Below are 70,865 nucleotides of genomic sequence, written 5' to 3' on the forward strand. Positions count from 1 at the left end.
TGACCCTCTGACAGTGCGGCACTCCCTCAGTACTGACCCCCCGACAGTGCTGCACTCCCTCAGTACTGACCTTCTGACAGTGCGGCACTCCCTCAGTACTGACCCCCCGACAGTGCTGCACTCCCTCAGTACTGACCCTCTGACAGTGCGGCACTCCCTCAGCACTGACCCTCTGACAGTGCGGCACTCCCTCAGTACTGACCCCCCGACAGTGCTGCACTCCCTCAGTACTGACCCTCTGACAGTGCGGCACTCCCTCAGCACTGACCCTCCGACAGTGCGGCACTCCCTCAGTACTGACCCTCCGACAGTGCGGCACTCCCTCAGCACTGACCCTCCGACAGTGCAATGCTTTCCCTGTGATGTACAGCCTGTATATCCTGATTGTCCTCTGCAGGAGTTTCTGACTCTGTCTGTGTCTCAGTTGTTGTTGGCAGCACGATCTCTGTTACGGGAGGATTGATTCGGATGGGAAGTGCCGCTGGTTTGAGTATGCGTACTGGACACACTACTCATGGAGATGTCGCCAAGGCCACTCTCTGACCTGTTGTAAGTGATTTGTTTGTTGTTGCCAGGGTTTTCCTGCAGGGTGGGGGGAGGTTACAGTTGTGTATCTCTCAAACACTCCCCGATGTAGAGAAACCTAAAAATCTGTTGTCACACTCTGAGTGTTTCTGGCTTTGCAGGACCGTTGTGCTTGTCTATAGTTGCACAGTAATTTGAAGCTCTCTGTCCTCAAAGCCCCTGTCCCTGCCCTTTCTGTTTGAGGGTGTGAATTCTGTCCACTGACTCAGTTTTCCAGGGTGTTTATAAAAGTCTTTTCCTCACTACCTGTTGGTAATGTGGCATGAACTGTTCTCTTTCTCTCTCTCTCGCTCTCTCTCTGAGTGTAAATGTTTGTTCAACTTCCCCTTTCATGGCTACAGTGCCCAACTCACAATTCCTTCATCAGGCCCACTGTTTCCAACCCATGGCCACCATCACCCTTCACCCCTCCCTGTCCCAGGGACACTTTATTAAATCACGGAATCTTACTGTGCAGTATGAGGCCATTCTGCCCACTGAGGTGATGTTGGTCCCACACTCACTCCTCTGTCCCCTCAGCCCAGAAATCTTACCCTTCTCTTTTCTCAATTCCCCTTTCAGCCTGCTTTCTGAGCTTGCTTCCCCCACCCTCACGGGCTGCACCCAGTTACTGACTGCACCACAAATATTCCCTGGTTCTTGCTGATTTGTGTCTTTCTGGTTTTCAATCTCACTTCAACTCAAATCACTTCCCTTTTTAGATGACCACTTGGTGAATTCGAATACCTCAAATAAATCCTCTGTTTGCATTCAAACATATAAACACGCAACAGGCCATTCAGCCCCTCCAGGTAAAAACAATGACTGCAGATGCTGGAAACCAGATTCTGGATTAGTGGTGCTGGAAGAGCACAGCATCCCTCGGATGCTGCCTGAACTGCTGTGCTCTTCCAGCACCACTAATCCATTCAGCCCCTCCAGCCTGCCCCCTCAATCAACAGGATCCTGCTTGATCTGAATGTAACCTCAAACCCACAATCCTGTCTGTCCATGAGAACCTTTCACCCCGTTGTTTTTGCTGAACAATAATCTTTTTTTTCTCTGCCTTAAAAATATGGAAAGACTCTCTTTCCACCACGTATTCAGGGAGAGAGTTTCCCAGATTCAGGTCTGTCTGAAAGAAGGAAAATTCTGCTCCTCTCTGCCTGAAGTGGGTAACCCTTTATTTAGGAAACACCTTCTCCACATCCAGCCAGTCAGGTGCCCCCAGGATCTTATATGTTTTCGTCAAGCCACCTTTCATTAATCAGTCTTTTCAACCTTTCCTCATGAAACAACTGACTCATTCCAGGGATCAAACTGGGAAACCCTCTAAATTGCCACCTATACATTAGCACGCTTCCTTCAATAAGGAGACAGATAATGTACACAGAATGTCAGATGTGAATCACCCAATGCCCAGGATAACTGAAACATCACAATAAGGTACAGGAGCAGTGTTAGGCCATTCGGCCCATTGGGTCAATCATGGCTGGTGCATTTCTCAACCTCATCCTCCTGCCTTCTACCTGCAACCTATGATCCCCATGACTAATCAAGAACCTCGCTATCTCTGTCTTAAATACACTCAGTGACTTGGCCTCCCCAGCCCTCTGCAGCATTGAGCCCCACAGATTCCCCACCTTCCAGCTGAAGAAATCCCTCCCCATCTCAGTTCGAAAGGGTTGTCCCTTCACCCTGAGGCTGTGCCCTCGGGTCCTAGTCTCTCCTACCAGTGAAAACACCTTCTCCGTGTCCAATCTATCCAAGTCTCTCAGTATTCTGTCAGTTCCAGTCAGAACCCCCTTATCATTCCAAATCCCATCGACTACAGACCCAGAGTCCTCAACCACTCCTAACACGACAAGCCCTTCAAAACCAGGATCATTTTTATGGATCTCCTCCAGACCCTCTCCATCACCCAGACTTCTGCCCGAAACGTCGATTTTCCTGCCCCTCGGATGCTGCCTGACCTGCTGTGCTTTTCCAGCACCACTCTAATCTTGACTCTAAACTCCAGCTTCTGCCTCTCCATCACCAGCACATCCTTCCTTAGATTCAGGGCTCACAGAATTCCAAAGGCAGACTGACCAGAGCCTTATCCAGCCTCAGCAGTACATCCCTGCTCTTGTATTCTAGCCCTCTCGAAATGAATGCTAACCTTACGTTTGCCTTCCTAACTGCCATCTGAACCTGCACATTAACCTTCAGAGAATCCTGTGCCAGGACTCCCAAGACCCTTTTGTGCTTCAGATTTCAGAAACCTTTCCCCATTTAGAAAATAGTCTCCCTACTTTACATTCAATTCCTCTCCCAATAAGACACAGCATTCTCTAAGCTCTCCTGATCATTGCTGTGTCTCATGCATTGGTGATGTTGGACAGAGGGGTTTGTAATTCCCTGTTTTCTCTCCACCGCTCTTATTAAACAGTGGGGTTACATTAACTACCTTCCAATTGAAGGGAACTGTTCCAGAGTTCTGTACAATCTTGGAAGATGACCACCAATGCATCCATTATTTCTCAGGCCACTTCCTTAAGTACTCTGGGATGTAGATTATCAGGCCCCAGGGATGTATTGGCCTTTAATTACATAAATTTTCCAAGCACCATTTCTCTATGAATAAAGATTTGTTTCAGTTCCTCCCTCTCAATAAACCCTGTGTGCGCCATTGTTTTTGGGACATGAATGAATGATTTGAATTTATTGTCCTGTGTACCGAGGCGCAGTGAAAAGCTTTGTTTTGTGAGCAATACAGACAGATCACAGAGTTAAGTCGCATAGATAGTAAATAATAGGTAAACAGCAGCAAAAACAAAAACACAGGTACAGGTGAATGTTAAGAGTTTGTGAGGCCATTCAGTATTCTAACAACAGTGGGGTAGAAACTGTTGTGAAACCGGCTGGTGCGTGTGTTCAGGCTTCTGTACCTTCTCCCCGATGGTAGAGGTTGTAGAAAAACATTGCCAGGGTGGGATGGATCTTTGAGAATGCTGGTGGCCTTTCCTTGACAGTGGGCCTGGTAGATGGATTCTATAGATGGGAGGTTGGTCTTTGTGACTGTCCGAGCCGAGTTCACCACTCTCTGTAACCGTCTCCAATCTTGAATGGTACAGTTGCCATACCAGGGAGTGACACATCCAGACAGAATGCTCTCGATGGGGCACCTATAAAAGTTGGTAAGGGTATTCGTCATCATGCCAAATTTCCTCAGCTCCCTGAGGAAGAAGAGATGTTGTTGGGCCTTTGTAACCAGTGCGTCCACATGGAGAGTCCAAGAAAGTTTGTTGTGGATGACCACTCCCAGGAGCTTGACCCTCTCCACTCGTTTCCCCTCTGTGCTGTTAATGTGTTCGGGGCGGGGGGGGGGCATGAGTAACATCCCACCGGAAGTCAATAATGAGTTCCTTGGTTTTGCCGGCATTGAGAGCTCGGTTGTTCTCAGTGCACCATTTTTCCAGGTCTTCCACGTCCCGTCTGTAATCTGTTTCATCACCATCTGAGATTCGACCGACTATGGTGGTGTCATCAGCGAACTTGTAAATGGCATTAGTCTGGTATTTGGCGACGCAGCCATGGGTATACAGTGAGTACAGTAGGGGGCTGAGTACGCACCCCTGGGGGGCTCCAGTGTTGGGTGTTAGTGAGGATGAAATATTGATCCCAATCTTCACTGATTGTGGCCTGTGGGTCAGGAAACTGAGGACCCAGTTGCAGAGAGTGGGGCTCAGTCCAGGATCACTAAGTTTAGTAAGCTGGTACAGACATGATGGGTCAAGTGGCCTCCTTCCGTATTGTAAAATTCTGTAATTCTAGAGAAGACTTTGTTAGAATTCTGCTGAAGGTTGGATTATTGAATGATGGGGCAGGCTGAAAGGGCTGAATGGCCTTCTGCTGCACTTATTTCAGATGTTTAGAATTTAAACTGTGGATACTGACTGTGGGTATTCAATGCCAACGATAAATAAAATTAGATTTGAGCAAATAAGTTGAAGGTTTTTTACTCCTTTACTGACAGTGAGAGAGAGCAACCCCAACATCTCCACTCTCTCCACAGTCACTGACCCCCCTCATCCCGGGTCCCAATCAAGTGAATCTCCCCCACACACTTCCCAAGACCCTGATATCCCTCCAACATACACGGTCCACAATCTAGCACAAACCTCCCAAGTTAGGGTTATATCCAGCCGAGTGTTGGATGCTCTGATGCTAACAGAAGAAGGTAGATACAGTGTCCTGGAAATTGTCACATTTGGAGTTTGAGGATCTGATTGCGAGGTTTTCATATTGCTGTCAACACTGTTAACCTGCTGTTCATTTCTCCCACCAGCTGATCCCAAGAACACCTGCGGCTATGCAATTTGTAAATGCGATAAGGAACTGGTGGATTGTTTTTCCAAAGCTGGTTATGATCCAGACCTGAAGGGCATCGATAAAACTGAGAAGTGTAAACCCTGAGAATGATTTGGAGATGCTGGTGTCGGACTGGGGTGTACAAAGTTAAAAATCACACAACGCCAGGTTATAGTCCAACAGGTTTATAACCTGGGCGGCACGGTGGCACAGTGGTTAGCACTGCTGCCTCACAGCGCCAGAGACCTGGGTTCAATTCCTGCCTCAGGCGACTGACTGTGTGGAGTTTGCACATTCTCCCCGTGTCTGCGTGGGTTTCCTCCGGGTGCTCCGGTTTCCTCCCACAGTCCAAAAATGTGCAGGTCAGGTGAATTGGCCATGCTAAATTGCCCATAGTGTTAGGTGAAGGGGTAAGTGTAGGGGTATGGGTGGGTTGCGCTTCGGCAGGTCGGTGTGGACTTGTTGGGCCGAAGGGCCTGTTTCCACACTGTAAGTAATCTAAAAAAAAAGGTTTAATTGGAAGCACACTAGCTTTCGGAGCGACGCTCCTTCATCAGGTGATTGTGGAGGGCTCGATCGTAACACTGAATTTATAGCAAAAATTTACAGTGTGATGTAACTGAAATTATACATTGAAGAATTGATTGTCTGTTAAGCCTTTCATCTGTTAGAATACAGTGACAGTTTCACTTCTTTCATGTGTAAATCACAAAACCCTTTTTTTAAAAGTTGCATTCTCGGGTTAGCTGTTAACAATGGTGATAGCTAGACAATATGTTGAAGGTGTTGGCCCCCTGTGTTCTATGTCTATGACCTGATGTTTAGATTGATTCAAATCTAAAAAGTGAGATAACGGAGTTTTACATAAATTCATGCAGTTTTTGAGCAAAGTACAATTAACTCTGCAAGTACAAATTCACCCCACAAAGTAAATGTGTGCATGTGGGTCTTTGTCTGTGTGTGTGTCTGTCTGGGGTGGGGGTTGTGAGTGTGAGAAAGTGTGTGTGTGTGTGTGTAGTGAGTGCAGAGTGTCTTAAGTCTGTGAGGGGGTGCATGTGGGAGTGTGTGTCTGTAAAGGTGTGTGTGGGTGTCTGTGTGCGCGTCTGTGTGTATGTGTGTCCGTGTGTATGCGTATAGGAGTGCCTGTCTGTGTGTGTGTGTGTGTGTGTGTGTGTAGGAGTATCTGTGTGTGTATATAGTGCAATGGTGGTCACCTGTAATGTGACATGAACCCAAGGTCCCGGGGTTGAGGCCCTCCCTATGGGTACCGAACTTAGCTATCAGCCTCTGCTCGGCCACTTTCCTCTGCTGCCTGTCCCGAAGTCCACCTTGGAGGATGGTCACCCGAAGGTCCGAGATCAAATGTCCTGGACCACTGAAGTGTTCCCCAACTGGGAGGGAACCCTCCTGTCTGCTGATTGTTGTGCGGTGCCCATTCATCCATTGTCGTAGCCTTTCACACACACACTCTCACATACACACGGACACAGATACACACAGACGCGCACACAGACACCCACACACACCCTTATAGACACACCTTTACAGACACACACTCCCACATGCACCCCCTCACAGACTTAAGACACTCTGCACTCACTACACACACACACACACACACTTTCTCACACTCACAACCCCCAACCCAGACAGACACACACATACATACAGACAAAGACCCACATGCACACATATATTTTGTGGGGTGAATTTGTACTTGTAGGGTTACATTGTACTTTGCTCAAAAACTGCGTGAATTTATGTAAATCTCCGTTATCTCACTTTTTAGATTAGAATCAATCTAAACATCATGGCACAGACAGAGAACACAGGGGGCCAACACCTTCAACATATTGTCTAGCTATCACCAATTGTTACAGCTAGCCTGAGAATGCAACTTTTAAAAAAAGGGTTTTGTGATTTACACATGAAAGAAGTGAAACTATCACTGTATTCTAACAGATGAAAGGCTTAACAGACAATCAATTTTTCAATGTATAATTTCAGTTACATCACACTGTAAATTTTTGCTATAAATTCTGTGTTACGATCGAGCCCTCCACAATCACCTGATGAAGGAGCGTCGCTCCGAAAGCCAGTGTGCTTCCAATTAAAGCTGTTGGACTATAACCTGGTGTTGTGTGATGTTTAACTTTGTACACCCTGAGAAGACAGTCCAGGGCAACTCCACTGGGACAGGCCTTTGGTGCAGGTTTTACTGAAGGAGACGCAGACAATTCACGGAGACACAGACAGATTCTTCCCATATTCCCTCAATCCTGACCCTCTCTTCATAACCTTCAATCCCCACCCTCTCCCCACATCCCTCAATCCCAACTCTCTTCCCATATCCCTCAATCTCTACCCTCTCCCTGATACCCCCCAATCCCCTCCCATCCACCTTCTCCCCACGCATTGCCATTGATAACATTGTCACCTTGGAGATATCTGCACTAAAGGGATGCGTGGCCCCATTTCAGAGCTGGGTTGAAGCTTAGTATGTATTGTATTTTTGGTCTTTGCCAGTTCATTGTGAATGTAAATATCTGTTTCATTAGTCTCTCAGTCTGTGTGCCTTCCTGATCCTGTGAAATGTATTAGATAATTAAAAGTGTTGTACACGGTGACCGTCTCCCTCCTTTTTTTATGCTGCACTGTTCACCACTCTCACTGACTTGGAGTAGATTTATCGAGGATTCAGTCCAGCTCATTGTAAATTCCTGATCACCTCGGCACACTGAGTAAACCGTGCCCTCTGCTCCAGAGTCCACACTGTGCCTGAGGGCAGCTGCTGACTCAAGGCCCCATTCAGCTCCCCTGCTGGAGGCAGGGGGTCAAGACTCCTCCACCGACCTCAGCACCAAAGAATGAGGCAAAACATCAGGCCAGCTCCTACATCTGAGCTCCTGGGAACACAGAAAGGCCATTCAGCCCCTTGAGCCAGTTACACAGGAACAGGAGGAGGCCTTTCAGACTCTCACTTGTGAGTCAAGGCAACTCTGGCTGGGCCCAGCATGTATTGCCCATCTCTAATTGCCCCTTGAGAAGGTGGGGGTGAGCTGCCTTCCTGAACCACTGCAGGTAAGCCCAGAATGCCCCTAGGGAGGGCTTTTTAAAGATTCTGGAGCAATTGACACAACTGCATCAGGGGAGACGCAGCAACTACTGCTCGGCCATTTCTGAGGGTAACTGAAGGTCAACCATATGACTGTGGGTCTAGAGTCACGCAGGCAAGACCATTTCCTTCCGTAAAGAGCACATTGATGCACCTGATAGGTTTCTCCTCCCAACAATGGAATGGTCTCCTTTAGATTCTGAACTCCAGCTTTTTATTGAATCCATAAGCCCCCAATGTGCCACGGTGAGATTCAGACCCAGGCGCCCAGAACATTAGTCGAGTTTTTAGATTAATAGTCTTGTGGTAATATCACTGGACACACACTCTCCTGGAAGAAAGTCTGTTCTGACATTCAATCAGATTATAACTCAAATGCTCAAGACAGCTTCCTGTTCCAGGGTAATCTTTAGACCACAGAAAAGAGGGAGTGCAGTGAATTTAGAGCATCAAACTACAATCAGGCAGAGTCTACATGGTTTTGTGAAAAGCAGATTGTGTTTCATGAATTTATTATAGCTCTTTGACAAGTAAATGAGTAGGGTGGGTAAAGGGGAACAGATAAATATCATCAGTTTGGATTTCTAAAATACACCACATAAAAGATCATTGTACAAGGTAAGATCTGGCTGCATTGTTGGTAACATATGAGCACATGTACAATTTACACAGATAGACTACATGAGTGGGTAAATATTCAGAAGATGGAATACAATGTGGCAAAATGAGAGCCTGTCCACTTTGGGAGGAAGAAGAGAGTCAGCATTTCATTTAAATACAGAGAGAATGCAGAAGTTCTGACGTACACAGGGATGCAGGTACTTGGGAAGACAAATGGAACATTGTCCTGGGGTCCAAGGGGGATGTAATATTAAAAGAGGGAAGTTTTGTTCTTATATAATGGGGATTGGAGGAGTCGGCGCAGGATTGGTCTCCTTATTCAGACAAGGTTACACATGCATCGAGCATCTTTCAGAGACGTTCATCACGGCTGATTCCAGAAGGGCAGAGGAAATGGTGATTGAAGTTTGGCAGAATGCTGGGGGATCTTAAATTAGGAGCACAGTTTAAAATGAAGAGACCCCGATTTAAGACAGAGATGAGGAGGAATTTGTTTTCTTAAAGGACCATGAATATTAGGAATTCCCTTCCCCAAAGAGCACTGGAGAAAGTGTCAAAAAATTGATTGAAGTCTGAGATGTTCAATTGTAAAATACATTCATGATTAGAGTGGTGCTGGAAAAGCACAGCAGGTCAGACAGCATCTGAGGAGCAGGAAAATCGATGTTTCAGGTAAAAGCCCTTCATCAGGGCTTGATTCCTGATGAAGGGCTTTTACCTGATACATCGATTTTCCTGCTCCTCAGATGCTGCCTGACCTGCTGTGCTTTTCCAGCACCACTCTAATCTCGACTCTGGTTTCCAGCATCTGCAGTCCTTGTTTTTACCTAATTGTAAAATACAGCCCACGATCATCGTCAGGCAGGAAAGCGATGGCCACAATCACAGGCTGCAGGAACAAAATGCACCACACTGTTCCTCTTACTTATCATCGTCTGCAGTCAACTCAGAATGGGCAATTCCAGCCGTACCCCAGTGAGTGTCAGTGTGTGTGGGATTGTCCCCCAGTGAGAGTCAGCGTGTGTGGAAGTGTACCCCAAAGAGAGTCAGTGTGTGTGGGAGTGTACCCCAGTGAGGGTCAGTGTGTGTGGGACTGTATCCCAGTGAGAGTCAGTGTGTGTGGGAGTGTACCCCATAGAGAGTCAGTGTGTGTGGGAGTGTACCCCAGTGAGAGTCAGTGTGTGTGGGACTGTACCCCAGTGAGGGTCAGTGTGTGTGGGACTGTATCCCAGTGAGGGTCACTGTGTGTATGGGAGTGTACCCCAGTGAGGGTCAGTGTGTGTGGGAGTGTACCCTACTGAGAGTCAGTGTGTGTGGGAGTGTACCCCAGTGAGGGTCAGTGTGTCGGACTGCACCCCAGTGAGAGTCAGTGTGTGGGACTGTACCCCAGTGAGGGTCACTGTGTGTGGGACTGTATCCCAGTGAGAGTCAGTGTATGTGGGAGTGTACCCCAGTGAGAGTCAGTGTGTATGGGATTGTACCCCAGTGAGAGTCAATGTGTGTGGGAGTGTACCCCAGTGAGGGACAGTGTGTGTGGGAGTGTACCCCAGTGAGAGTCAGTGTGTGTGGGACTGTATACCAGTGAGAGTCAGTGTGTGTGGGACTGTACCCCAGTGAGGGTCAGTGTGTGTGGGAGTGTACCCCAGTGAGAGTCAGTGTGTGTGGGACTGTATACCAGTGAGAGTCAGTGTGTGTGGGACTGTACCCCAGTGAGGGTCAGTGTGTGTGGGAGTGTACCCCAGTGAGAGTCAGTGTGTGTGGGAGTGTATCCCAGTGAGAGTCAGTGTGTGTGGGAGTGTACCCCAGTGAGAGTCAGTGTGTGTGGGAGTGTACCCCAGTGAGAGTCAGTGTGTGTGGGACTGTATCCCAGTGAGAGTCAGTGTGTGTGGACTGTAACCCAGTGAGAGTCAGTGTGTGTGGGACTGTATCCCAGTGAGAGTCAGTGTGTGTGGGAGTGTACCCCATAGAGAGTCAGTGTGTGTGGGAGTGTACCCCAGTGAGAGTCAGTGTGTGTGGGACTGTACCCCAGTGAGGGTCAGTGTGTGTGGGACTGTATCCCAGTGAGGGTCACTGTGTGTATGGGAGTGTACCCCAGTGAGGGTCAGTGTGTGTGGGAGTGTACCCTACTGAGAGTCAGTGTGTGTGGGAGTGTACCCCAGTGAGGGTCAGTGTGTCGGACTGCACCCCAGTGAGAGTCAGTGTGTGGGACTGTACCCCAGTGAGGGTCACTGTGTGTGGGACTGTATCCCAGTGAGAGTCAGTGTATGTGGGAGTGTACCCCAGTGAGAGTCAGTGTGTATGGGATTGTACCCCAGTGAGAGTCAATGTGTGTGGGAGTGTACCCCAGTGAGGGACAGTGTGTGTGGGAGTGTACCCCAGTGAGGGTCAGTGTGTGTGGGAGTGTACCCCAGTGAGAGTCAGTGTGTGTGGGACTGTATACCAGTGAGAGTCAGTGTGTGTGGGACTGTACCCCAGTGAGGGTCAGTGTGTGTGGGAGTGTACCCCAGTGAGAGTCAGTGTGTGTGGGAGTGTATCCCAGTGAGAGTCAGTGTGTGTGGGAGTGTACCCCAGTGAGAGTCAGTGTGTGTGGGAGTGTACCCCAGTGAGAGTCAGTGTGTGTGGGACTGTATCCCAGTGAGAGTCAGTGTGTGTGGACTGTAACCCAGTGAGAGTCAGTGTGTGTGGGACTGTATCCCAGTGAGAGTCAGTGTGTGTGGGAGTGTACCCCAGTGAGAGTCAGTGTGTGAGGGACTGTACCCCAGTGAGAGTCAATGTGTGTGGGAGTGTACCCCAGTGAGGGTCAGTGTGTGTGGGAGTGTACCCCAGTGAGGGTCAGTGTGTGTGGGAGTGTATCCCAGTGAGAGTCAGTGTTTGTGGGACTGTATCCCAGTGAGGGTCAGTGTGTGTGGGACTGTACCCCAGTGACAGTCAGTGTGTGTGGGAGTGTATCCCAGTGAGAGTCAGTGTGTGGGAGTGTACCCCAGTGAGAGTCAGTGTGTGTGGGACTGTACCCCAGTGAGAGTCAGTGTGTGTGGAAGTGTACACCAGTGAGGGTCAGTGTGTGTGTGGGACTGTACGCCATTGAGAGTCAGTGTGTGTGGGACTGTACCCCAGTGAGAGTCAGTGTGTGTGGGACTGTACCCCAGTGAGGGTCAGTGTGTGTGGGAGTGTACCCCAGTGAGAGTCAGTGTGTGTGTGGGAGTGTACCCCAGTGAGGGTCAGTGTGTGTGGGACTGTACCCCAGTGAGGGTCAGTGTGTGTGGGAGTGTATCCCAGTGAGAGTCAGTGTTTGTAGGACTGTATCCCAGTGAGAGTCAGTGTGTGTGGGACTGTACCCCAGTGAGAGTCAGTGTGTGTGGGACAGTACCCCAGTGAGGGTCACTGTGTGTATGGGAGTGTACCCCAGTGAGGGTCAGTGTGTGTGGGAGTGTACCCCAGTGAGAGTCAGTGTGTGTGGACTGTACCCCAGTGAGAGTCAGTGTGTGTGGGCGTGTACCTCAGTGAGAGTCAGTGTGTGGGAGTGTACCCCAGTGAGAGTCAGTGTGTGTGGGAGTGTACCCCAGTGAGAGTCAATGTGTGTGGGAGTGTACCCCAGTGAGGGTCAGTGTGTGTGGGAGTGTACCCCAGTGAGAGTCAGTGTGTGTGGGACTGTACCCCAGTGAGGGTCACTGTGTGTATGGGAGTGTACCCCAGTGAGGGTCAGTGTGTGTGGGAGTGTACCCCAGTGAGAGTCAGTGTGTGTGGACTGTACCCCAGTGAGAGTCAGTGTGTGTGGGCGTGTACCTCAGTGAGAGTCAGTGTGTGGGAGTGTACCCCAGTGAGGGTGAGTGTGTGTGGGAGTGTACCCCAGTGAGGGTCAGTGTGTGTGGGTCTGTACCCCAGTGAGGGTCAGTGTGTGTGGGAGTGTACCCTAGTGAGAGTCAGTGTGTGTGGGAGTGTACCCCAGTGAGGGTCAGTGTGTGGGACTGCACCCCAGTGAGAGTCAGTGTGTGGGACTGTACCCCAGTGAGGGTCACTGTGTGTGGGACTGTATCCCAGTGAGAGTCAGTGTGTGTGGGAGTGTACCCCAGTGAGAGTCAGTGTGTATGGGACTGTACCCCAGTGAGAGTCAATGTGTGTGGGAGTGTACCCCAGTGAGAGTCAGTGTGTGTGGGAGTGTACCCCAGTGAGAGTCAGCGTGTGTGGAAGTGTACCCCAAAGAGAGTCAGTGTGTGTGGGAGTGTACCCCAGTGAGGGTCAGTGTGTGTGGGACTGTATCCCAGTGAGAGTCAGTGTGTGTGGGAGTGTACCCCATAGAGAGTCAGTGTGTGTGGGAGTGTACCCCAGTGAGAGTCAGTGTGTGTGGGACTGTACCCCAGTGAGGGTCAGTGTGTGTGGGACTGTATCCCAGTGAGGGTCACTGTGTGTATGGGAGTGTACCCCAGTGAGGGTCAGTGTGTGTGGGAGTGTACCCTACTGAGAGTCAGTGTGTGTGGGAGTGTACCCCAGTGAGGGTCAGTGTGTCGGACTGCACCCCAGTGAGAGTCAGTGTGTGGGACTGTACCCCAGTGAGGGTCACTGTGTGTGGGACTGTATCCCAGTGAGAGTCAGTGTATGTGGGAGTGTACCCCAGTGAGAGTCAGTGTGTATGGGATTGTACCCCAGTGAGAGTCAATGTGTGTGGGAGTGTACCCCAGTGAGGGACAGTGTGTGTGGGAGTGTACCCCAGTGAGAGTCAGTGTGTGTGGGACTGTATACCAGTGAGAGTCAGTGTGTGTGGGACTGTACCCCAGTGAGGGTCAGTGTGTGTGGGAGTGTACCCCAGTGAGAGTCAGTGTGTGTGGGACTGTATACCAGTGAGAGTCAGTGTGTGTGGGACTGTACCCCAGTGAGGGTCAGTGTGTGTGGGAGTGTACCCCAGTGAGAGTCAGTGTGTGTGGGAGTGTATCCCAGTGAGAGTCAGTGTGTGTGGGAGTGTACCCCAGTGAGAGTCAGTGTGTGTGGGAGTGTACCCCAGTGAGAGTCAGTGTGTGTGGGACTGTATCCCAGTGAGAGTCAGTGTGTGTGGACTGTAACCCAGTGAGAGTCAGTGTGTGTGGGACTGTATCCCAGTGAGAGTCAGTGTGTGTGGGAGTGTACCCCATAGAGAGTCAGTGTGTGTGGGAGTGTACCCCAGTGAGAGTCAGTGTGTGTGGGACTGTACCCCAGTGAGGGTCAGTGTGTGTGGGACTGTATCCCAGTGAGGGTCACTGTGTGTATGGGAGTGTACCCCAGTGAGGGTCAGTGTGTGTGGGAGTGTACCCTACTGAGAGTCAGTGTGTGTGGGAGTGTACCCCAGTGAGGGTCAGTGTGTCGGACTGCACCCCAGTGAGAGTCAGTGTGTGGGACTGTACCCCAGTGAGGGTCACTGTGTGTGGGACTGTATCCCAGTGAGAGTCAGTGTATGTGGGAGTGTACCCCAGTGAGAGTCAGTGTGTATGGGATTGTACCCCAGTGAGAGTCAATGTGTGTGGGAGTGTACCCCAGTGAGGGACAGTGTGTGTGGGAGTGTACCCCAGTGAGGGTCAGTGTGTGTGGGAGTGTACCCCAGTGAGAGTCAGTGTGTGTGGGACTGTATACCAGTGAGAGTCAGTGTGTGTGGGACTGTACCCCAGTGAGGGTCAGTGTGTGTGGGAGTGTACCCCAGTGAGAGTCAGTGTGTGTGGGAGTGTATCCCAGTGAGAGTCAGTGTGTGTGGGAGTGTACCCCAGTGAGAGTCAGTGTGTGTGGGAGTGTACCCCAGTGAGAGTCAGTGTGTGTGGGACTGTATCCCAGTGAGAGTCAGTGTGTGTGGACTGTAACCCAGTGAGAGTCAGTGTGTGTGGGACTGTATCCCAGTGAGAGTCAGTGTGTGTGGGAGTGTACCCCAGTGAGAGTCAGTGTGTGAGGGACTGTACCCCAGTGAGAGTCAATGTGTGTGGGAGTGTACCCCAGTGAGGGTCAGTGTGTGTGGGAGTGTACCCCAGTGAGGGTCAGTGTGTGTGGGAGTGTATCCCAGTGAGAGTCAGTGTTTGTGGGACTGTATCCCAGTGAGGGTCAGTGTGTGTGGGACTGTACCCCAGTGACAGTCAGTGTGTGTGGGAGTGTATCCCAGTGAGAGTCAGTGTGTGGGAGTGTACCCCAGTGAGAGTCAGTGTGTGTGGGACTGTACCCCAGTGAGAGTCAGTGTGTGTGGAAGTGTACACCAGTGAGGGTCAGTGTGTGTGTGGGACTGTACGCCATTGAGAGTCAGTGTGTGTGGGACTGTACCCCAGTGAGAGTCAGTGTGTGTGGGACTGTACCCCAGTGAGGGTCAGTGTGTGTGGGAGTGTACCCCAGTGAGAGTCAGTGTGTGTGTGGGAGTGTACCCCAGTGAGGGTCAGTGTGTGTGGGACTGTACCCCAGTGAGGGTCAGTGTGTGTGGGAGTGTATCCCAGTGAGAGTCAGTGTTTGTAGGACTGTATCCCAGTGAGAGTCAGTGTGTGTGGGACTGTACCCCAGTGAGAGTCAGTGTGTGTGGGACAGTACCCCAGTGAGGGTCACTGTGTGTATGGGAGTGTACCCCAGTGAGGGTCAGTGTGTGTGGGAGTGTACCCCAGTGAGAGTCAGTGTGTGTGGACTGTACCCCAGTGAGAGTCAGTGTGTGTGGGCGTGTACCTCAGTGAGAGTCAGTGTGTGGGAGTGTACCCCAGTGAGAGTCAGTGTGTGTGGGAGTGTACCCCAGTGAGAGTCAATGTGTGTGGGAGTGTACCCCAGTGAGGGTCAGTGTGTGTGGGAGTGTACCCCAGTGAGAGTCAGTGTGTGTGGGACTGTACCCCAGTGAGGGTCACTGTGTGTATGGGAGTGTACCCCAGTGAGGGTCAGTGTGTGTGGGAGTGTACCCCAGTGAGAGTCAGTGTGTGTGGACTGTACCCCAGTGAGAGTCAGTGTGTGTGGGCGTGTACCTCAGTGAGAGTCAGTGTGTGGGAGTGTACCCCAGTGAGGGTGAGTGTGTGTGGGAGTGTACCCCAGTGAGGGTCAGTGTGTGTGGGTCTGTACCCCAGTGAGGGTCAGTGTGTGTGGGAGTGTACCCTAGTGAGAGTCAGTGTGTGTGGGAGTGTACCCCAGTGAGGGTCAGTGTGTGGGACTGCACCCCAGTGAGAGTCAGTGTGTGGGACTGTACCCCAGTGAGGGTCACTGTGTGTGGGACTGTATCCCAGTGAGAGTCAGTGTGTGTGGGAGTGTACCCCAGTGAGAGTCAGTGTGTATGGGACTGTACCCCAGTGAGAGTCAATGTGTGTGGGAGTGTACCCCAGTGAGAGTCAGTGTGTGTGGGAGTGTACCCCAGTGAGAGTCAATGTGTGTGGGTGTGTACCCCAGTGAGGGACAGTGTGTGTGGGAGTGTACCCCAGTGAGGATCAGTGTGTGTGGGAGTGTACCCCAGTGAGAGTCAGTGTGTGTGGGACTGTATCCCAGTGAGAGTCAGTGTGTGTGGGACTGTATCCCAGTGAGAGTCAGTGTGTGTGGGAGTGTACCCCAGTGAGAGTCAGTGTGTGTGGGAGTGTACCCCAGTGAGAGTCAGTGTATGTGGGACTGTATCCCAGTGAGAGTCAGTGTGTGTGGACTGTAACCCAGTGAGAGTCAGTGTGTGTGGGACTGTATCCCAGTGAGAGTCAGTGTGTGTGGGAGTGTACCCCAGTGAGAGTCAGTGTGTGAGGGACTGTACCCCAGTGAGAGTCAATGTGTGTGGGAGTGTACCCCAGTGAGGGTCAGTGTGTGTGGGAGTGTACCCCAGTGAGGGTCAGTGTGTGTGGGAGTGTATCCCAGTGAGAGTCAGTGTTTGTGGGACTGTATCCCAGTGAGGGTCAGTGTGTGTGGGACTGTACCCCAGTGACGGTCAGTGTGTGGGAGTGTACCCCAGTGAGAGTCAGTGTGTGTGGGACTGTACCCCAGTGAGAGACAGTGTGTGTGGAAGTGTACCCCAGTGAGGGTCAGTGTGTGTGTGGGACTGTACGCCATTGAGAGTCAGTGTGTGTGGGACTGTACCCCAGTGAGAGTCAGTGTGTGTGGGCGTGTACCCCAGTGAGGGTCAGTGTGTGTGGGAGTGTACCCCAGTGAGAGTCAGTGTGTGTGTGGGAGTGTACCCCAGTGAGGGTCAGTGTGTGTGGGACTGTTCCCCAGTGAGGGTCAGTGTGTGTGGGAGTGTACCCCAGTGAGAGTCAGTGTGTGTGGGAGTGTACCCCAGTGAGGGTCACTGTGTGTATGGGAGTGTACCCCAGTGAGAGTCAGTGTGTGTGGGACTGTACCCCAGTGAGAGTCAGTGTGTGTGGGACTGTACCCCAGTGAGGGTCACTGTGTGTATGGGAGTGTACCCCAGTGAGGGCCAGTGTGTGTGGGAGTGTACCCCAGTGAGAGTCAGTGTGTGTGGGACTGTACCCCAGTGAGGGTCACTGTGTGTATGGGAGTGTACCCCAGTGAGGGTCAGTGTGTGGGAGTGTACCCCAGTGAGGGTCAGTGTGTGTGGGAGTGTACCCCAGTGAGAGTCAGTGTGTGGGAGTGTACCCCAGTGAGAGTCAGTGTGTGTGGGAGTGTACCCCAGTGAGAGTCAGTGTGTGTGGGAGTGTACCCCAGTGAGAGTCAGTGTGTGTGGGACTGTATCCCAGTGAGAGTCAGTGTGTGTGGACTGTAACCCAGTGAGAGTCAGTGTGTGTGGGACTGTATCCCAGTGAGAGTCAGTGTGTGTGGGAGTGTACCCCAGTGAGAGTCAGTGTGTGAGGGACTGTACCCCAGTGAGAGTCAATGTGTGTGGGAGTGTACCCCAGTGAGGGTCAGTGTGTGTGGGAGTGTACCCCAGTGAGGGTCAGTGTGTGTGGGAGTGTATCCCAGTGAGAGTCAGTGTTTGTGGGACTGTATCCCAGTGAGGGTCAGTGTGTGTGGGACTGTACCCCAGTGACAGTCAGTGTGTGTGGGAGTGTATCCCAGTGAGAGTCAGTGTGTGGGAGTGTACCCCAGTGAGAGTCAGTGTGTGTGGGACTGTACCCCAGTGAGAGTCAGTGTGTGTGGGACTGTACCCCAGTGAGAGTCAGTGTGTGTGGAAGTGTACACCAGTGAGGGTCAGTGTGTGTGTGGGACTGTACGCCATTGAGAGTCAGTGTGTGTGGGACTGTACCACAGTGAGAGTCAGTGTGTGTGGGACTGTACCCCAGTGAGGGTCAGTGTGTGTGGGAGTGTACCCCAGTGAGAGTCAGTGTGTGTGTGGGAGTGTACCCCAGTGAGGGTCAGTGTGTGTGGGACTGTACCCCAGTGAGGGTCAGTGTGTGTGGGAGTGTATCCCAGTGAGAGTCAGTGTTTGTAGGACTGTATCCCAGTGAGAGTCAGTGTGTGTGGGACTGTACCCCAGTGAGAGTCAGTGTGTGTGGGACAGTACCCCAGTGAGGGTCACTGTGTGTATGGGAGTGTACCCCAGTGAGGGTCAGTGTGTGGGAGTGTACCCCAGTGAGAGTCAGTGTGTGTGGACTGTACCCGAGTGAGAGTCAGTGTGTGTGGGCGTGTACCTCAGTGAGAGTCAGTGTGTGGGAGTGTACCCCAGTGAGAGTCAGTGTGTGTGGGAGTGTACCCCAGTGAGAGTCAATGTGTGTGGGAGTGTACCCCAGTGAGGGTCAGTGTGTGTGGGAGTGTACCCCAGTGAGAGTCAGTGTGTGTGGGACTGTACCCCAGTGAGGGTCACTGTGTGTATGGGAGTGTACCCCAGTGAGAGTCAGTGTGTGTGGGAGTGTACCCCAGTGAGGGTCAGTGTGTGTGGGAGTGTACCCCAGTGAGGGTCAGTGTGTGTGGGAGTGTATCCCAGTGAGAGTCAGTGTTTGTGGGACTGTATCCCAGTGAGGGTCAGTGTGTGTGGGACTGTACCCCAGTGACGGTCAGTGTGTGGGAGTGTACCCCAGTGAGAGTCAGTGTGTGTGGGACTGTACCCCAGTGAGAGTCAGTGTGTGTGGAAGTGTACCCCAGTGAGGGTCAGTGTGTGTGTGGGACTGTACGCCATTGAGAGTCAGTGTGTGTGGGACTGTACCCCAGTGAGAGTCAGTGTGTGTGGGCGTGTACCCCAGTGAGGGTCAGTGTGTGTGGGAGTGTACCCCAGTGAGAGTCAGTGTGTGTGTGGGAGTGTACCCCAGTGAGGGTCAGTGTGTGTGGGACTGTTCCCCGGTGAGGGTCAGTGTGTGTGGGAGTGTACCCCAGTGAGAGTCAGTGTGTGTGGGAGTGTACCCCAGTGAGGGTCACTGTGTGTATGGGAGTGTACCCCAGTGAGAGTCAGTGTGTGTGGGACTGTACCCCAGTGAGAGTCAGTGTGTGTGGGACTGTACCCCAGTGAGGGTCACTGTGTGTATGGGAGTGTACCCCAGTGAGGGCCAGTGTGTGTGGGAGTGTACCCCAGTGAGAGTCAGTGTGTGTGGGACTGTACCCCAGTGAGGGTCAGTGTGTGGGAGTGTACCCCAGTGAGGGTCAGTGTGTGTGGGAGTGTACCCCAGTGAGAGTCAGTGTGTGGGAGTGTACCCCAGTGAGAGTCAGTGTGTGTGGGAGTGTACCCCAGTGAGAGTCAGTGTGTGTGGGAGTGTACCCCAGTGAGAGTCAGTGTGTGTGGGACTGTATCCCAGTGAGAGTCAGTGTGTGTGGACTGTAACCCAGTGAGAGTCAGTGTGTGTGGGACTGTATCCCAGTGAGAGTCAGTGTGTGTGGGAGTGTACCCCAGTGAGAGTCAGTGTGTGAGGGACTGTACCCCAGTGAGAGTCAATGTGTGTGGGAGTGTACCCCAGTGAGGGTCAGTGTGTGTGGGAGTGTACCCCAGTGAGGGTCAGTGTGTGTGGGAGTGTATCCCAGTGAGAGTCAGTGTTTGTGGGACTGTATCCCAGTGAGGGTCAGTGTGTGTGGGACTGTACCCCAGTGACAGTCAGTGTGTGTGGGAGTGTATCCCAGTGAGAGTCAGTGTGTGGGAGTGTACCCCAGTGAGAGTCAGTGTGTGTGGGACTGTACCCCAGTGAGAGTCAGTGTGTGTGGGACTGTACCCCAGTGAGAGTCAGTGTGTGTGGAAGTGTACACCAGTGAGGGTCAGTGTGTGTGTGGGACTGTACGCCATTGAGAGTCAGTGTGTGTGGGACTGTACCCCAGTGAGAGTCAGTGTGTGTGGGACTGTACCCCAGTGAGGGTCAGTGTGTGTGGAAGTGTACACCAGTGAGGGTCAGTGTGTGTGTGGGACTGTACGCCATTGAGAGTCAGTGTGTGTGGGACTGTACCACAGTGAGAGTCAGTGTGTGTGGGACTGTACCCCAGTGAGGGTCAGTGTGTGTGGGAGTGTACCCCAGTGAGAGTCAGTGTGTGTGTGGGAGTGTACCCCAGTGAGGGTCAGTGTGTGTGGGACTGTACCCCAGTGAGGGTCAGTGTGTGTGGGAGTGTATCCCAGTGAGAGTCAGTGTTTGTAGGACTGTATCCCAGTGAGAGTCAGTGTGTGTGGGACTGTACCCCAGTGAGAGTCAGTGTGTGTGGGACAGTACCCCAGTGAGGGTCACTGTGTGTATGGGAGTGTACCCCAGTGAGGGTCAGTGTGTGGGAGTGTACCCCAGTGAGAGTCAGTGTGTGTGGACTGTACCCCAGTGAGAGTCAGTGTGTGTGGGCGTGTACCTCAGTGAGAGTCAGTGTGTGGGAGTGTACCCCAGTGAGAGTCAGTGTGTGTGGGAGTGTACCCCAGTGAGAGTCAATGTGTGTGGGAGTGTACCCCAGTGAGGGTCAGTGTGTGTGGGAGTGTACCCCAGTGAGAGTCAGTGTGTGTGGGACTGTACCCCAGTGAGGGTCACTGTGTGTATGGGAGTGTACCCCAGTGAGAGTCAGTGTGTGTGGGAGTGTACCCCAGTGAGGGTCAGTGTGTGTGGGAGTGTACCCCAGTGAGGGTCAGTGTGTGTGGGAGTGTATCCCAGTGAGAGTCAGTGTTTGTGGGACTGTATCCCAGTGAGGGTCAGTGTGTGTGGGACTGTACCCCAGTGACGGTCAGTGTGTGGGAGTGTACCCCAGTGAGAGTCAGTGTGTGTGGGACTGTACCCCAGTGAGAGTCAGTGTGTGTGGAAGTGTACCCCAGTGAGGGTCAGTGTGTGTGTGGGACTGTACGCCATTGAGAGTCAGTGTGTGTGGGACTGTACCCCAGTGAGAGTCAGTGTGTGTGGGCGTGTACCCCAGTGAGGGTCAGTGTGTGTGGGAGTGTACCCCAGTGAGAGTCAGTGTGTGTGTGGGAGTGTACCCCAGTGAGGGTCAGTGTGTGTGGGACTGTTCCCCGGTGAGGGTCAGTGTGTGTGGGAGTGTACCCCAGTGAGAGTCAGTGTGTGTGGGAGTGTACCCCAGTGAGGGTCACTGTGTGTATGGGAGTGTACCCCAGTGAGAGTCAGTGTGTGTGGGACTGTACCCCAGTGAGAGTCAGTGTGTGTGGGACTGTACCCCAGTGAGGGTCACTGTGTGTATGGGAGTGTACCCCAGTGAGGGCCAGTGTGTGTGGGAGTGTACCCCAGTGAGAGTCAGTGTGTGTGGGACTGTACCCCAGTGAGGGTCAGTGTGTGGGAGTGTACCCCAGTGAGGGTCAGTGTGTGTGGGAGTGTACCCCAGTGAGAGTCAGTGTGTGGGAGTGTACCCCAGTGAGAGTCAGTGTGTGTGGGAGTGTACCCCAGTGAGAGTCAGTGTGTGTGGGAGTGTACCCCAGTGAGAGTCAGTGTGTGTGGGACTGTATCCCAGTGAGAGTCAGTGTGTGTGGACTGTAACCCAGTGAGAGTCAGTGTGTGTGGGACTGTATCCCAGTGAGAGTCAGTGTGTGTGGGAGTGTACCCCAGTGAGAGTCAGTGTGTGAGGGACTGTACCCCAGTGAGAGTCAATGTGTGTGGGAGTGTACCCCAGTGAGGGTCAGTGTGTGTGGGAGTGTACCCCAGTGAGGGTCAGTGTGTGTGGGAGTGTATCCCAGTGAGAGTCAGTGTTTGTGGGACTGTATCCCAGTGAGGGTCAGTGTGTGTGGGACTGTACCCCAGTGACAGTCAGTGTGTGTGGGAGTGTATCCCAGTGAGAGTCAGTGTGTGGGAGTGTACCCCAGTGAGAGTCAGTGTGTGTGGGACTGTACCCCAGTGAGGGTCACTGTGTGTATGGGAGTGTACCCCAGTGAGGGCCAGTGTGTGTGGGAGTGTACCCCAGTGAGAGTCAGTGTGTGTGGGACTGTACCCCAGTGAGGGTCAGTGTGTGGGAGTGTACCCCAGTGAGGGTCAGTGTGTGTGGGAGTGTACCCCAGTGAGAGTCAGTGTGTGGGAGTGTACCCCAGTGAGAGTCAGTGTGTGTGGGAGTGTACCCCAGTGAGAGTCAGTGTGTGTGGGAGTGTACCCCAGTGAGAGTCAGTGTGTGTGGGACTGTATCCCAGTGAGAGTCAGTGTGTGTGGACTGTAACCCAGTGAGAGTCAGTGTGTGTGGGACTGTATCCCAGTGAGAGTCAGTGTGTGTGGGAGTGTACCCCAGTGAGAGTCAGTGTGTGAGGGACTGTACCCCAGTGAGAGTCAATGTGTGTGGGAGTGTACCCCAGTGAGGGTCAGTGTGTGTGGGAGTGTACCCCAGTGAGGGTCAGTGTGTGTGGGAGTGTATCCCAGTGAGAGTCAGTGTTTGTGGGACTGTATCCCAGTGAGGGTCAGTGTGTGTGGGACTGTACCCCAGTGACAGTCAGTGTGTGTGGGAGTGTATCCCAGTGAGAGTCAGTGTGTGGGAGTGTACCCCAGTGAGAGTCAGTGTGTGTGGGACTGTACCCCAGTGAGAGTCAGTGTGTGTGGGACTGTACCCCAGTGAGAGTCAGTGTGTGTGGAAGTGTACACCAGTGAGGGTCAGTGTGTGTGTGGGACTGTACGCCATTGAGAGTCAGTGTGTGTGGGACTGTACCCCAGTGAGAGTCAGTGTGTGTGGGACTGTACCCCAGTGAGGGTCAGTGTGTGTGGAAGTGTACACCAGTGAGGGTCAGTGTGTGTGTGGGACTGTACGCCATTGAGAGTCAGTGTGTGTGGGACTGTACCACAGTGAGAGTCAGTGTGTGTGGGACTGTACCCCAGTGAGGGTCAGTGTGTGTGGGAGTGTACCCCAGTGAGAGTCAGTGTGTGTGTGGGAGTGTACCCCAGTGAGGGTCAGTGTGTGTGGGACTGTACCCCAGTGAGGGTCAGTGTGTGTGGGAGTGTATCCCAGTGAGAGTCAGTGTTTGTAGGACTGTATCCCAGTGAGAGTCAGTGTGTGTGGGACTGTACCCCAGTGAGAGTCAGTGTGTGTGGGACAGTACCCCAGTGAGGGTCACTGTGTGTATGGGAGTGTACCCCAGTGAGGGTCAGTGTGTGGGAGTGTACCCCAGTGAGAGTCAGTGTGTGTGGACTGTACCCCAGTGAGAGTCAGTGTGTGTGGGCGTGTACCTCAGTGAGAGTCAGTGTGTGGGAGTGTACCCCAGTGAGAGTCAGTGTGTGTGGGAGTGTACCCCAGTGAGAGTCAATGTGTGTGGGAGTGTACCCCAGTGAGGGTCAGTGTGTGTGGGAGTGTACCCCAGTGAGAGTCAGTGTGTGTGGGACTGTACCCCAGTGAGGGTCACTGTGTGTATGGGAGTGTACCCCAGTGAGAGTCAGTGTGTGTGGGAGTGTACCCCAGTGAGGGTCAGTGTGTGTGGGAGTGTACCCCAGTGAGGGTCAGTGTGTGTGGGAGTGTATCCCAGTGAGAGTCAGTGTTTGTGGGACTGTATCCCAGTGAGGGTCAGTGTGTGTGGGACTGTACCCCAGTGACGGTCAGTGTGTGGGAGTGTACCCCAGTGAGAGTCAGTGTGTGTGGGACTGTACCCCAGTGAGAGTCAGTGTGTGTGGAAGTGTACCCCAGTGAGGGTCAGTGTGTGTGTGGGACTGTACGCCATTGAGAGTCAGTGTGTGTGGGACTGTACCCCAGTGAGAGTCAGTGTGTGTGGGCGTGTACCCCAGTGAGGGTCAGTGTGTGTGGGAGTGTACCCCAGTGAGAGTCAGTGTGTGTGTGGGAGTGTACCCCAGTGAGGGTCAGTGTGTGTGGGACTGTTCCCCGGTGAGGGTCAGTGTGTGTGGGAGTGTACCCCAGTGAGAGTCAGTGTGTGTGGGAGTGTACCCCAGTGAGGGTCACTGTGTGTATGGGAGTGTACCCCAGTGAGAGTCAGTGTGTGTGGGACTGTACCCCAGTGAGAGTCAGTGTGTGTGGGACTGTACCCCAGTGAGGGTCACTGTGTGTATGGGAGTGTACCCCAGTGAGGGCCAGTGTGTGTGGGAGTGTACCCCAGTGAGAGTCAGTGTGTGTGGGACTGTACCCCAGTGAGGGTCAGTGTGTGGGAGTGTACCCCAGTGAGGGTCAGTGTGTGTGGGAGTGTACCCCAGTGAGAGTCAGTGTGTGGGAGTGTACCCCAGTGAGAGTCAGTGTGTGTGGGAGTGTACCCCAGTGAGAGTCAGTGTGTGTGGGAGTGTACCCCAGTGAGAGTCAGTGTGTGTGGGACTGTATCCCAGTGAGAGTCAGTGTGTGTGGACTGTAACCCAGTGAGAGTCAGTGTGTGTGGGACTGTATCCCAGTGAGAGTCAGTGTGTGTGGGAGTGTACCCCAGTGAGAGTCAGTGTGTGAGGGACTGTACCCCAGTGAGAGTCAATGTGTGTGGGAGTGTACCCCAGTGAGGGTCAGTGTGTGTGGGAGTGTACCCCAGTGAGGGTCAGTGTGTGTGGGAGTGTATCCCAGTGAGAGTCAGTGTTTGTGGGACTGTATCCCAGTGAGGGTCAGTGTGTGTGGGACTGTACCCCAGTGACAGTCAGTGTGTGTGGGAGTGTATCCCAGTGAGAGTCAGTGTGTGGGAGTGTACCCCAGTGAGAGTCAGTGTGTGTGGGACTGTACCCCAGTGAGAGTCAGTGTGTGTGGGACTGTACCCCAGTGAGAGTCAGTGTGTGTGGAAGTGTACACCAGTGAGGGTCAGTGTGTGTGTGGGACTGTACGCCATTGAGAGTCAGTGTGTGTGGGACTGTACCCCAGTGAGAGTCAGTGTGTGTGGGACTGTACCCCAGTGAGGGTCAGTGTGTGTGGGAGTGTACCCCAGTGAGAGTCAGTGTGTGTGTGGGAGTGTACCCCAGTGAGGGTCAGTGTGTGTGGGACTGTACCCCAGTGAGGGTCAGTGTGTGTGGGCGTGTACCTCAGTGAGAGTCAGTGTGTGGGAGTGTACCCCAGTGAGGGTGAGTGTGTGTGGGACTGTATCCCAGTGAGGTTCAGTGTGTGTGGGACTGTACCCCAGTGACGGTCAGTGTGTGGGAGTGTACCCCAGTGAGAGTCAGTGTGTGTGGGACTGTACCCCAGTGAGAGTCAGTGTGTGTGGAAGTGTACACCAGTGAGGGTCAGTGTGTGTGTGGGACTGAATGCCATTGAGAGTCAGTGTGTGTGGGACTGTACCCCAGTGAGAGTCAGTGTGTGTGGGACTGTACCCCAGTGAGGGTCAGTGTGTGTGGGAGTGTACCCCAGTGAGAGTCAGTGTGTGTGGACTGTACCCCAGTGAGAGTCAGTGTGTGTGGGCGTGTACCTCAGTGAGACACAGTGTGTGGGAGTGTACCCCAGTGAGGGTGAGTGTGTGTGGGAGTGTACCCCAGTGAGGGTCAGTGTGTGTGGGTCTGTACCCCAGTGAGGGTCAGTGTGTGTGGGAGTGTACCCTAGTGAGAGTCAGTGTGTGTGGGAGTGTACCCCAGTGAGGGTCAGTGTGTGGGACTGCACCCCAGTGAGAGTCAGTGTGTGGGACTGTACCCCAGTGAGGGTCACTGTGTGTGGGACTGTATCCCAGTGAGAGTCAGTGTGTGTGGGAGTGTACCCCAGTGAGAGTCAGTGTGTATGGGATTGTACCCCAGTGAGAGTCAATGTGTGTGGGAGTGTACCCCAGTGAGAGTCAGTGTGTGTGGGAGTGTACCCCAGTGAGAGTCAATGTGTGTGGGAGTGTACCCCAGTGAGGGACAGTGTGTGTGGGAGTGTACCCCAGTGAGGATCAGTGTGTGTGGGAGTGTACCCCAGTGAGAGTCAGTGTGTGTGGGACTGTATCCCAGTGAGAGTCAGTGTGTGTGGGAGTGTACCCCAGTGAGAGTCAGTGTATGTGGGACTGTATCCCAGTGAGAGTCAGTGTGTGTGGACTGTAACCCAGTGAGAGTCAGTGTGTGTGGGAGTGTACCCCAGTGAGAGTCAGTGTGTGTGGGAGTGTACCCCAGTGAGAGTCAGTGTATGTGGGACTGTATCCCAGTGAGAGTCAGTGTGTGTGGACTGTAACCCAGTGAGAGTCAGTGTGTGTGGGACTGTATCCCAGTGAGAGTCAGTGTGTGTGGGAGTGTACCCCAGTGAGAGTCAGTGTGTGTGGGAGTGTACCCCAGTGAGAGTCAGTGTGTGAGGGACTGTACCCCAGTGAGAGTCAATGTGTGTGGGAGTGTACCCCAGTGAGGGTCAGTGTGTGTGGGAGTGTACCCCAGTGAGGGTCAGTGTGTGTGGGAGTGTATCCCAGTGAGAGTCAGTGTTTGTGGGACTGTATCCCAGTGAGGGTCAGTGTGTGTGGGACTGTACCCCAGTGACGGTCAGTGTGTGGGAGTGTACCCCAGTGAGAGTCAGTGTGTGTGGGACTGTACCCCAGTGAGAGTCAGTGTGTGTGGAAGTGTACCACAGTGAGGGTCAGTGTGTGTGTGGGACTGTACGCCATTGAGAGTCAGTGTGTGTGGGACTGTACCCCAGTGAGAGTCAGTGTGTGTGGGCGTGTACCCCAGTGAGGGTCAGTGTGTGTGGGAGTGTACCCCAGTGAGAGTCAGTGTGTGTGTGGGAGTGTACCCCAGTGAGGGTCAGTGTGTGTGGGACTGTTCCCCAGTGAGGGTCAGTGTGTGTGGGAGTGTACCCCAGTGAGAGTCAGTGTGTGTGGGAGTGTACCCCAGTGAGGGTCACTGTGTGTATGGGAGTGTACCCCAGTGAGAGTCAGTGTGTGTGGCACTGTACCCCAGTGAGAGTCAGTGTGTGTGGGACTGTACCCCAGTGAGGGTCACTGTGTGTATGGGAGTGTACCCCAGTGAGGGCCAGTGTGTGTGGGAGTGTACCCCAGTGAGAGTCAGTGTGTGTGGGACTGTACCCCAGTGAGGGTCACTGTGTGTATGGGAGTGTACCCCAGTGAGTGTCAGTGTGTGGGAGTGTACCCCAGTGAGGGTCAGTGTGTGTGGGAGTGTACCCCAGTGAGAGTCAGTGTGTGGGAGTGTACCCCAGTGAGGGTCAGTGTGTGTGGGAGTGTACCCCAGTGAGGATCAGTGTGCGTGGGAGTGTACCCCAGTGAGAGTCAGTGTGAGTGGGAGTGTACCCCAGTGAGAGTCAGTGTGTGTGGAACTGTACCCCAGTGAGAGTCAGTGTGCGTGGGAGTGTACCCCAGTGAGAGTCAGTGTGAGTGGGAGTGTACCCCAGTGAGGGTCAGTCTGTGTGGGAGTGTACCCCAGTGAGGGTCAGTGTGTGTGGGAGTGTACCCCAGTGAGGATCAGTGTGCGTGGGAGTGTACCCCAGTGAGAGTCAGTGTGAGTGGGAGTGTACCCCAGTGAGAGTCAGTGTGTGTGGAACTGTACCCCAGTGAGAGTCAGTGTGTGTGGGAGTGTACCCCAGTGAGGGTCAGTCTGTGTGGGAGTGTACACCAGTGAGGGTCAGTGTGTGTGGGACTGTACCCCAGCGAGAGTCAATGTGTGTGGGAGTGTACCCCAGTGAGGGTCAGTGTGTGTGGGAGTGTACCCCAGTGAGAGTCAGTGTGTGTGGGGGGGAATGTACCCCAGTGAGAGTCAGTGTGTGTGGGGGGGAATGTACCCCAGTGAGAGTCAATGTGTGTGGGAGTGTACCCCAATGAGAGTCAGTGTGTGTGGGAGTGTACCCCAGTGAGGGTCAGTGTGTGTGGGAGTGTACCCCAGTGAGAGTCAGTGTGTGTGGGAGTGTACCCCAGTGAGGGTCAGTGTGTGTGGGAGTGTATCCCAGTGAGGGTCAGTGTGTGTGGGAGTGTACCCCAGTGAGGGTCAGTGTGTGTGGGAGTGTACATCAGTGAGGGTCAGTGTGTGTGGGAGTGTACCCCAGTGAGAGTCAGTGTGTGTGGGAGTGTACCCCAGTGAGGGTCAGTGTGTGTGGGAGTGTACCCCAGTGAGAGTCAGTGTGTGTGGGAGTGTACCCCAGTGAGGGTCAGTGTGTGTGGTTTCTCCGCGGAGCCTTCTCCGTTTCCAGTCTTTGGGATTTCTCTTGTTGATCTCGTAACTGCAGAGTAATAAAAACAAAAATAAAATGCTGTAAGATTTCAGGCCTCAAACACAGTGCTCCACAAAATCCCTGCCCTACCCAAATCCCACCTGCAACCACCTGCCCGCTTTCTACCTGAGTATCTTTCTAAAATATTTGTTGATTGGATGTCGGTGTCACTAACCGTTTACGGCCCATTCCTAATCGCCTTAAGAACATTTGAATGTAAACCACACTGTCGAAGGTCTGCAGTCACATGTAGGCCAGACTGGGTAAGGATGGCAGATCCCCTTCCCTGAAGGACAGGGGGCCGATTGGGTTTGACGTCAGTATTGTCGTGGTTACGCAGTCGCTGGGAGGTTCTGACATGGAGGTGCCGGTGTTGGGGTGGACGTGGTCAGAAGTCACTTGACACCAGGTTAGAGTCTGACAGGTGTATTTGAAATCACAAGCTTTTGGAGCGTTGCCCCCTCACACAGCTGCCTCCCTCCACTTCACCTGACAAAGTGACAGCGCTCCGAATGCTTGTGATTTCAGATAAACTTGTTGGACTATAACCCGGTGTCGGGTGGCTTCTGAGCATGAGGCTGACATTTTTTCCTCCAGACCCACGTTGGACTCAAATTTCACCATCTGTCAGTAGGATCAACAGAAATTACTGGAAAAGTTCGGCAAATCCTGTAGCATCTCGAACATAGAACATAGAATAGTCCAGCACAGTATGGGCACTTCGACCCTCGGTGTTCGGCTGACCGTTTCTCCTACTCTAATTTGAATTTGTTTTTTGCTTCATGGAAACTCAGCTCCTGCTATTTATTTCCCAAGTGTTACATTCTTACTTTGATCCAGACTCTCTGTGCTTTGTCAGTCCTTGCTAGCTTTTCAATTCTTTCAAAGGTATGGTATATCTCTATACCTTCATAACATTAACCTACATACCCTTCAATGTACTATCTTCCACGTGCCTATCCAAGGGACACTTAAATGTCCCTGATGTCTCTGATTCTACTCCCACCGCTGGCAGTGCATTCCACACCACCCCCCCCCCCCACTCTCTGAGTAAAGAACCTCCCTCTGACATCTCCCCGAAACCTTCCTACAATCACCTTAAAATTATGCCCCCGCTTGATAGCCCTGGGTAAAAGTCTCTGGCTACCCACTCTATCTCTGCCTCTCATCATCTTGTACACCTCTATCAAGTCATTTCTCATCCTTCTTCATTCCAATGGGAAAAGCCCTAGCTCCCTCAACCTTTCTTCACAAGACATGCCCTCCAGTCCAAGTAGCATCCCGGTATATCTCCTCTGCACCCTCTCGAAAGCTTCCACGTCCTTCCTATATTGAGGCGACCAGAACTGAACACAATATTCCAAGTGTGGTCTAACCAGGGCTCTATAGAGCAGGTCCTGGGCCTCCTCCTCTGCCACTCCCTCACCACCCAACGCCTGGAGGAAGAACGCCTCATCTTCCGCCTGGGAACACTTCAACCCCAGGGCATCAATGTGGACTTCACCAGTTTCCTCATTTCCCCTCCCCCCACCTTACCCCATTTCAGCCTTCCAGCTCAGCACTGCCCTCATGACTTGTCCTACCTGCCTATTATCCTTCCCATCTACCTGCTCCACCCTCCCCTCTGACCTAACACCTCCAGCCCCACCCTACCCCCATTTATCTCTCCACCCCGGAGGCTCCCTGCCTCCATTCCTGATGAAGGGTTTTTGCCCAAAATGTTGATTTTCCTGCTCCTCAGCTACTGCCTGACCTGCAGTGCTTTTCCAGCACCACACAGATCTAGACTCTGTAGAGCTGCAGCATAACCTTGTGGCTCTTAAACTCAATCTCCCTGCTAATGAAAGATAAAGCACCATACACCTTCTTAACAACCCTATCAACTTGGGTAGCAACTTTGAGGGATCTATGGACACGGACCCTAAGATCCCTCTATTCCTCCACACTGCCAAGAATCCTGCCTTTAACCCAGTATTCAGCATTCAAAGTTGACCTTCCAAAGTGAATCACTTCACACTTTTCCATAATGAGCTCCATCTGCCACTTCTCAGCCCAGCTCTGCATCCTGTCAGTGTCTCATTGCAACCTACACCAGCTCTCCACACTATCCACCACTCCATCACACTTTGTGTCAAACTTACTAACCCACCCTTCCACTTCTGCATCCAAGCCAATTATAAAAATCACAAAGAGGAGAGGTCCCAGAACCAATCCCCGTGGAACACCACTGGTCACCGAGCTCCAGGCTGAATATTTTCCATCTACCACCACCCTCTGTCTTCTATGGGCCGGCCGGTTCTGTATCCAGACAGCCAGATTTCCCTGTATCCCATACCTGTTCACTTTCTGAATGAGCCTACCATGGGGAACCTTATCAAACACCTTGCTAAAATCCATGTGCACCACATTCACTGCTCTACCTTCAGCAATGAGTTTTGTCTCATACTCAAATAATTCACAAAACCCCACACAAAACCATGCCGACTAACTATGGTTTTCCACGTAATCATAAATCCTATCTCTCAGAATGCTCTCCAATAACGTGCCCACCACTGACATAAGACTGACTGGTCGGTAATTAACGATTATCCCTATTCCCTTACTTGAACAAGAAAATAACATTTGTCACCCTCCAATCATCTGGCAGTACTCCAGTGGACAGGGAGGACACAAAGATCATCGCCTTCTGTTTCCTTCGGGTATATCCCGTCTGGCCCAGGGAATTAATCTATCCTTATGTTTTTCAAAATTTTCAGCACATCCTCCTTCTTAATATCAACCTTTTTGAGTGTATCAGCCTGTTTCACGCTGTCCTCACAAATGACAAGTCCCTCTCACTAGTGAATACTGAAACAAAGTATTCATTAAGGACCTCCCCTACCTCCTCTGACTCCAGGCACAAGCTCCCTCCCCTATCCCTGATCGGCTCTACCCGCACTCTGGCCATCCTCTTGTTCCCCACATAAGTGTAGAATGCCTTAGGGTTTTCCTTAATCCTACCTGCTAAAGCTTTCTCATGCCCCCTTCAAGGTCTCTTCTAGACCGGTGAGCCTGACCTCGGCGGTGGGCAAGTTGTTGGAGGGAATCCTGAGGGACAGGATGTGCATGTATTTGGAAAGGCAAGGACTGATTAGGGATAGTCAACATGGCTTTGTGGGTGGGAAATCATGTCTCACAAACTTGATTGAGTTTTTTGAAGAAGTAACAAAGAAGATTGATGAGAGCAGAGCAGTAGATGTGATCTATGTGGACTTCAGTAAGGCGTTCGACAAGGTTCCCCATGGGAGACTGATTAGCAAGGTTAGATCTCATGGAATACAGGGAGAACTAGCCATTTGGATACAGAACTGGCTCAAAGGTAGAGGACAGAGGGTGGTGGTGGAGGGTTATTTTTCAGATTGGAGGCCTGTGACCAGTGGAGTGCCACAAGGATCGGTGCTGGGCCCTCTACTTTTTTCCATTTACATAAATGATTTGGATGCGAGCATAAGAGGTACAGTTAGTAAGTTTACAGATGACACCAAAATTGGAGGTGTAGTGGACAGCGAAGAGAGTTACCTCAGATTACAACAGGATCTGGACCAGATGGGCCAATGGGCTGAGAAGTGGCAGATGGAGTTTAATTCAGATAAATGCAAGGTGCTGCATTTTGGGAAAGCAAATCTTAGCAGGATTTACACACTTAATGGTAAGGTCCTAGGGAGTGTTGCTGAACAAAGAGACCTTGGAGTGCAGGTTCATAGCTCCTTGAAAGTGGAGTCGCGGGTAGATAGGATAGTGAAGAAGGCGTTTGGTATGCTTTCCTTTATTGGTCAGAGTATTGAGTACAGGAGTTGGGAGGTCATGTTGCGGCTGTACAGGACATTGGTTAGGCCACTGTTGGAATATTGCGTGCAATTCTGGTCTCCTTCTTATCGGAAAGATGTTGTGAAACTTAAAAGGGTTCAGAAAAGATTTACAAGGATGTTGCCAGGGTTGGAAGATCTGAGCTACAGGGAGAGGCTGAACAGGCTGGGGCTGTTTTCCCCTGGAGCGTTGGAGGCTGAGGGGTGACCTTATAGAGATTTACAAAATTATGATGGGCATGGATAGGATAAATAGACAAAGTCTTTTCCCTGGGATCGGGGAGTCCAGAACTAGAGAGCATAGGTTTAGGGTGAGAGGGGAAAGATATAAAAGAGACCTAAGGGGCAACTTTTTCACGCAGAGGGTGGTACGTGTATGGAATGAGCTGCCAGAGGATGTGGTGGAGGCTGGTACAATTGCAACAGTTAAGAGGCATTTGGATGGGTATATGAATAGGAAGGGTTTGGAGGGATATGGGCTGGTGCTGGCAGGTGGACTAGATTGGGTTGGGATATCTGGTCGGCATGGAAGGGTTGGGCCGAAGGGTCTGTTTCCGTGCTGTACATCTCTATGACTCTATGACTCTGTGAATAAACACTGATTCTGTCCGATTACACAGTGAGTGACCCTTAACCTGATGGACTCTAAGTCAATTCTTCAGTTCCTCCCTGACTACCTTGTAACCCTCCAGAGCCCTGTCTGATCCTTGCCTCCTCAACCTTAAGTAAGCTTCCTTCTTCCTCTTGACTGGATGTTCCACATCCCTTGTCACCCAAGGTTCCTTCACCCTACCATCCTTTCCTTGTCTCAGTGGGACAAACCTGTCCAGCACTCACACCAAGTGCTCCCTAAACAACCTTCACATTTCAGTCGTGCATTTCCCTGAGAACATCTGTTCCTAATTTAGGCGCCCCAGTTCCTGCCTAATAGCATTGTAATTCCCCCTCCCCCAGTTAAACACTTTCCCATACTGTCTGCTCCTATCCCTCGCCATGAGTATAGTAAAGGTCAGGGAGTTATGATCACTATCACCGAAATGCTCTCCGATTGAGAGATCTGACACCTGGCCTGGTTCGTTGTCAAGCACCAAATCCAATATGGCCTCCCCTCTAGTTGGCCTATCTACATATTATGTCAGGACTCCTCCATGGACACACCTGACAAAAACTGCTCCATCCAAACTATTTGGACTAAGTCGGTTCCAATCAATATTAGGGAAGTTAAAGTCACCCATGAGAACAACCCTGTTACTCCTGCGCATTTCCAAAATCTGCCTCCCAATCTGCTCCTCCGTGTCTCTGTTGCTATGAGGGGCCTGAAGAAAACTCCCAATAAAGTGACTGTTCCTTTCCTGTTTCTGACTTCCACCCAGACTGACTCCTCGATGCCCTCCCTTTCTGCAGCTGTGATACTATCCCTGATTAGCAATGCCACTCCCCCACCTCTTTTACCTCCCCCTCCCTATTCCTTTTGAAACATCCAACAGCCATTCCTGCCCCTGTGATATCCAAGTTTCCGTAACGGCCACAGCATCATAGCTCCAAGTACTGATCCATGCTCTAAGTTCGTCACCCTTACTCCTGATACTTCATGCATTAAAATAGACACTTCAACCCATCACACTGACTGCAGCTTTGTCCTGTTAAGTGCCTATCCCTTCTCACAGACTCTCTGTACACTGTATCTGCCTGTTTACTGGCTAGGAGAAAGTGAGGACTGCAGATGCTGGAGATCAGAGCTGAAAATGTGTTGCTGGAAAAGCACAGCAAGTCAGGCAGCATCCAAGGAACAGGGGAATCGACATTTCGGGGATGAGCCCGAAGATGATTCCTGAAGAAGGGCTCATGCCCGAAACGTCGATTCTCCTGTTCCCTGGATGCTGCCTGACCTGCTGCGCTTTTCCAGCAACACATTTCCAGCTGTTTACTGGCTACTCCATCATCTGATCCGGAGCTCAGGTTCCCACCCCTTGTCAATCTAGTTTAAACCCCCCCCAAAGAGCTCTAGCAAGCCTCCTGCCCAGGGTAGTGACGCCCCTCCAATTCAGGTACAACACGTCCTTCTTGTACAGGTCCCACCTTCCCCAGAAGGCATCCCAATGGTCTAAGTATCTGAAGCCCGCCCTCCTACATCAGCCTCGCTGCCACACGTTCAGCTGCACTCGCTCCCTGTTCCTAGCCTCACTAGCCCTTGGCATTGGAAGGAATTCTGGGATTAGTCCTCTGCCCATCTGCCTTTTAGCTTCCAACCCAACTCCCTTGGAACTGTGGAGAGAAATCAGAGTTAACGCTGCAGGTCCAGTGACCCTTTCTCAAAACAGATTATAGTGAGGAACAAGTTGTTTTTTATAGCGACGATAGGAGGGGCAAGGGGATAAGGAACACACAATACATGGAGACAGAGCCTGAAGAGAGAGGACAGTTGGACAGACAAAGGATTGGAACCAAAAGAGAAAATGCTGGAAAATCTCAGCAGGTCTGGCAACATCTGTAAGGAGAGAAAAGAGCTGACGTTTCAAGTCTAATTGACCCTAGCTTTGACTCGAAACGTCAGCTCTTTTCTCTCCTTACAGATGCTGCCAGACCTGCTGAGATTTTCCAGCATTTTCTCTTTTGGTTTCAGATTCCAGCATCTGCAGTAATTTGCTTTTAGACAAAGGAGCGGATTCAGCTGAGGAGGGTGGATAGTTGTTAATGGGGACAGTTAGTGCCTGACAATGGGTAGTGTGCAAGAGCAGGCCTTGTGATAACAAAGCTCGGTGTGAGGGGGGTTGGAGTGAGGACTTGGGAGAAGCTGCCTCAGGCCTGGCGGTGCAGGCTCGAAGGGCTGAATGGCCTACTCCTGCACCTATTGTCTATTGTCTATTGCCTTAAAATGATTGAACTTGATATTGGGTCCGAATGGCTTCAGGGTTCCCAGTTGGAAAATGAGGTGCTGCTGTTTCAGCTTGAGCTGAGCTTCCCTGGAGCACTGCAGCCAGCCTGAGACAGAGATGTTGGCCAAGGAACAGTGTGGGGTGTTACAGTGACAGGGAACTGGAAGCTCAGGGTCTTTGTTGTTGGCAGAACACAAGTGTTCAGCAAAACACTCACTCAGTCTATGTTTCATTTCCCCAGGATAGAGGAGCCGACCACATTGTGAGCAGTGAACGCAGTCGACGAGATTGTGGGAAATGCAGGTAAAGTGCAGCTTCACCTGGAAGGTGTGTTTGGGCTGTTGGATACTGAGGAGGGAGGAGGGATATGGGCAAGTGGGACACATTCTGTGGTTGCAGGGGAAGGTGCTGTGGGGCTGTGGAGAGGTGTGTTGAGAGTGAAGGAGTGGATCAGACTGTCCTGAAGGGAATGGTTCCTGCGGAAGGCAGACGATGGAGGGGAGGGGAATATGTGTCTGGCGGTGGAGGAATGGTGGCTAGTGATCCTCTGGAGTGGAGGCTGGTGGGGTGGTAGGTGAGGACAAGGGGTCACCTTTACCTGGCCCATCGCTGACTCCTCCCTTCCCCTCCTCGACAGCCAGATCCCGATGGGGGGCGATAGGCTGACCACTCATATCAACGACCCCCACAGTTACCTGGTCGATACATCCCAATACCCTGCTACCTGCAGACTCGATTCCAGTCTCACAGCTCCTCTGTCTCTCTCATATCTGTTCCAATGAGGCCAATTTTGACAAGGGAGCCTCCGAAATATCCATCTTCTTCCTCAACCGAGGTTCTTTGGTGGACACTCAGCTGGGCCCACCCATATCACATACTTAAGCTGTCACCCCCTCTCTCAGCACTCCCACAGCACTGACCCTCCGGCAGTGAGGCACTCCCTCAGTACTGACCCTCTGACAGTGCGGCACTCCCTCAGTACTGACCCTCTGACAGTGCGGCACTCCCTCAGCACTGACCCTCTGACAGTGGGGCACTTCCTCAGCACTGACCCTCCGATAGTGGGATCCTCCCTCAGCACTGACCCTCCAACAGTGTGGCACTCCCTCAGTACTGACCCTCTGACAGTGCGGCACTCCCTCAGCACTGACCCTCCGATAGTGGGATCCTCCCTCAGCACTGACCCTCCAACAGTGTGGCACTCCCTCAGTACTGACCCTCTGACAGTGCGGCACTCACTCAGTACTGACCCTCTGACAGTGCAGCACTCCCTCAGCACTGACCCTCTGACAGTGAGGCACTCCCTCAGTACTGACCCTCTGACAGTGCGGCACTCCCTCAGTACTGACCCTCTGACAGTGCGGCACTCACTCAGTACTGACCCTCTGACAGTGCAGCACTCCCTCAGCACTGACCCTCCAACAGTGGGGCACTCCCTCAGCACTGACCCTCTGACAGTGCAGCACTCCCTCAGTACTGACCCTCTGACAGTGCAGCACTCCCTCAGTACTGACCCTCTGACAGTGCGGCACTCCCTCAGTACTGACCCTCTGACAGTGCAGCACTCCCTCAGCACTGACCCTCTGACAGTGCGGCACTCCCTCAGCACTGACCCTCTGACAGTGCAGCACTCCCTCAGTACTGACCGTCTGACAGTGCAGCACTCCCTCAGTACTGACCCTCTGACAGTGCGGCACACCCTCAGCACTGACCCTCTGACAATGTGGCACTCCCTCAGTACTGACCCTCTGACAGTGCAGCACTCCCTCAGTACTGACCTTCTGACAGTGCAGCACTCCCTCAGTACTGACCCTGTGACAGTGCGGCACTCCCTCAGCACTGACCCTCCAACAGTGTAGCACTCCCTCAGTACTGACCCTCTGACAGTGCAGCACTCCCTCAGTACTGATCCTCCGACAGTGCAGCACTTCCTCAGCACTGACCCTCCAACAGTGGGGCACTCCCTCAGCACTGACCCTCTGACAGTGCGGCACTCCCTCAGTACTGACCCTCCGACAGTGCGGCACTCCCTCAGTACTGACCCTCTGACAGTGCGGCACTCCCTCAGCACTGACCCTCTGACAGTGCTGCACTCCCTCAGCACAGACCCTCTGACAGTGCGGCACTCCCTCAGCACAGACCCTCTGACAGTGCGGCACTCCCTCAGTACTGACCCTCCGACAGTGCAGCATTCCCTCAGCACTGACCCTCTGACAGTGCGGCACTCCCTCAGTATTGACCTTCCGACAGTGCGGCATTCCCTCAGCATTGACCCTCTGATAGCGCGGCACTCTCTCAGCACTGACCCTCTGACAGTGCAGCACTCCCTCAGCACTGACCCTCTGACAGTGCGGCACTCCCTCTGCACTGACCCTCTGACAGTGCGGCACTCCCTCTGCACTGACCCTCTGACAGTGTGGCACTCCCTCAGTACTGACCCTCTGACAGTGAGGCACTCCCACAGTACTGATTCTCTGACAGTGTGGCACTCTCTCAGTACTGACCCTCGAACAGTGCGGCACTCCCTCAGCACTGACCCTCTGACAGTGTGGCACTCCCTCAGCACTGACCCTCCCACAGTGCGGCACTCCCTCAGTACTGACCCTCTGACAGTGCGGCACTCCCTCAGTACTGACCCTCTGACAGTGTGGCACTCCCTCAGCACTGACCCTCCAACAGTGTAGCACTCCCTCAGTACTGACCCTCTGACAGTGCAGCACTCCCTCAGTACTGACCCTGTGACAGTGCGGCACTCCCTCAGCACTGACCCTCCAACAGTGTAGCACTCCCTCAGTACTGACCCTCTGACAGTGCAGCACTCCCTCAGTACTGATCCTCCGACAGTGCAGCACTCCCTCAGTACTGACCTTCCGACAGTGCAGCACTCCCTCAGTACTGACCCTGTGACAGTGCGGCACTCCCTCAGCACTGACCCTCCAACAGTGTGGCACTCCCACAGTACTGACCCTCTGACAGTGCGGCACTCCTTCAGTACTGACCCTCTGACAGTGCGGCAGTCCCTCAGTACCGACCCTCCGACAGTGCGGCACTCCCTCAGTACTGACCCTGTGACAGTGTGGCACTCCCCCAATACTGTCCCTCGGACAGTGCGGCACTCCCTCAGCACTGACCCTCTGACTGTTTTGTTTTGCCTGTTGAATCCCCTGTCATGTCAATCCCCTGTCTGATGTGTAACCCCACTCTGTTCATTGCCCTGTCTGTCAGTCCCATCACCCTGCCATCATGGTTTAATTTCAGTTTGGAAGTTCCCACTCCCCTCCAGCCCTCCCCCCGTTCCTGGTGGCGTGCTTCCAATCTGCCCTCACCCTGAGTGCTTGGCTTTGATGCTTGAGAATTCGCCCCTTATGGAACCTTCCCACCTACTGAACCCAGTGGGGGTTAGGGGTTTGGGCCTGAACCCAGTGACCTCCTGATGAGGTTTAACCCGAGCTTCGCGATCCTGCAGCATCCCCACTCCCCCACCACCCCTTGTCCCAGCTGCAAATGTACAGGACAACACGCCACCAGTTTCTTTGATTGTTCTCCACGTGTGTTTTCCCACAACGTTGCTGAATTTCCTGACTTACCAGCTCCATGTGGCGGATCGCATAAGGTTCGATTTCCAGCTGCAGCAGCCAATCAGCTTGCAGGATCCTGTACTTGTACTTTTCCAGCCTCAGTTTTCCCTCCAGCTCCTCAATGAGCCGAAGGTTTGTGTGAGGTCTCCCATTATTCCCTCCCTCAACCTCTTGCCTTCGATGGATCAGTTCCATTTCCTGCTTCACCTGTTCCAGTTGCAGCTGAAGTTCATGAACTCTGAACCCTGACTTTTGGGTCAGTCTCTCCAGGTTTCTGACATGTTCCTCTCTCCTGACGAGGTAATGAAGTCCTTCATCATCCACTCTTAATCTCACCTTCTCATTGTTGAGATCATCAAGCTCTTCTGATGACACCTTGGGCATTGGGTGAAGTTGTTTTTCTTTTTTCCTGGAGACCATTCCTTGTGCCTCCTCATGCACTGCCAGCCCCTTCCCCCTGTCCAGGGACTGAGTGCCTGTTCTCTGCCCGTTGCTGTCCGTTACAGGGACTGGGAGGGTCACCCCACCATACCTACATTCATGGAGCTGCAACCATTGTCTCGCCAGATCTGCAGTCAATAAACATTTGCAGTAAATGTCGGGTACCAACCGTAGGATCTTGTTCAGATGTTTGGGGGTGTCTGTCCTGTGGAGGTCAGTAATACTCTGTGACGTGAAGTACTCAGTTCTGATAGTGTCTGCAGTCAGGAGCAGTGCCCACTTCCTCCGCACATTAAACAGCTCCTTTGCAATCTTTGGGATTGAGTCCATTCGCATCTCTTGCTGGCCCATCAGACAGCTCGGAGAAACTCTCTCCTGTTGGGAGCTGGCTTGTGAGGATAATGAAGAGGAGCAGTTGGAGGAATCGCTGTGAATTCTCTGGCTTCCTGTGTCCTCATTAACGTACAGCTCTTCACAGAGAGGAATAATAACCTTGTCATCAAATGTCTCCTTCAGAGCTCGGAGGTAGTCTATGTAGGTGCAGAGCCATGAGGCGTAGTCACTAGCATCACAGCTGCTGCCTTTGCATAGCAACTTGTTGTTCCCTCGCTGCCTGGCCAGCTGTCTGACTTGCTGAACACTGTCAACACTCCCTGTGCCAGGCTCAGTCAGTGCAGTTAGAAATTGACTCAGTGTCCCCAGATCGAACGCATCTCTACAATCCCGAACATGCTTCTCGAATTTCCCAATCTCGGTTCGGAGCAATGTATGAAATGAAGCCATAGATTCTGCACGAAAAAGCAGATCACAGAATTGTTCCTGTGGAGCTTGAAGCTGTACAGCTCATCAGATCAGCACTTGTTCACTGAGTGAGTATAACCACTCAGTTCCAAACTCCACCCTTTCCCTGAGAAGCCAACACATTGTCGCTATTTAAATAATCATCCAATACCCTCTTGAATGTGTGACATAGGATATGATCTATTTTCATGTTAATTCCATTTATTTTGTATCTTTTAATTTGAAATAGTGACATATGGGATTACTGTGTTTCTAAACGAGTTTATTGATTAATTTGTAAACGTTTCTGTAGAGACGGTTGATTTCTTTTTAAGAAGCGCCTGAGAGCGAAAGTTTCAGTGTATGAAGAGGTTTTGTTTCCATCGGGCGATTTCTGAGTGACCAAAGTACACAATTGCTAATTAGGCTTTCAGTTTCGAAGGTCAGAGATTGATTTCTTTTCCTTTGTTTAGGGGGAAACACCATGAACTGGAAAAGTCTTTTTTTATTTCTGTTTGCAGAAGTCTTGTCTGAAGTTGGATGTGTAAAATAATTGTTTCTGCGAAAGGGAGATAGAGTAGGACTGTTAAGAAACAGGTTATCCCTCTATCCCCTCCCTATTCATGTATTCCTGCACATCCAAACACCTCATCTACTGTATCCATTACTCTTGATGCGGTCTCCTCTACACTGGGGAGACAGGACACCAACTTGCGGAATGTTTCAGGGGACATCTCTGGAACACACACACCAATCAACCCCACCGCTCTGTGGCTGACCACTTCAACTCCCCCTTTCACTCTGCCAAGGACATGCAAGTCCTGAGCCTCCTCCACCACCAAACTCCAGCCACCTGATGGCGAAAGTGAGGGCTGCAGATGCTGGAGATCAGAGTCTAGATTAGAGTGGTGCTGGAAAAGCACAGCAGGTCAGGCAGCATCCGAGGAGCAGGAAAATTATTTTCCTGCTCCTCGGATGCTGCCTGACCTGCTGTGCTTTTCCAGCACTGCTCTAATCTTGACTCTAGCCATCCTGGAGGAAGAATGCCTCATCTTCCATCTTGGGACTTTCTAACCACAGAGTCAATGTCAATTTCACCAGTTTCCTCATCTCCCCTCCCTCTCACCTCATCCCAGATCCAACCCTCTGACTCGGCACTGCCCTCTTGAACAGTCTGAGCTGTCCATCTTGCTTCACACCTTTCTGCTCCACCCTCCCCTCCGACTTATCACCATCACCTTCCACTTCTAACTACCTCTCGCATTCCCAGCTACATTCCCCCCAGCCCTAGGCCCTTCCATTTATCTCTCAACCCCCATGGCACTCCCCCCACATTCCTGATGAAGGGCTTATGCACAAAACGTCAACTCTCCTGCTCCTCAGATGCTGCCTGACCTGCTGTGCTTTTCCAGCACCACATTTATCGGCCCTGATCTCCAGCATCTGCAGTCCTCACTTTCTCCCAGCTGTCAAAATGCCTCTTAAACATTGCTACTGTATCCACCTCCACTCTTCCTCTTGGCAGTGTGTTCCAGACACTCACCACCCTCTGTGTAAAAAACCTACCTTTCACATCCCCTTTAAAGTTTCCACTTTTTACTTTAAACCTATGCCCTCTGGTAATTGACATTTATCCCCTGGGAAAACGACTCCATCTATTCATGCCTTTCTTAATTTTGTAAACTTTAATCAGATTTCCCTCATCCTTTAATGTTCAAATGCAAACAAACCAAGTTTATCCAATCTCTCCTCATAGTCAACACCCTCCAAACCAAGAAACATCCATAAACCGTTTCTGTCCCTTCTCCAAAGCCTCCCATCCTTCTGGTAGAGTGTGGGAGTTCTCCTTAGCTGATTTCTAAAGGGTTCCCAGTCCTCAGCTCTGTCTTGCCAATTTGCATTTTTGCATGTAGTGTCTTTTTCTCATTTAATTCTATCTCAGAAGCCATCGTTTGGCCATTGTTGTCTTCGTAGTCTTCTGCCTAACAGGAATAAACAATTTTTGTCGTTTAGCCGTTCACTCCTGTAAGGTTTTCCAGCCCATTATTCCTTTCAGGAACATTTCCCAATCCATCATCACCAACTCATGCCTTATACCATCATGGCTTCCTCGTTTTCAATTCAGGACTTTCATTTCAGAATTAACTACCTCACTCCACATCGTGATGAAGAATTCTACCACGTTATGGTTAATCATCCCCAAGGGCTCCCTCACAACTACATTAACCATTATTCCTTTCTCATTGTATAATCCTCTGTCGAGGATGAGCTGTCCCCTAGCTGGTTGCTTCATGTGTTGATCCAGAAAACCATTCCATACACACTGCAGGCCTTCCTCCCTGACAGGATTGTGAGTAATTTGATTCACCCAACCTTTATGCAGATTAAAGTGTCCCATAATTACAAAGTTATAAATCACACAACACCAGGTTATAGTCCAACAGGTTTATTTGGAATCACTAGCTTTCGGAGCGCTGCTCCTTCATTGGGTGGTTGTGGAGAATAAGATTGTAAGACACAGAATTTATAACAAAAGTTTACAGTGTGATGTAACTGAAATGATATATTGGAAAAGACCCGGATTGTTTGTCAAGTCTCTCATCTTTTAGAAAACCAGTGTGTTTCCAATGAAACCTGTTGGACCATAACCTTGACCATGTTGGTATCAGTTCTTTCATATGCAAATCACAAAACCTTTTTTAAAAAGTTACATTCTCAAGTGAGCTTTAACACTCCAGTTACAGGTTCCGCCCCCACTCCCAGCTCTACACCCACACCAGCTCCCAGCTCCCAGCCCTGCCGAGTTTTCACCATCCCCCCAGACCTCCCCCTCACTGAGGACGAACGATCAGTCCTCAGTAAAGGCCTCACCTTCATCCCCCTCCGCCCACGCATCAATGAATTTAATACACGCCGTGACATCGAACAATTCTTCCGTCGCCTCCGTCTCCGAGCTTACTTTCACAATCAGGACTCCCACCCACCTTCCGAGGACCCCTTCCCACCCGGCAATGTTTTTCTACAATCTCTACCATCGGGGAGAAGGTACAGAAGCCTGAACACACACACCAGCTGGTTTTGAAACAGTTTCTACCCCACTGTTGTTAGAATACTGAATGGCCTCACAAACTCTTAACATTCACCTGTACCTATGTTTTTGTTTTTGCCGCTGTTTCCCTATTATTTACTATCTATGCTACTTAACTCTGTGATCTGCCTGTATTGCTCACAAGACAAAGCTTTTCACTGTGTCTCGGTACACAGGACAATAAATTCAATTCAATTCAATTCAATTCAATTCAACCTGTAGTGTGACATGAACCCAAGGTCCTGGTTGAGGCCATTCCCATGGGTACCGAACCTGGCTATCAGTCTCTGCTCAGCCACTCTGCGTTGTTGACTGTCCTGAAGTCTGTCTCGGAGGACGGTCACCTGAGGGTCCGAGGCCTAATGTCCCGGACTGCTGAGGGAACTGGGAGGGAACACCCCTGTCTGTTGATTGTTGTGTGGTGCCCGTTCATCCGTTGCCGTAGCCTCTGCTCGGTCTCACCAATGTACCACGCCTCAAGACATCCTTGCCTGCAGCGTGTCAGATAGACAACGTTGGCCGAGTCTTACAGAAACTCAGTGCCCACAGACAGTTGAACCGGGAACATTCCCTGTCACAATGGGTGTTTCAGCACTCTACACCAGCATCCCCCACAATGACGGCATCGCGGCAACAGCCTCAGTACTCAACACCAACAGCTACCAATCTCCAAACACCAACCTACAACTCATCCGCTTTATCCTCGACCACAACGTCTTCACCTTCAACAATCGGTTCTTCATCCAGACACACGGAACAGCCATGGGGACCAAATGTGGACCCCAATATGCCAACACTTTCATGCATAAGTTTGAACAAGACTTCTTCTCTCTGCAGGACCTCCAGCCAACATTGTACACCAGGTATATTGACAACATTTTCTTCCTCTGGACCCATGGCGAGGAGTCACTGATAAAACTACACAGTGACATCAACAAGTTTCATCCCACCATCAAACTCACCATGAACTACTCTCTACTATCTGTCTCATTCTTGGACATATGCGTCTCCATCAAGGATGGACACCTCAGCACCACACTCTACCGCAAACCCACAGACAACCTCACAATGCTACACTTCTCCAGCTTCCACCCAAAACATATTAAAACAGCCATCCCCTATGGACAAGCCCTTTACATACACCGGATCTGTTCTGGTGAGGAGGATCGTGACGGGCACCTGGAAGTACTCAGTGATGCCCTCACAAGAACGGGGTACGACGCCCAACTCATCGACCACCAGTTCCGACGTGACACAGGAAGGAACCGTAATGACCTCCTCAGGAGACAGACACGTGCTGCAACCGACAGGGTACCCTTCATTGTTCAGTACTTCCTAGGAGCTGAAAAACTACGCCATGTTCTTCGTGACCTGCAACACATTATCAATGAGGATGAGCACCTCACCAAGACCTTCCCCACACCTCCACTTCTCATCTTTAAACAACCGCCAAACCTCAAACAGATCATTGTTTGTAGCAAACTGCCCGGCTCTCAGGACAACTCCATACAACCCTGTCACGGTGGACACTGCAAGACGTGTCAGAGTGTGGACATGGATACCACCATTACACGTGGGGACACCTCCCATTGTGTACGTGGCAGGTACTCATGTGACTCAGCCACCGTTGTCTATCTCATATGCTGCAGGTAAGGATACCCTGAGGCATTGGAGAAACTGAGCAAAGTCTACCTCAACGGATGAATGGGCACCGCAGAACAATCAACAGACAGGAGTGTTCCCTCACACATACACTCCCAGACTCACACTCACACACACACACCCTCTCACAGACTTATACCCCTTTACACTCACACTCACCCACATACTCACACTCTCTCACAGACACTCATACCTCACCTCCCCACGGACACACACACACACATATATAAGCTTGTGGGGTGAATTTGTACTTGCAGAATTACCCTTTATTTTGCTTAAAAACTGCATGAATACATGTGAGATTCCGTAAATTCCTTTTTTAGATTAGAATCAGTCTGAACATTGGGGCACAGACAGCCTCACACAGGACACCTCACACCTTCAATGCAGTATCTGGGCTGACATGGCACCTGTTGTTAAAGTTGACTTGAGAATGTAACTTTAAAAAAAGATTTTGCGATTTACATATGAAAGAACCGAAACCAACATGGTCATTCTAAAAGATGAGAGACTTAACAAACAATCCAGGTCTTTTTCAATATATCATTTCAGTTACTTCACACTGTAAACCTTTGCTATAAATTCTGTGTCTTATGATCTTATACTCCACAATCACCTGATGAAGGAGCGTCGCTCCGAAAGCTACTGTGCTTCCAATTAAACCTGTTGGACTATAACCTGGTGTTGTGTGATTTTTAACTTTGTACACCCCAGTCCAACACATGGCTCCTCCAAATCATAATTACACACGTTCCTTTCCTGTGTGCATCTCTGATTTCCTGTTTAATGTCAGTCCCAAGATGACTACCACAGTTTAATGATCTATATTCCACCCTCACTGATGTTTTTTACCCCTTGATATTTCTCAATTCTACCCTCACATCATCGGTGCTAATATCATTCCTCAATATTCCTCAAGAGTACTGGGCTAATGGTAAGATTCTTGGTAGTGTAGATGAGCAGAGAGATCTCAATGTCCATGTACATAGATCCCTGAAAGTTGCCACCCAGGTTGATAGGGTTGTTAAGAAGGCATACGGTGTGTTAGCTTTTGTTGGTAGAGGGATTGAGTTTCGGAACCATGAGGTCATGCTGCAGCTGTACAAAACTCTGGTGCGGCCACACTTGGAGTATTGTGTACAGTTCTGGTCACTGCATTATAGGAAGGATGTGGAAGCTTTGGAAAGGGTTCAGAGGAGATTTACCAGGATGTTGCCTGGTATGGAGGGAAGGTCTTATGAGGAAAGGCTGAGGGACTTGAGGCTGTTTTCATTGGAGAGAAGAAGATTGAGAGGTGACTTAATAGAGACATATAAGATAATCAGAGGGTTAGATAGGGTGGACAGGGAGAGCCTTTTTCCAAGTATGGTGATGGCTAGCACGAGGGGACATAGTTTAAATTGAGGAGTGATAGATGTAGGCAGATGTCAGAGGTAGCTTCTTTACTCAGAGAGTAGTAGGGGCGAGGAATGCACTGCCTGTAACAGTAGTAGACTCACCAACTTTAAGGGCATTTAAATGGTCATTGGATAAATGTATGGATGAGAATGGAACAATGTAGGTTAAATAGGCTTCAGATTGATTCCACAAGTCAGCGCAACATCAAGGGCCTGGACTGTGCTGTAATGTTCTATGTTCTGTGTTCTAATATTTTAGTTTTATCTTCTTTAACCAGCAATGCAACACCATCAGTTCATCCTCCTTTTCTGTCCTTCCTAAATACTGGATACCCCTCGATATTCAGTTCAGAACAATATATGCTCAAGGTGTTACGCTGGGTGATGTTCTGCAGCTGCAGTATGTGGGAGCCTCTGGACACCATGCTGATCTAGAGTGATCACATCTGGAGCAGGACTGGGACCGATTCCCCCTGGGGGAGTGTGATGGTCGGGAGCGTTCAAATTAAATTGGTAGGGGAATGGGAACCTAAGCAAGCAATCAGAGGAAGGGAAACCAAGGATATCAACAAAAACAGAAACGGGAATAAGAACAGTGATAGGCAGAGGAACGAAAGGCCAAATTTAAACAAAGTCACCCTGCAACCATGTCTCTGTAATCCTAACTTTGTCATATCTACATACATTGATTTGCGTAATTAATTCACCCACTTTATTTTGGATATGCCATGCATCCAGACATAAAGCCTTCAGGCATATCATTTTGATACGTCTTGACCCATTTTCAATGCTGTCTTATTCTGACTTTGTTTAAATTTGGCCTTTCGTTCCTCTGCCTATCACTGTTCTTATTCCCGTTTCTGTTTTTGTTGATATCCTTGGTTTCCCTTCCTCTGATTGCTTGCCTAGGTTCCCATCCCCCTACCAATTTAATTTGAACGCTCCCGACCATCACACTCCCCCAGGGGGAATCGGTCCCAGTCCTGCTCCAGATGTGATCACTCTAGATCAGCATGGTGTCCAGAGGCTCCCACATACTGCAGCTGCAGAACATCACCCAGCGTAACATCTTGAGCATATATTGTTTAATTGGACTTTTAGTGACTCAAGGAGGTCTTGACTTTAATAGACACAGAACATGCTGGAAACTCAGCACATCTGGCAGCATCTATTGGAAAGAGAAACAGAGTTAATGTTGAATTGAAATAAAACAAAGGAAACTGAGTAATGTGGCTGTGATAAGTTGGAGAATGTTACTTAAAGCTACAGTGGAAAGGCAATGGCAAACATTTAAAGAACACAGTAATTGTTCATTCCTGTCTGGCACAAAAACAAAATGGTAATGGGGGTCAAATCTTGGGTTAGAAAAGAAATTAGAGATAGTATTAGATCCAAGGAAGGGACATACAAATTGTCCAATAAAAGCAGCACTCCTGAGGACTGGGAGCTGTTTAGATTCCGGTAAAGGGAGACAAATGGTTTGATTAAGAAGGAGAAATCAGACCAAGCTTGCAGGGAAAGGAAAAATTGACTGTAAAAACTTCTACAGCTCCGTGAAACAATAATAGAACATAGAAAAGTACAGCACAGAACAGGCCCTTTGACCCACGATGTTGTGCCGAGGATTAAGCCTAATGTAAAATATAGTAACTTATCCTATGCACCCCTCAACTCCCTGCTATCCATGGGCATGTACGGCAGTTGCTTAATAAAGATTACTGAAGGTAAATGTAGGTTCCTTATATCAGAAACAGGGGATGGTATAATGGGGAACAGACAGACAATAAAATAGATAAATGCATATGTTAAACTTCACAAAGGAGATAACAAATACTATTCAGGAACAAGGGGTAACACAGGGTCTAGTGACAGAGAGGAGCTGAAGGAAATCACAGTGGCTCAGTGTTACCTCACAGCACCAGGGACCCGGGTTCAATGCCATTCTTAGGCAACTCTCTGTGTGGAGTTTGCACATTCTCCCTGCGTCTCTGTGAGTTTCCTCAGGGTGCTCTGGTTTACTCCAGATATGCAGGTTAGGTGGATTGGCCATGCTACATTACCCATAGTGTCCAGGTTAGGTGGAGTAGCCATTGTGTAAAACCTAATGTGGTGTTACAGGGAATGGGTGAGCTGTGTTCCCATGGTCGGTGTGGACTCAATAGGCCAAATGCCCTCGTTCCACACTGTAGGGATTCTACGATCAGCATCAGTAGAGAAATTGAGGGATTGAAGACCAATAAAAATCCCCATGGGGGATTTGATCATCTCCATCCCAGGATACTCCAGGAAGTGGCTGTAGAAATAGTGGATAAGTTGGTGCTGATCGTCCAAGTTCCTATAAAGTAGAGGGGAGCTAATGTAACCCCACTACTTAACCAGGGAGGCATGGAGGAGACCAGCAATTATAGACCAGTGAGTCTGAAATTGTTATTGGGATAAATACTAGACTGAATAGCCAGTGACAGGATCAGACAGAGACAGCACGGATTTACAAAAGGGAATTCACACTGACAAATCTACTGGAGTCCTTCAGGAAAGTAGCGAGTACAGCTGGTCAGAGGGAGCCAGTGGGTAAGGCTTTGGACTTTCAGAAGGCTTTTGATAAAGTCCCAGGTAAGAGTTTCATATGTAACATGAAACTACATAGGATTGGGGCTAATGTATTGAGGTAGATAGAGAACTGGTTGGCAGACAGGAAACAAAGAGGAGAAATAAATGAGTCTGTTTCTGAGTGGCTGGCACTGACTAGTGCGATACCAGGGATCGGTGATAGGACCCCAGCTGCTCCCAATATACATTAATGATTCAGATGAGGGAAGTGAATGTAATACCTCCAAAGTTTCAGCCAACACAAAGCTGGGTGGGAGGGTGAGCTGAGAGGAAGGTGCAGAGATGCTCCAGTGGGATTGGGACAGGCTGAGGGAGTGGGCAAATACACAGCAGGTGCAGGATAATGGGGATAAATGTGAGGTGGATGATGATCTGAATGGAGATAGATTGGGAACGGGGAAGGTGCAGCGAGACCTGATGAAGGGCTTTTGCCCAAAACGTTGACTCTCCTGCTCCTCAGATGCTGCCTGACCTGCTGTGCTTTTCCAGCGCCACACTCTCGACTCTAGTCTCCAGCATCTGCAGTCCTCACTTTCGCCTGTCCTTGTACATCAGATACTGACAGTGAGCATTGTAGGTGCAACAGAAATGGGACATTGGCTTCATAGTGAGAGGGTTCGAGTACAGGAGCGGGGATATCTTGCTGCATCAAGACAGGGCCTTGGAGAGACCATACCTGGAATATTGTGTACAGTTTGGGTCTCCTTACCTAGGGAGGGATGTTCTTGCTGGAGAGGGAGTGCAGTGAAGGTTTCCCAGACTGATCCCTGGGATGGTAGCACTGATGTATGAGGAGAGATTGGAATAGTCTCTCCTGGAGTTTATAAGAATGGAGGGAATTTCATATAAAGGTATAAAATTCACACAGGAGCATCTTTTTCCCCCAGAGGGTGGTGCGAGTCTGTAACTGACTGCCTGTGAGAGTGGGAGAGACAGGAACCCCTATCACACTGAAGGAGGATTTCAATGTGCCCCCTCCCCCACCTCCCCCCCACCCCCACCCCCGTCATGCCAAGGCAGACAAGGCTATGGCCAAGTGCTGGGAAATGGGGTTACAATAGGGAGGTGGCTGTTTTTGACTGGCAAATACACAATGGGCTGAAGGGCCTTTTTCTGTGCTGTAGATCTCTGAGACTTTAGAGAACTAGCCAGGATAAACACAGGAAGGATGGTCCTAAAGGTGGGGGAGTCCAGAACCAAGGGTTCATGTTGAAGTGGACTGAGGCGACAGTTCATCTGAGGAAGGAGCAGTGCTCTGAAAACTTGTGATTTCAAATAAACCTATCAGACTGTAACCTGGCGTCATGTGACTTCTGACCTTGTCCACTCCAGTCCAACATTGACCCCTCCACATTTAGGACTGGGATGAGGAGACATGTCTTCACCCAGAGAGCGGGGAGCCTGTGGAATTCTCTGCCACAGGAAGTACTTGAGGCCAAAGTATTGAATGTTTTTAAGGAGGAGTTGTTTGGGCAGTTGTTGTTGGCTGGTGCACAAATTGCCTTTTGCTATACAGTAGACCATTGTGTCTTTATGTTTCGAGTCAGGCAAAGTCATACCAGGGGCCATGTGGCACTGGACTCCACCTCCAACATTTGATAACAACAGAATATTTGGCAAAACTCTGTGTGAACGTACCTGTGATATCACTGTTTCCACTTTGAAATAAGAAGGAACCCTCAATGAATTCTCGCTGTATTTTCCACTGTCAGCCTCTGAGTGAGGTTCTGATTGTTCCGGAACAGGGGCTGAGATCTCTGTTATTCAGGTGACCTGAAGACTGCCACACAGGAAACCATGCTCCCTCCCAGAGGAACAAGCCCAGGCATGTGTGCTGCAGAGGGAATAAAGCCAAGTAGACAAATCCCCTGGACACAAAGGAGTGGTGTCTCCACCTGCCGCACGTGACGTCACTCAACCTGTCACTCAGCAGAAACCAGCTCAAACCTACTTCCCCCCATCCCACTTCTTACAGTGCCCAAACCAAGCAGGCCTTTACAAAGCCATTATATCACAGAAACAGATCACTTGACACAACCGATCTATCCTATTGTTCCTGCTGCACCTCCCGGTCATTCTATACCATCCAAGCCCACCAAATATTCTGTGACTGTTTATCCCACACTCAAGGAAACACAGGAAATGACATGAATAAAATGGACTCCTGTCCACCATCTACAAGGCCCAAGTCCGGAGTGTGAGGGAATACTCCCCACTTGCCCTGGATGGGGGCAGCTCCAACAACACTCAAGAAGCTCGACACCATCCAGGACAAAGCAGCCACTTGATTGGCACCACACCCACAAACACCCACTCCCTCCCCCACCCACACTCAGTAGCAGCAGTGTGTACCAGCTACAAGATGCACTGCAGAAACTCACCAAAGACCCTCAGACAGCACCTTCCAAACCCACAACCACTTCCATCTAGAAGGACATGGGCAGCAGATACATGGGAACACCACCCCCTGCAAGTTCCCCTCCCAGCCCCTCACCATCCTGACATGGAAATATATCACCGTTCCTTCAGTGTCACTGGGTCAGAATCCTGGAATTCCCTCTCTAAGGGACATTGTGGGTCTACCCACAGCACATGGACTGCAGCGGTTCAAGAAGGCAGCTCACCCCCACCTTCTCAAGGGGCAACTAGGAACGGGGCAATAAATGCTGGGCCCAGGCAGTGGTGCCCACATTCCACGAATAAATAATAAAATTGTTCCAGAAGGGGGAGCCTGCTCCATTTATTAATTTTTAAGAAAGAGTTTTAAATGCTCAGCGACATCCTCTGAGTGAAGTCAGCCCCGGGCCACAGGATACTAGATCCAACAGGATAGAGCCAAGACTCAGAGTCACAGTGAGAAGCTGCACACAGCAGCTACACGCTGGGACAGGGAATAGCTCAGGAAGTAATAAGGGTGAGTAATAAAGGCAGTACATTCATCATGGGTGAGTTTAATATGCATTTGATTGTATATAGACAGATTGACAGAGAATGCACATTCATACAATGTATTTGGGACATTTCCCTGGAACAAAATGTTATGGATGCGACCAGGAACTTTGGATCTGGTGATGTGTAGTGAGGCACATTTAATAAATGATCTAAGGGTAAGACTTTCCTGAGGGAAAAGTGACCATAACATGGTTAAATGTAGCATTCAGTTACAGGGGGGAGAAAGTTGGGACAGATGTGACTATGCTAAAAAATGCAGTCAAGATGGTGGTTGAGAGCAGTACGGAGTGTGGGTTCCTGAGCTCAGGGTGGAGCTTGTCTACTCAACCTCCTTTCACCTTATTTGTTTGTCTCTTCTCATACAGTAACGACATTTACCATCAAGTGGAGAGTTCAGACAGCATCAGTGTTCCCAGAGACGGGGTGGGTGTGTGTTCCTGGGGGATGGGGGTGGATGTGTGTTCCTGGGGGATGGGGGTGGGTGTGTGTTCCTGGGGGATGGGGGTGGGTGGGTGTTCCCGGTGGATGGTACTGGGTGTGTGTTCACGAGGGGATGGGGTGTGTGTGTTCCCGGGGGATGGGGGTGGGGGTGTGTTCATGGGGGATGGGGGTGGGGGAGTGTTCCCGGGGGATGGTGGTGAGTGTGTGTTCCCGGGGGATGGGGGTGAGTGTGTGTTCCCGGGGGATGGGGGTGAGTGTGTGTTACCCGGGGATGGGGGTGAGTGTGTGTTCCTGGGGGATGGGGGTCAGTGTGTGTTCCCGGAAGATGGGGGTGGGTGTGTGTTCCTGGGGGGTGGGGGTGGTGGTGTGTCACCAGGGGATGGGGGTGAGTGTGTGTTCCTGGGGGATGGGAGTGAGTGTGTGTTCCAGGGGGCTGGGGGTGGGTGTGTGTTCCCGGAGGATGAGGATGGGTGTGTATTCCCAGGAGATGCGGGTCAGTGTGTGTTCACGGGGAATGGGGGTCAGTGTGTATTCCCAGGGGATGGGGGTCAGAGTGTGTTCCCGGGGAATGGGGGTCAGTGTGAGTTCCCGGGAGATGGGGGTGGGTGTGTGTTCCTGGGGGATGGGGGTCGGTGTGTGTTCCCGGGGATGGGGGTCGGTGTGTGTTCCCGGGGGATGGGGGTGGGTGTGTGTTCCCGGGGAATGGGGGTGGGTGTGTGTTCCCGGGGGATGGGGATGGGTGTGTGTTCCCGGGGGATGGGGGTCAGTGTGTGTTCCCGGGGATGGGGTGGATGTGTGTACCCGGGGATGGGGGTGGGTGTGTGTTCCCGGGGGATGGGGATGGGTGTGTGTTCCCGGGGGATGGGGGTGGGTGTGTGTTCCCGGGGGATGGGGGTCGGTGTGTGTTCCCGGGGGATGGGGATGAGTGTGTGTTCCCGGGGGATGGGGGTGGGTATGTGTTCCTGGGGGATGGGGGTCGGTGTGTGTTCCCGGGGGATGGGGGTGAGTGTGTGTTCCCGGGGGATAGGGGTGGGTATGTGTTCCTGGGGGATGGGGGTCGGTGTGTGTTCCTGGGGGATGGGGGTCGGTGTGTGTTCCCGAGGGATGGGCTTCAGTGTGTGTTCCCGGGGGATGGGGGTGGGTGTGTGTTCCCGGTGGATGGGGGTGGGTGTGTGTTCCCGGGGGATGGGGGTCCGTGTGTGTGTTCCCGGGGAATGGGGGTGGGTGTGTGTTCCCGGTGGATGGGGGTCAGTGTGTGTTCCCGGGGGATGGGGGTGGGTGTGTGTTCCTGGGGGATGGGGGTCAGTGTGTGTTCCCGGGGGATGGGGGTGGCTGTGTGTTCCTGGGGGATGGGGGTCGGTGTGTGTTCCCGGGGGATGGGGGTCAGTGTGTGTTACCGGGGGATGGGGGTCAGTGTGTGTTCCCGGGGGATGGGGATGGGTGTGTGTTCCTGGGGGATGGGGGTGGGTGTGTGTTCCCGGGGGATGGGGGTCGGTGTGTGTTCCCGGGGGATGGGGGTGGGTGTGTGTTCCCGGGGGATGGGGGTCGGTGTGTGTTCCCGGGGGATGGGGGTGGGTGTGTGTTCCCGGGGGATGGGGGTCAGTGTGTGTTCCCGGGGGATGGGGGTGGGTGTGTGTTCCCGGGGGATGGGGGTCAGTGTGTGTTCCCGGGGGATGGGGATGGGTGTGTCTTCACGGGGGATGGGGATCGGTGTGTGTTCCCGGGGGATGGGAGTGAGTGTGTGTTCCTGGGGGATGAGGGTGAGTGTGTGTTCCTGGGGGATGGGGGTGGGTGTGTGTTCCTGGGGGATGGGTGTGTGTAGCTGAGGGATGGGGGTGAGTGTGTGTTCCCGGGGGATGGGGGTGGTTGTGTGTTCCTGGCGGATGGGAGTGGGTGTGTGTTCCTGAGGGATGGGTGTGTGTTCCTGAGGGATGGGAGTGGGTGTGTGTTCTTGGGGGGTGGGAGTGGGTGTGTGTTCCTGGGGGATGGAGGTGGGTGTGTGTTCCTGAGGGATGGGGGTGGATGTGTGTTCCCGGGGTTGGGGGTGGGGGTGTGTTCCTGGGGGTTGGGTGTGTGTTCCTGAGGGATCGGGGTGGGTGTGTGTTCCTGGGGGATGGGGGTGGGTGTGTGTTCCTGGGGGATGGGGGTCGGTGTGTGTTCCCGGGGATGGGGGTCGGTGAGTGTTCCTGGGGGATGGGGGTGGGTGTGTGTTCCTGGGGGATGGGGGTCGGTGTGTGTTCCCGGGGATGGGGGTCGGTGTGTGTTCCTGGGGGATGGGGGTGGGTGTGTGTTCCTGGGGGATGGGGGTCGGTGTGTGTTCCCGGAGATGGGGGTCGGTGTGTGTTCCTGGGGGATGGGGGTGGGTGTGTGTTCCTGGGGGATGGGGGTGGGGGTGTGTTCCCGGGTGATGGGGGTCAGTGTGTGTTCCCGGGGGATGGGGGTGAGTGTGTGTTCCTAGGGGATGGGGTGGGGGTGTGTTCCTGGGGGATGGGGGTCGGTGTGTGTTCCTGGGGGATGGGGGTCGGTGTGTGTTCCTGGGGGATGGGGGTGGGTGTGTGTTCCCGGGGATGGGGGTCGGTGTGTGTTCCCGAGGATGGGGGTCGGTGTGTGTTCCTGGGGGATGGGGGTCGGTGTGTGTTCCTGGGGGATGGGGGTGGGTGTGTGTTCCTGGGGGATGGGGGTCGGTGTGTGTTCCTGGGGGATGGGGGTGGGTGTGTGTTCCCGGGGATGGGGGTCGGTGTGTGTTCCTGGGGGATGGGGGTGGGTGTGTGTTCCTGGGGGATGGGGGTGGGGGTGTGTTCCTGGGGGATGGGGTGGGGGGGTGTTCCTGGGGGATGGGGGTCGGTGTGTGTTCCTAGGGGATGGGGGTCGGTGTGTGTTCCTAGGGGATGGGGGTCGGTGTGTGTTCCCGGGGATGGGGGTCGGTGTGTGTTTCTGGGGGATGGGGGTGGGTGTGTGTTCCCGGGGGATGGGGGTCGGTGTGTGTTCCCGGGGGATGGGGGTGGGTGTGTGTTCCCGGGGTATGGGGGTCGGTGTGTGTTCCTGGGGGATGGGGGTGGGTGTGTGTTCCCGGGGATGGGGGTCGGTGTGTGTTCCCGGGGATGGGGGTCGGTGTGTGTTCCTGGGGGATGGGGGTCGGTGTGTGTTCCTGGGGGATGGGGTGGGTGTGTGTTCCTGGGGGATGGGGGTCGGTGTGTGTTCCTGGGGGATGGGGGTGGGTGTGTGTTCCCGGGGATGGGGGTCGGTGTGTGTTCCTGGGGGATGGGGGTGGGTGTGTGTTCCTGGGGGATGGGGGTGGGGGTGTGTTCCTGGGGGATGGGGTGGGGGGGTGTTCCTGGGGGATGGGGGTCGGTGTGTGTTCCTAGGGGATGGGGGTCGGTGTGTGTTCCTAGGGGATGGGGGTCGGTGTGTGTTCCCGGGGATGGGGGTCGGTGTGTGTTCCTGGGGGATGGGGGTGGGTGTGTGTTCCTGGGGGATGGGGGTCGGTGTGTGTTCCCGGGGGATGGGGGTGGGTGTGTGTTCCCGGGGGATAGGGGTCGGTGTGTGTTCCTGGGGGATTGGTGTGGGGGTGTGTTCCTGAGGGATGGGGGTGGGGGTGTGTTCCTGGGGGATGGGGGTGGGGGTGTGTTCCTGGGGGATGGGGGTGGGTGTGTGTTCCTGGGGGATGGGGGTGGGGGTGTGTTCCTGGGGGATGGGGGTGGGGGTGTGTTTCCTGGGGGATGGGGGTGGGTGTGTGTTCCCGGGGGATAGGGGTCGGTGTGTGTTCCTGGGGTATGGGGGTGGGGGTGTGTTCCTGGGGGATGGGGGTGGGGGTGTGTTCCTGGGGGATGGGGGTGGGGGTGTGTTCCTGGGGGATGGGGTCGGTGTGTGTTCACGGGGGATGGGGTCGGTGTGTGTTCACGGGGGATGCCGTGCGGGGATCGGCCTTGTGATGGTTTCAGTGTTGGTGCCAAAGATCCCTGATCCTGACACATCGCTCCACTCTTCGGAAGGACTGTACTGACAAACCTTTATCTTTATTTCTTTATTTTTGCACTTTTTACCTAAAGTTGCACACCTTGGTTCCTTTTGTAGCTGAGGTGGTACTGGGAATGGTGGCATTGTCCCCTTTTCACTGTTCTCCTGTACCCACGTTCTTGACTACGTCTGACAATAAGTTTAATAAAGGTAAATACATTGGGATGAGGGGGAGATGGGTGGAGGAATTGGGAAAGGAGGTTAGCAGCAAAAACAGTTGAGGAACACTGAAAGAAAGTCCAAGGAAATAGTTCATGGCTCAAAGATATATCCCAAAGAGGATGAAGGATCCTTGGAAAGGGCTCAGCCAATCCTGGTTTGCCAGGGAAGTTTGGCATTGTATCAAGTTGATAGAGAGAAAGATTACAACGTGGCAAAGATGAGTGGTGAGCTAGATGATAGGGAAGGTTTTAAAATCCAACAAAAGACAACAGAAAATAATAATGAGGGTAAAATAATCCATGAGGGCAAACTAGCAAGTAATATAAAAATAGACGGTAGGAGCTTCTCTAAATTTCTAACATTGGAGGGAAAAGCCAACGTGAGCATCGGCCCCTTTGAGAACGAGGCCAGGGAAATAATAATGGGGACTTGGAAATGGCAGAGGAGCTGAATAAGTACTTTATTTCTTCACAACAGAAGACACTAATAGTATTCCAAAATTATTAAATATTCAAGAAGCAGGATAACTACAATAACTATCATTCGAGAAAATGTGTTAGCAAAACTAACCTGGATAAAGATCAATGAGTCGCCTGAAACTGATGGTTGCATCCTGGGATACTAAAGTAGTAACTCCAGGGATAATCGTTGCTCTGGTAGTGTTCTTCCTGTTATCCTCAGGTTCTGCCTAAGTCCCAGATGACCTGCTGATGTAACATATTCATTTAAAAAGGGAAGAGCCCAAAACAGGCTATTGCAGGTCATTGAGCTTAATATCTGCTATTGGGAAAATGTTAGAGTCTGTTATAAAGGATATTACGGCAGAGCATTTTGAAAGTCATAATCTGGAATCACGTATCAGCCAGACCCAGAGAAGAAAGGCAGATTTCTTCCCTTAAAAGGCAATGATGAACCAGGTGGGTTTGTACAGCAATTGAAAATGGCTACATGGGTGCCAGCTTTTATTTCAATTCAAATGTCAGCATCTGCTCTGCGGGGCTTCAAACCCAGGTCACTCCAACGTTAACCTGGTGTTCTGAATTACTCAGACAGGGACAGTACCACTACACCAATATCTATTGCTGGGATCAGTGCTGGGGCTACACTTATTTACAATCTATATTAATGCCTTGGCTGAGGATAATGAATGCATTATAAGTAAATCTGAAAATAGGTGGGAAGGCAAATGGAGAGGATGACTCACAGGGGGATATCGAGAGGTTAGGTGAGTGGGCAGAAACCTGGCAGCTGGAATTTAAATGGGGAAATGTGAGGTTATATACTGTGACAGGAAGAGTAGAGGAGATGGACATTAATTAAATGTGGAAAGACTGCAGAAAGGCAGACTTTTAATCAGGAAGGGATTAACGTTTATGGGAAAATGGCAGGAAAATGGAGTTGAGATGATCAATTCATCCATGATTGAATTAAGTGGCAGAGCAGACTGAATGGGCTGAACGGCCTACTTCAGCTCTTATATCTAATGGTCTTATAGATTGACAGTTAACTGTTCTTGCTGCATCTAGTCAATGATGGCCCAACCAATCCGTTTTCCCGCTGTATAAAAGATGTCCTTCTGTCTGAAGCCTGTTTCTTGTCCCCTTGTTCAATGAATAATGGTCATGGGAACACTCTCCAGGACAGCCATCACTCAGAGAATTCATCTAAAACAAAACTGAAACTCGGTCCACCCTCCTCAATGGATACTGTATGACAATAACAATCACGCGGCACGGTGGCTCAGTGGTTAGCACTGCTGCCTCACAGCGCCAGAGACCCGGGTTCAATTCCCGCCTCAGGCGACTGACTGTGTGGAGTTTGCACATTCTCCCCGTGTCTGCGTGGGTTTCCTCCGGGTGCTCCGGTTTCCTCCCACTGTCCAAAAAAAAATGTGCAGGTTAGGTGAATTGGCCATGCTAAATTGCCCGTAGTGTGAGGCGAAGAGGTAAATGTCGGGGAACGGGTCTGGATGGGTTGCTCGTCGGCGGGTCGGTGTGGACTTGTTGGGCCGAAGGGCCTGTTTCCACACTGTAAGTAATCTTAAAAAAAAACCGAAAGTGCTACATGGCACTATCCACTTGAGAATGCAACTTTTCAAATAATAACAATGGCACATCTTGAACCTTAGAGGCAGTCGCTAAGTGACAGATAGAGTTTCCAGCAGAGAGCTGTGAGGTGATGCAATTTCCCAGGAGAATGGGGAAGGTCCTTATTAACTAAATGACTCAAGATAAAGAGCCAGCAGGAACAGGGGAGCTGCAGTGTGTTGGTGCATTGATCTTTGAAAGTGACAGCACATATTGAGAGTATAATTCTCCAACCAAATAGGGTCCTGAGCTGGAGACATTGAGTCTAAAAACTCAGAGGTTTTGCTGAACATTTTAAAGGTTCTGATACCAGTGGATAATGTACCGTAAACCATTTGAAGACTTTCCTAAAATAAAGCAAAGAACTGTGGATTTTGGGGATCTGAAACAAACAGGAGTACAAATTGCTGGAGAAACTCAATAGGTCTGGTAGCATCTGTGGAGAGAAATCAGAGTTAACATTTCAAGCCAGTGACACTTCTTCAGAACAGAAGACTTTTCTAATTCCATGAAACTGGTCAATTTAATATGCATTTTGTCGAAAGAAAATCCTTTCACTAATCTTTGTATTGAGACACATAATTTATCTTACTGCATTATAACGTGACAACTGTCAACAAATCCTGATTCTAGGTAGAACTTCTCTCATTTGTCACAGCACCCTGAGCTGGTGTGAACCACTTGACTTTGAAAACACGGTGGGTCATCCGAAAATGCCAGTTTCACAACAAGGCCAGCAACATCTGGGCAGAAAACTGCAGCCTCATAACATACTCCATACACCGTACATCTGAGACCCATCAGCGTCAGGAATGGTGGCGGTGAACTCCAAATCCCAGGAAAATTCAGCTCATCTTCTGTTCAACATCATCCACTCTGTTCCTCAGAGTCCAACTCCCCAGGGCACATACCCGTGAGGGGCAAAGGAAGTACACACCCATTGAGAGCTCCCTCAATGTGGAAAGACAGATGGCAGAGAAAGGAACCATTTGACAAATATTTCTTTCTATTCATTTGTGGTCATTGCTGCCTGGTCCCAGCATTTATTACCCCATCCCTAGTTGCCCCTTGAGAAGGTGGGGGTGAGCTGCCTTCTTGAACCGCTGCAGTCCATGTGCTGTGGGTAGACCCACAATGTCCTTAGGGAGGGAATTCCAGGATTCTGACCCAGTGACACTGAAGGAACGGCGATATATTTCCAAGTCAGGATGGTGAGGGGCTTGGAGGGGAACTTGCATGGGGTGGTGTTCCCATGGATCTGCTGTCCTTGTCCTTCTCGATGGAAGTGGGTGTGGGTTTGGAAGCTGCTGCCGGAGGATGTGAGCATGCTGAATACCGAGGGCTGAGAGGGAGAGGGACAGGAGTCAATAACAGGAACAAGGAGAAAATTCAAGCAGACATCGGCAACAATCACCAAGGGAATTAAAAAATCCTCTGAAGGCAGAAACAGAAAATACAGGAAAAGGAAAAGAGCTAATTAGGGACCAAAACATCATTTATGGAAGGAAGCAAATATGTAGATAGAATGGAGATTTTGGAGGTGTTTTTGTCTTGGAGAGAATAAGGATCCAGGAGCTTCAAGAGAAATGCTTGAAAGTGTGTGTTATCTGGAAAGAGAAGATTAGCATAAACCCCTTCCAGGGGTAGAAAGGGAATAGGGATAACCCTGGGAATTACAGGCCAGTCAGTCTTATGTCAGTGGTCAAATTCTTGCAGAGGATTCTGAGAGACAGGATTTAAGATTACTTGGGAAACCATAGCTTGATTAGAGATAGTCAGCATGGCTTTGTGAGGGGCAGGTCATGCCTCACAAACCTGATTGAATTCTTTGACGATGTGACAAAACACGTTGATGAAGGTAGAGCAGTAGATGTGGTGTACATGGGTTTTAGCAAGACGTTTGATAAGGTTCCCCATGGTAGGCTCATTCATAAAGTCAGGAAGTATGGGATACAGGGAGATTTGGCTATCTGGATTCAGAATTGGCTGGCTGACAGAAGGCAGAGAGTGGTTGTAGATGGAAAGTATTCTGACTGGAGGTCAGTGTTGAGTGGGGTCTCGCAGGGCTCTGTTCTTGGGTCTCTGCTCTTTGTAGTTTTTATAAATGACTTGGATGAGGAGGTTGACGGGTGGGTTAGTAAATTTGCAGATGACACAAAGGTTGGAGGTGCCATTGATAGTATCGAGGGCTACTGCAGGCTGCAGTGCAACATAGACAGGATGCAGAGCTGGGCTGAGAAATGGCAGATGGAGTTCAACCTGGATAAATGTGAAGTGATGCATTTTGGAAGGTTGAACTCGAATGCTGAATATAGGATTAAAGACAGGATTCTTGGCAGTGTGGAGGGACAGAGGGATCTGGGTGTGCAAGTACATAGATCCCTCAAAGTTGCCACCCAAGTGGATAGGATTGTTAAGAAAGCATATGGTGTTTTGGCTTTCATTAACAGGGGGATAGATTTGTAGCTCGGGTGCTCGTTGTTGTGGTTCTGTTCGCCGAGCTGGGAATTTGTGTTGCAGACGTTTCGTCCCCTGGCTAGGCGACATCATCAGTGCTTGGGAGCCTCCTGCGAAGCGCTTCTTTGATGTTTCCTCCGGTGTTTATAGTGGTCTGTCCCTGCTGCTTCCGGTTGTCAGTTTCAGCTGTCCGCTGTAGTGGCCGGTATATTGGGTCCAGGTCGATGTGTTTGTTGATGGAGTTTGTGGATGAATGCCATGCCTCTAGGAATTCCCTGGCTGTTCTCTGTCTGGCTTGCCCTATGATAGTAGTGTTGTCCCAGTCGAATTCATGTTGCTTGTTGTCTGCGTGTGTGGCTATTAAGGATAGCTGGTCGTGTCGTTTCGTGGCTAGTTGATGTTCATGTATGCGGATTGTTAGCTGTCTTCCTGTTTGTCCTATATAGTGTTTAGTGCAGTCCTTGCATGGTATTTTGTACACTACATTCGTCTTGCTCATGTTGGGTATCGGGTCCTTCGTTCTGGTGAGTTGTTGTCTGAGCGTGACTGTTGGTTTGTGTGCCGTTATGAGTCCTAGGGGTCGCAGTAGTCTGGCAGTCAGTTCCGAGATGCTCCTGATGTATGGTAGTGTGGCTAGTCCTTTTGGTTGTGGTATGTCCTCGTTCCGTGGTCTTTCTCTTAGGCATCTGTTGATGAAGTTGCGCGGGTATCCGTTTTTGGCGAATACCTTGTGTAGGTGTTCCTCTTCTTCTTTTTGCAGTTCTGGTGTACTGCAGTGTGTTGTGGCCCTTTTGAATAGTGTCCTGATGCAACTTCGTTTGTGTGTGTTGGGGTGGTTACTTTCATAGTTTAGGACTTGGTCTGTGTGTGTGGCTTTCCTGTATACCTTTGTGGTGAATTCTCTGTTCGGTGTTCTCTATACCATCACGGCTAGGAATGGGAGTTGGCTATCCTTTTCTTCTTCTCTCGTGAATCGGATTCCTCTGAGTGTGGCGTTGATGATCCGGTGTGTTTTTTCTATTTCCTTGTTTTTAATGATTACAAACGTGTCATCGACATATCTGACCCAGAGTTTGGGTTGAATTTGTGGTAGGACTTTTTGTTCTAACCTTTGCATAACTGCCTCTGCTATGAGTCCCGAGATCGGTGATCCCATGGGTGTTCCGTTGATTTGTTCGTATATCTGGTTGTTGAATGTGAAGTGTGTTGTGAGGCACAAGTCCAGTAGTTTAAGTATGCCGTCTTTGTTGATAGGTTCAGCGTCCTGTTTTCTGTTCTGTATGTCCAGTAGGTTGGCTATTGTTTCTCTGGCTAGGGTTTTGTCAATCGAAGTGAACAGTGCCGTCACGTCGAATGAGACCATGGTTTCTTCTTTGTCTATGTGTATATTTCTGATGATGTCCAAGAATTCCTGTGTTGATTGTATAGAGTGTCTGGATCCGCTGATCAGGTGTTTGTTTCTGTTGTAGTTCTTTGGCCAGTTTGTGTGATGGTGTCCCTGGTAGTGATACTATGGGTCTGAGTGGGATGTCTGGTTTGTGTACTTTAGGTAATCCATAGAATCTGGGGGTGTTGTTGCTTTCCGGTTTCATTCTTTGTAGGTCAGCTCTGGTTATCTGTCCGTTTTTTTGTAGGTTCCTCAGTGTGTTGTTTATCCTATTGGTGAGCTGTGGGGTGGGGTCAAACTCCCTCTTTTGGTAGGTGTTGGTATCTGCAAGTAGTTGTTGTGCTTTATGGATGTAATCAGATTTATCTAGGATGACCGTCATTCTGCCTTTGTCTGCTGGTAGTATGATTATGTTTTTATCGTTTCTTAGTGATTTTAGTGCTTCCCTCTCCTTGGTGTTGAGGTTGTGTTTATCTTTTCCTTGTTATCAGGGATACGATACTTTGTCTCACTGTTTGTTGTGTCTCTTCTGTCAGTCCATTGTTCCTGAGTGTGCCTTCTAGTGCTGCTAGGAAGTCTGCTGTCTTGGCGTCCCTGTGGTTGTAGTTGAGTCCCTTGGCCAGTATTGTTCTTTCCGTGTCTGTGAGCTGTCTGTGGGAGAGGTTTTTAACCCAGGTGTGTGTTGTGGTGTCCTCTTTGTTGTGTGTTAGTTTGGCCATTTTTTCTTGCATGAATGCCGAAAGAATCGAATCCTTCCACAATGTGCCAGATACAGACCACCAGTCAACAATCCACAAGCCAGGGAAACAGCCCAGCAGAATGGATTCAGGATGATCCAGGTCATGATCACAGACGCGCACAACCGACTTCACAGATACAGACATGAAATTGCGCGCCAAAAGTCGTTAATTTCAAAAACCACGAATCAGGAATGGACCCGGACCATAGAACAGGCCGTCACCATAGGACAGAACAGGACCACACACCGCAAAAAAACGGCACTGAAAGCTGGAAAACTCAGACGAGTAGAGGGACCTGTGGCACTTGTCCACAGATCCCTGAAGGTGGCTGGACAGGGTAATAGGGTGGGCACAGTGGCAGATGGGGCACCTGCCTTTGTCAGTCGATGCATCGATTACAAGAGCAGGGGGGTGATGTTGGAGCTGTACAGGACTTTGGTTAGACCACAGCTGGAGTACTGTGTGCAGTTCTGGTCCCCACACAATGGGAAGGATGAGATTGCACTGGAGGGGTTGCAGAGGGAGAGTCACCAGGATGGTGTCTGGGATGGAGCATTTCAGCGATGGAGAGAGGCTGCATAAACTCGGAGTGCTGTCTTTAAAGCAGGGAAGGTTGTGGGTGGGGTTGGGGGTGTGTGGGTACGGGACCTGATAGAGGTGTATCATATAATGAGGAGCATGGACAGGGGGGATGCTGCTGTTCCCTTTTGTCAAATGGTCAATAATGAGGGGGCCTAATTATAAATTGAAGACAGGATGCTTCGAGGGGATTTTAGGGTTAGGATTTCTCACCCAGAGGGTGGTGGGGATCTGCAATGCCCTGTCTGGGAGGGGAGTTGAGGTGGGAAACCTCACAACCTTCAAAAACGACTTGGATGAGCATTTGAAATGTCATAACATTCCAGGCAATGGGCCAAGCGTGGGAAACTGAAAGGCACCTTCAGTACTGTGAATGTGAACCGGGGACAAACTCTCCGCTGGTTAGAGTCGTACCTGGCACAGAGGAAGATGGTTGTGGTTGTTGGAGGGTCAGTCATCTCAGCTCCAGGACATCTCTGCAGGAGTCCCTCAGGGGAGTGTCCTAGACCCAACCATCTTCAGCTGCTTCATCAATGACCTTCCCTCCATCAGAAGGTCAGAAGTGGGGATGGTCCCCGATGATTACACAATATTCAGCACCATTCACCACTCCTCAGGTACTGGAGGACTTTCATGTTCATTCACACATGGGGCCGAGGATTGGACTGGAACCATTTCCCCTCAGGTTCCAGGCCTGGGTGAGCTGATATCACCACTGATCACTTCTAGCTATTAGCAGCAGACTCAACCATGGCTTTCAAAATGAAATTGCATAATTCCTTGGAAGAAATAGCAGCATTCAAGAAACACCAGGACAAATACAGGAATAGGAAGGGAATAGAGGGATACGAACCCTGTAAAGGAAGATAGTTTCAGTATGGAAGGAGAAAACGTGTCAGCACAGAGTCGAAGGGCCTGTTCCTGTGCTGTCTTGTTCTTTGTTCTAAGTGTTTTTGCAGAACTTGTGAGGAAGGGAGAAGTAGGATACCCGCACTTGCTGAGAGCCAGCAGAGACTTGCTGGGTTGAATGGCCTCCTGTCATATTGTAAGCACTGTATTTAGTGATTCAGTCGCTGACTGAGTCTCTGTCACTAGTCACTGCCTGAGGTTGAACAAGCCTACAGTCAACCTTGGTCTCATTGTGACTCAGAAAATAATCAGAATGTGGAACTCTCTTCCCCAGGAAGTGGTTGTGAAAAATAGCTTTAACTGATTTCAAAAGGAAACAAGTCTATGAGAGAGCAGAGAACAGAAAGAGATTTGGAAAGCCTCAGAAGATGTAACTAAAACAGGAGGTGAATGATGTCTAATAACAACAACAGCACAGATCACATGGGTTGAATGGCCTCCTTCTGTGCTGTAATAGCAATGGAAGTTTGTGTAACTTTGAGATGAACTTTGAACACAGTCAATAGGAATGATTATTTTCACTTCCTCAACATGACCCAGTGTACAGCTCATCAGCTGCTGAAACCCTCACCAACTCCTTTGTAACTGTTCAGTTTGACCATCCTACCTAGTCACCTGTTAGCCTCCCCTCCAGCTCCCTGGGACTCGAGGTGAAAGCTTGTTGTCTTTACTCCACACAGCAAGCACTCCATCCTTTTCCGGTACTTCTGTTTCATCATTGTTTGAGATCTGGCCTCATGCACCAAGTCCTGTCCCTCTGTCACTCACTGTGCTCTCTGAACTACACTGCTTTCTGGTTACACGCTCTGCGGAGCAAAAAGCTGTTTGTTTTAGTCCATAGGACAGTAAGAAATACATCCAGGACGAGGCCAATCAGCCCCTCAGCCTACTCCATCATTCAACTCGATCATGGCTGATCTGATATTCCCCACTCATTCCTGAAGAAGGGCCTGTGCCCGAAACGTCGAATCTCCTGTTCCCTGGATGCTGCCTGACCTGCTGTGCTGTTCCAGCAATAAAGTTTCAACTTTGATCTCCAGCATCTGCAGACCTCACTTTCTCCTGATATTCCCCACGTCAACTTTCCAGATTTTTCCCATAATTCTCCGACTGATCTATCTCAGCGTTAACTATCCACACGGACTCTGTCCCCACAGCTCCCTGGGGTAAGGAGTTCCAAAGACTCCCAACCCTCTGAGAGAACAAATCCCTCCTCACCTCGGTCTTCACTTGGTGCCCCTTTACTCTGAGCCTGTGCCCTCTGGTCCCAGACTCTCCCATGAGGGGAAACTTCCTCTCAGCGTTGACCCTGTCAAACCCCTTAAGGATCTGATATGTTTCCATGAGATCACCTCTCGATCTTCGAAACCCCAGGGAGTACAGTCCCAACCTGTTTAGCCTCTCATTGAGTCATAGAGTCATAGAGATGTACAGCACGGAAACAGACAATTCGGTCCAACCCGTCCATGCCGACCAGATATGCCAACCCAATCTAGTCCCACCTGCCAGCACCCGGCCCATATCCCTCCAAACCCTTCCTATTCATATACCCATCCAAATGCCTCTTAAATGTTGTAATTGTACCAGCCTCCACCACTTCCTCTGGCAGCTCGTTCCATACACGTACCACCCTCTGCCCCTTTGGTCTCTTTTATATCTTTCCCCTCTCACCCTAAACCTATGCCCTCTAGTTCTGGACTCCCCCACCCCAGGAAAAAAACTTTGCCTATTTACCCTATCCATGCCCCTCATGATTTTGTAAACCTCTATAAGGTCACCCCTCAGCCTCCGACGTTCCAGGGAAAACAGTCCCAGCCTGTTCAGCCCCTCCCTATAGCTCAAATCCTCCAACCCTGGCAACATCCTTGTAAATCTTTTCTGAACCCTTTCAAGTTTCACAACATCTTTCCGATAGGAAGGAGACCAGAATTGCACGCAGTATTCCAAAAGTGGCCCAACCAATGTCCTGTACAGCCACAATATGACCCCCCCAACTTTGGTCACAAGTCAATCACTCCAAACCAGGGATCATTCTAGTGAACCTCCTCTTAATTGCTTCCAATGAAATGATACCTTTCCTTAAATAAGGGGACCAAAACTGCTCACAGTGCTCCCAATGTGGTCTCCCCAACACCGTGTACTGTTTGCAGTAAGCCTTCCTTATTCTTATACTCCAACTCCCTTGAAATAAGGGCCAACATTCCGTGACCCTTCGTATTACCTGCTGCCCCTGTGAGCTAGTTTCCTGTGTTTCATGTACAAGTCCCCCACCCCCAGCCCCTCTGTGTTGCAGCTTCCTGCAGTTTCTCTCCATTTCAGTAACACTCCATTCATCTGTTCTCCCTTCCAAAATGAACAACTTCATATTTTATTTTCTGAACAAGGTCACTGGACCTGAAACGTTAACATGATTTCTCTCCACAGATGCTATCAGACCTGCTAAGCTTTTCCAGCAATTTCTGGTTTTGTTTCTGGTTTCCAGTATCAGCAGTTTTTTTTTTCACATTTTCTCACATCATCAATATCAATCAATACCTATCTATATCGCTCTGTAAATTGTTTTTGACAAACAAAATCATGACGACATAGCCATATTTGATCTGAACTCCATCTCTAAGTTCACTGACAACATCACTGTTGTAGGCTGGACCCCAAACCACGCTGAGACAGAGCCCAGGAAAGAGACTGAACCCTGAGAGCAGGGTGTGAAGGGAACAAGCTCTCCCTCAACATCAGCAAAATGAAGGAGCTGCTCATTACCTTCAGGAAGCAGAGTGGAGGGCACACCCCTGTCTGTATGAGTGAGGCTGAGGGGGAGATGGGTGACAGCATCAAGTTACTGGGAGGGACGCTCACCCACAATCTGTCCTGGGAGTGATGGTCACCCACAATCTGTCCTGGGGGTGATGGTCACCCACAATCTGTCCTGGGAGTGATGGTCACCCACAATCTGTCCTGGGAGTGATGGTCACCCACAATCTGTCCTGGGAGTGACGGTCACCCACAATCTGTCCTGGGAGTGATGGTCACCCACAATCTGTCCTGGGAGTGATGGTCACCCACAACCTGTCCTGGGAGTGACGCTCACTCACAATCTGTCCTGGGAGTGACACTCACCCACAATCTGTCCTGGGAGTGACACTCACCCACAATCTGTCCTGGGAGTGACACTCACCCACAATCTGTCCTGGGAGTGACACTCACTCACAATCTGTCCTGGGAGTGACGGTCACTCACAATCTGTCCTGGGAGTGACGGTCACCCACAATCTGTCCTGGGAGTGACACTCACTCACAATCTGTCCTGGGAGTGACGCTCACCCACAATCTGTCCTGGTCCATCCACATCGATGTAATGGTCAGGAAAGCACTATAACACCTCCACTTCCTCAGGAGGCTAAGGAAATGCAGTATGTCTTTATAGACTCTTATCAAGTTTTGTAGATGCACCATAGAAAACATTCTATCTGGATGAATTATGGCCTGGTTTGGCAACTGCTCTGCCCAGGACCATAAGAAATGGCAGAGAGTTGTGACCACAGCCCAGTCCATCACGCAAACCAGGCTTCCATCCACTGACTCCATCTATACTACTCACTGCTATGGGAAGGCAGCCACCCCGGTTAGAATCTCTCCCACCCTCTTCTGTCGGGCAGATGATACAAAAGCTTAAACTCCACACACGCCAACAGGTTCAAGAACAGCATCTTCCCTGCTGTTACTAGACTGACAAATGGACCTCTCAAATTTTTAATTGAATATTGACCTTGCTTTTTCTGCACCTTCTCTGCAGCTGTAACATTGTATTCCTCATCCTGTTCGATCATCCTGATGTACTGCATGGTATGATCGTCCTGTGCTGCATGGAAAGCAAAACCTTTCACTGTCTCTAGGTACATGTGACAATAATGCATCAAATCAAAACCTTGCCTTTCCACCTAGATTTGTGTCGTCTGTAAATCTGACTCCAGTCTATTCCCTTCCTTTCTCCAAGTTATTAATATATAGTGTAACAGCTGCAGTCCCAGCACTGATCCCCGTGAAACCCCACTGCTCATAGGTCAGCCATCCTGCAAAAGAACTCCTTATCCCCATTCCCTGCTCCCTGCTCATGAGCCAATATACCACCATATCCATACCAATATATTACCAATATAAAAGAGGAGAGGATTAGCAAATCAATTCTGGGTAGGAGTGAAAGGAACAGGGTGGTCATTATTGGGGACTTTAACTTCCCCAACATTGACTGGAAATGCTGTAACTCTAGTACGTCGGTTGGATCAGTTTGTGTCCAATGTGTACAGGAGGGTTTCCTGACACAGTATGTCGAAGGGCCGACAAGAGGGGAGGCCACACTGGATCTGGTGCTTGGTAATGAACCAGGCCAGGTGTTTGATTTAGTTGTAGGTGAGCACTTTGGAGAAAGTGACCATAATTCAGTTATGTTTAGTTTAGCGATGGAAAGGGATAGGTACATGCCACTGGTCAAGAGTTATCGATGGCGCAAGGAAAATTATAATGTGATTAGGCAAGAATTAGGATGCATAGAATGGGGTAGCAAAACGCATGGGATGTAGACCATGGAAATGTGGAGCTGGTTTAAGGAACAGATGTTGCGTGTCCTTGATAGGTATGTCCCTGTCAGGCGGGGAGGAAGTGATAAGGTAAGGGAACCGTGGTTTACGACAGAAATTGTATCACTTGTTAAGCAGAAGAAGGAGGCTTATGTGTTGATGAGGCAAGATGGTTCAGATGAGGCGATGGAGAGTTACAGATCAGCGGGGAAGGATTTAAAGAGAGAGTTAAGAAGAGCAAAGAGAGGACACGAGCAGTCTTTAGCAAATAGAATAAAAGAGAACCATAAAGCTTTCTATAGGTATGTGAGGAATGAAAGGATGACCTTCCACACCATATCCATACCAATATATTACCTCCCACACCATATCCATTCCAATATATTACCTCCCACACCATATCCATTCCAATATATTACCTCCCACACCATATCCATTCCAATATATTACCTCCCACACCATATCCATACCAATATATTACCTCCCACACCATATCCATTCCAATATATTACCTCCCACACCATATCCATTCCAATATATTACCTCCCACACCATATCCATTCTAATATATTACCTCCCACACCATATCCATACCAATATATTACCTCCCACACCATATCCATTCCAATATATTACCTCCCACACCATATCCATTCTAATATATTACCTCCCACACCATATCCATACCAATATATTACCTCCCACACCATATCCATTCCAATATATTACCTCCCACACCATATCCATTCCAATATATTACCTCCCACACCATATCCATACCAATATATTACCTCCCACACCATATCCATTCCAATATATTACCTCCCACACCATATCCATTCCAATATATTACCTCCCACACCATATCCATTCTAATATATTACCTCCCACACCATATCCATACCAATATATTACCTCCCACACCATATCCATACCAATATATTACCTCCCACACCATATCCATTCCAATATATTACCTCCCACACCATATCCATTCCAATATATTACCTCCCACACCATATCCATACCAATATATTACCTCCCACACCATATCCATACCAATATATTACCTCCCACACCATATCCATTCTAATATATTACCTCCCACACCATATCCATACCAATATATTACCTCCCACACCATATCCATTCCAATATATTACCTCCCACACCATATCCATTCCAATATATTACCTCCCACACCATATCCATACCAATATATTACCTCCCACACCATATCCATTCCAATATATTACCTCCCACACCATATCCATTCCAATATATTACCTCCCACACCATATCCATTCCAATATATTACCTCCCACACCATATCCATACCAATATATTACCTCCCACACCATATCCATTCCAATATATTACCTCCCACACCATATCCATTCCAATATATTACCTCCCACACCATATCCATACCAATATATTACCTCCCACACCATATCCATACCAATATATTACCTCCCACACCATATCCATTCCAATATATTACCTCCCACACCATATCCATTCCAATATATTACCTCCCACACCATATCCATACCAATATATTACCTCCCACACCATATCCATTCCAATACATCCCCTATCACCACTCTGTTTGAGACTTCCTCAAAAAACTCTAATAAATAAGTCAGGCACAATTTCTCTGTCATGAAGTCATGCTGACTCTGCTTGGTTGAATCATGAATTTCTAAATGTTCCATTATTGCTTCCTTAATAATTGATTCAAATACTTTTCCAATAATAGATGTGAGATGAACGGCCAATAGTTCCCTCGTTTTTGCCTCCCTCCCCGTTTTGAATACACTTTGTGCCAAACAATAAAAATGAAAGTCTCGAATCTACAAATGACGTAAAGAAAATAAAAATGCTTTTGCCTTCAAAAATAATCTTTTGGCTAATATTGTTTTCAGAATGCAGAGAAATCAGGCTCATTTTTCTTTCTTCCTGAGAGACGACTGTCTGTATTTTGGGAATAAACAGATAAACATTACAAATGGAGGGAATGTAGCTAAAGATAAATGACATGCTGTGTACGTACTGAAGCTTGTGATCATACACTGGCATAGACAGGGTTCACTCAACTGATCCCACGTCTGGAGTGACTGTCCTTTGAAGAAAGGCTGAGTAGGTTGGGTCAGTACTCATTGGAGTTTAGGGGAATGAGAGATGACCTTATTGAAACTCATAATACTCTTAGGGGGCTTGACGGGTTAAATGCGAGATCTGGCACAATCTCAGAGTAAGCAGTGGAGGAAATCTTCTCTCGGAGGGGAGTGAATCTGTGAAAACCTTTACCATAGAGGGCTGTCGAGGCCGGGCCATTCAGTATATTGAAGAT

General features: G+C 50.5%; 2 protein-coding genes across 2 annotated transcripts in view; one reads left to right on the forward strand and one right to left on the reverse strand.

The window, feature by feature from the left end:
• LOC148149688 (basic phospholipase A2 PA-12C-like) overlaps positions 1-5,493 on the forward strand; it is a 52,763-nt gene extending 47,270 nt beyond the window's left edge. The window contains exons 3-4 of the mRNA XM_087989426.1: positions 425-549; positions 4,895-5,493. Of these exons, the coding sequence (XP_087845552.1) occupies positions 425-549; positions 4,895-5,022 (253 nt within the window). The 3' untranslated portion in view covers positions 5,023-5,493. The remainder of the gene's footprint in view (positions 1-424; positions 550-4,894) is intronic.
• A 22,270-nt stretch (positions 5,494-27,763) lies between these two features.
• On the reverse strand, positions 27,764-41,741 carry LOC148149689 (uncharacterized). Its single transcript, XM_087988579.1, has 3 exons — positions 41,598-41,741; positions 38,237-39,502; positions 27,764-27,937 (listed from the first exon to the last, which is right to left on the reverse strand). The coding sequence occupies exons 1-3, from the start codon at positions 41,739-41,741 to the stop codon at positions 27,866-27,868; spliced, it is 1,482 nt and encodes a 493-aa protein (XP_087844705.1). The 3' UTR covers positions 27,764-27,865.
• Positions 41,742-70,865: the final 29,124 nt, after the last annotated feature.

The sequence above is a fragment of the Chiloscyllium plagiosum genome, unplaced genomic scaffold (assembly GCF_037043375.1).
Source record: "Chiloscyllium plagiosum isolate Xiang-an unplaced genomic scaffold, Cpla_swu_hap1 HiC_scaffold_7, whole genome shotgun sequence".
Classification (NCBI taxonomy): domain Eukaryota; kingdom Metazoa; phylum Chordata; class Chondrichthyes; order Orectolobiformes; family Hemiscylliidae; genus Chiloscyllium; species Chiloscyllium plagiosum.

What these genes read in the sequence shown, in the direction of transcription:
- LOC148149689 (XM_087988579.1), bottom strand. Translation starts at nt 41,741, where the DNA reads ATGAAGCAACCAGCTAGGGGACAGCTCATCCTCGACAGAGGATTATAC. An exon ending in TCATCACGATGTGGAGTGAG is followed by an intron (nt 39,503 to 41,597) that starts GTAGTTAATTCT and finishes TGAGCTGTACAG; the next exon opens with CTTCAAGCTCCACAGGAACA. An exon ending in CGATCCGCCACATGGAGCTG is followed by an intron (nt 27,938 to 38,236) that starts GTAAGTCAGGAA and finishes ATTACTCTGCAG; the next exon opens with TTACGAGATCAACAAGAGAA.